Source organism: Natator depressus, chromosome 5 (assembly GCF_965152275.1).
Source record: "Natator depressus isolate rNatDep1 chromosome 5, rNatDep2.hap1, whole genome shotgun sequence".
NCBI classification, from domain to species: Eukaryota; Metazoa; Chordata; order Testudines; family Cheloniidae; genus Natator; species Natator depressus.
The window spans coordinates 16,675,881-16,747,969 of NC_134238.1; the positions used below are offsets into that span (position 1 = coordinate 16,675,881).

General features: G+C 44.4%; 1 long non-coding RNA gene across 1 annotated transcript; it reads right to left on the reverse strand.

Annotated features, from left to right (window-relative positions):
* Positions 1–1,127: 1,127 nt before the first annotated feature.
* LOC141988064 (uncharacterized) lies at positions 1,128–30,670 on the reverse strand. The gene is made up of 4 exons (XR_012639646.1): positions 30,442–30,670; positions 9,748–9,823; positions 2,761–2,867; positions 1,128–1,590 (listed from the first exon to the last, which is right to left on the reverse strand). It is a non-coding gene; the product is annotated as an uncharacterized LOC141988064 (long non-coding RNA).
* Positions 30,671–72,089: the final 41,419 nt, after the last annotated feature.

Sequence of the window (72,089 nt, forward strand, 5' to 3'; positions counted from 1 at the left end):
GGCAAGCGTGTGTGTGTGCGTGTGTAGGGGGTGGGTCTTGGACCCATTCTAGGCACCACCAAAAATTATACAAGCCTGCCACCCCTGTATACACGTAACTTTCCTCCCTTGAGGTATCCCATACCAGTCAATGTGTTTTCCAGATAGGGCCTTAACAAAAGAGCAAACATTGCAACTGCATAACTGTTAGAGGCTTTTTGCACAGCCCCCACACTATAAATGTAAGTTGTGTGTGTTAATGTGGTGAAATGCATCTCTTGATAGTGAAAAAACTCTCAGCTCCCGCAGAATAAGGACATTAACAGTGCCGAAATCCCACTGTCAACCCCACCACAAGATCAGGTTGTTGAATCCAGTGGCATCACAGATATTGCATCACATGGTCATGCATATCACACTGTCACTCTGCTTGGCTTGCTCGCTCTTGTCTTGAAATGTTCAAGTTTCTTGCTTGACACAGGGTGAACTGGCCCTTTAAGAGGGCTGGGGACACAGTCCCACAGGATGTTTAGATTGATGTATTAGCACATTCTGACCAAAAAAGCTTTGAATTTTTTCTGAACAGTTCTAAACTGCTGTAATATCACAGCACAAACATGGCAAAGCAACGTCAGGATGTAATGAGCACTCTGCCTGAAGCTTGACAAGAAGAGCACGTGGAGACTCAGGTCCCAGTCCAGCAACGGACTTACACACATTTAAACAGGTGAGTAGTCCCTTTGAAGCCAAAGTTAAGCACCCACTTAAGTGCTTTGATGGATCAGGACCTTCAGTTGCTGATGTGAGTTATCAGCTTTTCAGGCAAAAACTGCAGCTAAATAAACTGTTTGAATATTTCTTGAAACTGACACAATATATTAATTGACTTCGTACAGAGTTAAGATAAAAATGTAATTGCCTCTTTTTTAACTCCCTTTGTGAGTAATGATGTTCCAGTTTTGCAATAAACGTGAGGAAGAAAAATAAGGCTTTGACCTTTAACGTTTATAAACCAGACATGTTTTTATTCATGAACCTTTGCACAAGTATATTTTATGCTGGACCTGGAGTTTTGCATTCAGGGGAAATTTTTGTTGCCAGCTCCAGGCATCAGAATTGATTGACCCCAGTTATGCTCTTCTCCCCTGGGGTTCATAAGTCAAGTTGTTGTAAAGTGCTCCTACAACATTTGCTGGAAACTGTGACCCAAGAGTGGGAATTTATGTTGGATGCTTACCTTTAGAGAAGGGCTTTGTTACAGAGTGAGTGAGTGTGAGGGGCAGCGGGGGTTAACAAGTGACAGTGAGAATAATTATTTCTACCCATAAAACTTCATATGGGGGAAAAAACCCAACCAAACAGTCATACAAATTTTGGTGATGAACATTTTCTAAAGCAGATAAATGCACTTAGAATTTGTTAGTATAAGTACCACAGCTTTGCGTAGTATTGTGCCAGTAAATCTTCTCTCAACAGATTAGAAGGCTTAAATAATTCTACTGTAAGATTAATTTCTCACTCAGGTTATTGGACTCTTCTTTGTAATGTCTTTGCAGAATTCAGCTGGGTGCCATTAACTTCCCTGCATGATTACTATAGTTGCATTGTGATCTATAAAAAAAAAAAAAAGTCTCTTTGGAATGGCTTCTGCATATCTGTGTATGAAACATAAATCTTCCTTATACAATTATATTTTTTGCATGGGAGAGAGTCTTCATTCTCTAAAAACAGCCAACCACCAATACAAACGAGAAATGGGAGTGAGTTTTATGCAGTTATTGATTTATCTTCTAAGCGGAAAACAATTTCTAAAAAGCAGACAATATCTATTATTAAATGTAACGTCCACACCAAAGCGCTGGTAACCTTGCTTGAAACTGTTCTAATACAGTTACAGCTAGACACTGCTGTTGTAAGTAGAGATGGCACCCTCCCATAAAGCTCAGGTCTGAACTATGGATCAAGAAACCCAGATGTGAACTTTCTGGGCCTAATTCTATTCTTAAATTGGTCTTACATCAATGTAGCTGCTGTGCCTTCATTGGAGTGACTCCATTTATACCATATCTCTATGATGGGCCTACTCCAAAACTCTATATCTAAACACTTAAAAATGGGGGATAGAAATCTGGATCCAAATCTGAAGTTTCCCATATTCCAGGGTGCTTGATTTGGCCCATTATAGAGATGGGTTGGTGCTGTGAACTCTCTCATTCAGATCACCACTTAGGGCTTTGGTTTAGGCTCATCCATCCATAGCTGGAATATGGCTTGCAGAACAACTGTACTTGTCTTGTTAGTTAGGGGTGTGTTGCTATGAGACTTAATCTTACAGGATGGTTATTAAAAACCACCAACCAACCCTCCAGAGCGCACTGTACGCTGGGTCCAGACCAGAGGTATATTCCCCAAACTGGGGGTTCTGCTTCCATTGTGGACAGGGCCTAAAAATGAACCGACAAGCACTCTATTAAAACATCTGGGGAAACTGTTCTTTGATTATGTAAGACATTAAGGGTGTGTGTATGAAATGGGCCAGATACTCAGCTGGTGCAAGTATGCATTGCTCCTTTAGATCTAGTACCCAACATTTTACAGTACATCTTACTTCAGACTGATGGGATCCACCAGTATTGCCACTTCTTCCCAATGAGGTCAGAAGAGACCAATGTCAGCTTGGTAGCATGACATTTTACCTCCCTGAATTAAAAACCAAACCAAACCCACCTACCATTTAAAGGCAGAATTGATTTCTGTACCTTTGAGTCTCACAGGGCTTACCTTTTGTTGTTCTCTTTTTAAATATTCTCCTGAGTATTCCAGACCACCCTTCACAGCAGCTGGCTTTGTTTTCTGCTCTCCTGATCAGTTTTTGGCAAATGGAAGAACTACAAAATAATGTACATCCTTTGTAAGATGCTAAAACCTCTTGAAGCAACATCTTCTTGTCTTTAAATAATCCTTCACCCTCTCACAAAAGCTGTGTCTACACAGGGCTTTGTTTGCTCTGGTGTGGCTCTACACTCATTGCAATACCCCAGGATAGATATTCTGTGCCAGTGTAACATGGATCTTGCACCAGGTTGGCTTACCCTTGTTTGAAACTACAGTGGTGGAGTTATACCATGGCCAAATCCCTCTGTTTAGTTAAGGCCAAAGGCTATTCCCCCCCACCCATGATAAAAGCAGGAAATATTAGAACTATAATACTGTTTATACAACAAAACTCTGCCATAAAGGAGAGCCTGGTAGTTTACACAGCTGTAATTGGGTTTCCCAAGTGGTAGATTTTAATTTTACAGGAGCAAGGTGCTTCAACCTTTCATTTACAGAAAGACCTAGAAATTCCCATTCTCTTTTCATATCTTATAAAAAGTATCCAATGAGAAAAAGCATTAAGGACCCAGGAGAAATATCCTTTATTCAGTCTTTTAGTGACTTATCAATTCCTGGGGACTATATTCTCCCCTTGCTAGGGGAGGGACTTGATGTAATTGAATATTTCTTATCTTTAACTGCTATGATCCTAAGAACCTTTTACAAGTTCAGCTGAAGCTTTGAGAATGACTGATCCTAAGTCACTCTCCAACTTGTAAGACTGGGCTTTTGTTGAAAGATACTCTTTCAAGAAGAGTAGTTAATATTATGAAATGTTTTGGTGCCCTTTATATAAGCTCTTTTTACTGAATTGCATGCCAGTGACAGGTGTAAGACTGACACCTGTGGAGAATGAATTCCTCCATTTAGGCACAGAACAGCAATACAAGTTTCCAAACACTATCCCCCCAAACCCATGGAAGGGCCAGTAATTTGCCACTTCTGAGACTGCGGCTACCTGTCTGAGAATTGGTCTGAGGCCACCAAAGTCTTAGCCAAATGCTCAATGCGTGTCAACTTCCAGTCACTACCAATCTGAGGTGGTGCTGTGGAGGTGAAAGGCTGGGTATCTAACTGTGACCTGTCCAGAACCCATCTTCATTTTAAAGCTGTCTGACTCCCTTTTGGAGACTGGTTAGGATTGTAGGCTCTGAGGCAAGGACTTTTTTTTGTTCTGTTTGTACAGCACCTAGCGCAATGGGATCCTGGTCCATGACTAGGGCGTGTAGGTGCCACAAATAATACAAATTAATAATGATAAAGCCCTAAGCCAAAGATGAACTATCAAAACAGACATTTAATAAAATCTTTTTGGGGGCTTTGGCTACATCAGTTAGAGGTATGACCAGCTTTTATTGCAGTGTCAGCACCAGTGCTTTTTATTTTTAAACCATGTTACTGATTGCAACAATTCCCTTTGAATGTAACGTTGCGCAGTGGGGATGATCCTCTGAGAGGCACTAACTTTTTAGGTGCATTAGAAACAGGTTTCCTTTGTTTGTATCATCCATGTGCTTTCAGGCTTCTGCACTGACAGCATCTTTGGTGTCAGAGGAAGCCTGACCATTCCATGAGACTCTAGTGCAGCAGTGCTGAGAGTTATGTCGTAATCTGCTCTTTAGTAAGTCCATATCGCAAGTTAGAGGGACATGTTACACTTGCTGGTTAACCAGCAAGTGTATCTCGGTTCATGCAGGCACAGCAAAGCAAGAAAACAAAGGTTTCATTTTCTGGTGAATTTTAGCCTTTTCAGTTATGGCCTCCTTTCCTTTGTCTCTAGCAGATCTAGCTGTGCTAACCCTGAAGACCCAAGCCCAGTGCTGCTAGTAGTGATTTAATGGGGACAGTTGTGTGGGATTTCTTTAGCTCAGTAATTCCGATAACTCATGGCATCATCATCATCACCACCACCCATTGCAGTCTCTGGCCATGTTTAACTTGCTGACAACACTAACCTGAATCTACACCTATGCCTGAAGAAAAGGAGTACTTGGGGCACCTTAGAGACTAACCAATTTGAGCATAAGCTTTCGTGAGCTACAGCTCACTTCATCGGATGCATACTGTGGAAACTGCAGAAGACATTATATACACAGAGACCATGAAACAATACCTCCTCCCACCCCACTCTCCTGCTGGTAATAGCTCATCCAAAGTGACTACTCTCCCTACAATGTGCATGATAATCAAGGTGGGCCATTTCCAGCATAAATCCAAGTTTAACCAGAACGTCGGGCGGGGGGGGGGGGGAAGAGGGGGGTAGGAAAGAACAAGGGGAAATAGGCTACCTTGCATAATGACTTAGCCACTCCCAGTCTCTATTTAAAGCCTAAATTAATAGTATCCAATTTGCAAATGAATTCCAATTCAGTAGTTTCTCGCTGGAGTCTGGATTTGAAGTTTTTTTGGTGTAAGATAGCGACCTTCACGTCTGTAATTGCGTGACCAGAGAGATTGAAGTGTTCTCCGACTGGTTTATGAATGTTATAATTCTTGACATCTGATTTGTGTCCATTTATTCTTTTACGTAGAGACTGTCCAGTTTGACCAATGTACATGGCAGAGGGGCATTGCTGGCACATATCACATTGGTAGATGTGCAGGTGAACGAGCCTCTGATAGTGTGGCTGATGTGATTAGGCCCTGTGATGGTGTCCCCTGAATAGATATGTGGACATAGTTGGCAACGGGCTTTGTTGCAAGGATAGGTTCCTGGGTTAGTGGTTCTGTTGTGTGGTATGTGGTTGTTGGTGAGTATTTGCTTCAGGTTGGGGGGCTGCCTGTAGGCAAGGACTGGCCTGTCTCCCAGGATTTGTGAGAGTGTTGGGTCATCCTTCAGGATAGGTTGTAGATCCTTAATAATGCGTTGGAGGGGTTTTAGTTGGGGGCTGAAGGTGACGGCTAGTGGCGTTCTGTTTATTAGCACTGTAGTGTCCAGGAAGTGGATCTCTTGTGTGGACTGGACCAGGCTGAGGTTGATGGTGGGATGGAAATTGTTGAAATCATGGTGGAATTCCTCAAGGGCTTCTTTTCCATGGGTCCAGATGATGAAGATGTCATCAATATAGCGCAAGTAGAGTAGGGGCGTTAGGGGACGAGAGCTGCCACACACACCCCTGGAACCCCGACCTGGGATATTCTATCTACTACCCAAGATCCATAAACCTGGAAATCCTGGGTGCCCCATCATCTCAGGCATTGGCACCCTGACAGCAGGATTGTCTGACACCGAAACCCCTCAGGTTTGGTGGCAGCATGCAGCCACTTTCAGAGTGAGCCTCTTCCAGCTTTGGGGGGGGGGGGGGGGGAGGTCTCCTCTCTCGGACCTCCTCCTCACCTCTGGAGTTCTCCTCTCTGGAAGCTCTCTTTCTAGGAGCAGCACCGCATCTCCCAGCTAGGGAAATAACTGTTCTGCCCATTTAACCACATAGTAGCAGCCATTAAAGAGGTTATACACCCCACCACTTGCACACAGGTTTGAGTTCTCTTTAACAGCCCTTCTGTCAGCATTCCCAGGTTACTGCAAGGCTGTTGCATGATTTGGTAATGGGGTTACAATTTGATCCAGACACATCTGTACAGCAAGGCTGAATCATGTAGGGCAACTGAAGGCTGGGCAGCTTCCACTTTTTTTTAAAATATACTGCAGTAGCACCTGGGAGCCCTGTTCCTGGACCAGGACCCTGTTGTGCTAGGAACTGTACAAATACAAAACACCAAACAAAATGATAGTCCCTGCCCCAGTGAGATTACAATCTAAGCATCAGGCAAGAGACAACTGATAGATACAGGCATATGTACGGGGAGCACAAGGAAGCAGGGAGACAATATTGGGCCTGCAGGCTAGGCTGGTGGCCTCACCACACTGGCTGCCTAACCTGACAGCAGCCACTGGAGTGAATGGATACTGATCTCTGTCATGTGAGAGGGGTGCCAACCTTTTGTAACCCTGACCCAGGTCAAGTGGCTGGGGGCAGTAAATAGAGAACTCTTATCAGCACTCCTGCCTGTGATGAAGGTATGACAAGTCTGCACACATGCCAAACAAATAAATTCTGGTCCCTGTGCAGAAGGCTGGCTTAAGGATTTAGAACAGGGTTAGTAAAATGGGACACCCTCCAAGCAAACGCAACAGCTATTATAAGCCCAATAGTATGAGGTGTCGAATGCTCTCAGCTTCTGTTGTCTTTGCAGGATCAGACCCCATGCAAGCAGAATAGCTCACAAAGTCAGATTTTGATCTCAGTTACACAAGGGAAAAAAAAAATCTGGATTTTAACACTATTCAGTTTAATGGAGTGACTCCAGATTTACTCCTATGTAACAGTTCTGAATTTGGACCTAAGGTATTAAAACTGAATTGTTACTGAAAGAAGGAATGTTGAGCAGGACAATGGCATTAACCCCTGTGCTCTTCCAAAAAATAGCATGGTCCAGCAAAAGACATGGATTTATATAATACCTAGTTATTGTACAGCACTCTTCATTGGAAGATCTCAAAGCACTTTATAAAGGAGGTCAGCATCACTATCCCCACTTTACAGATAGGGAAACTGAGGCAGAGGTAAGCCAACTCATCCAGCAGGCCAGTGGCAGAGCTGGGAAAGGAATCCTGATCTCCTGAGTCCCAGTGCTGTGCTCTATCCACTAGGCAACGCTGCCTCCCCCAACAAGTGTCTGAATAATCTCCTTCATACAAATTGTATTGTTATATTTAATTCTGTATTTCACAATGTTAAATAATGGATACCAGCAGAATGTAAATGAAATTAAGAGGTATAGGCAAAGTGGTGAAAGATACTCTTCTGCTGAAGATGAATAAGCATAAGCAAAAGTGGCTAGTTTGTGTGATAAGACATATAGTGGGCTAGGCTTTGGTGAGGTGAGGGAGTAGAGCGAGAGTGGCAAGGGCCTTGAGAGAGGCTGGATCAGGCTGGTTATTGGTGCACTTTATATTTCTTTGTTTATAAAGTCCATGGAGAGTATTGGAAATAAAGGAGCAATGTTAAACTGGATCATGAAATGCATTGTGAACCAGTGGAGTTGCCCGAGGATGGGGTGAGAGGTTTAACCTCTCATTTTAAGGGAAGTTACTGTTAGCAATTCAACATGGCAATGCCACCCATGGATACATTTCTGGGTCCAGATGTAGGATTTGAAATCATGATCTCTGGAACCATGAAGATGGTACCAAAACGGTGGGATGAACTTTACTCCTGTGTGCGGGTCCCTACAGGTTTCTACAGTAGGTGAACACTCGGAATGAGTATACTCCCTCAGTACAGGAAGGCAAGTATTCACCACCATTCTTGGTCTGAAGGGATCAGTATCATGAAGCAGCTGGCAGAAACACCAGCTGGAGGAGGGGAGGAATTAAACAGGATCAAGTATGTTGAGTCAGGACTTGCTCTACTCTTAATGGCCAGAAACCCTACCTTCCTACCCAGCTTAGCACCCACTACTAATTACAAAAATCCTAAAAAAAGTTGGGATAATCCAAGTGGATTATCCCAATCAAAGACTATATCCTATTTATACAGCTATACTTAATCCTGCCTCAGAGCACTGGGATGGACTAGGTGACTGCTTGACATCCCTTCCAGCCCCACTTTTTTATTATATCCGGATCCTATTGTCTCCCCCCGCCCCCATTTTGATACCCAAGATACTGTAAAAGCTGATTGCCTTCTCCCTCTGCTTTAATTCCAATTAGTTCCTCTTTGCCTGCAATTGTAAAATTAATATTTTCTGTCCCATGTGTGAGGCATAATGGGAGTTATCGGCTGTTAGCATATGCTTGAACTATTGCACCTGCTGCTAACAAAGCTTCAGTGGGCTTAGTTTGATGAACAAATGAAACATTTGTTAAAGATGGGAAGGAGGGGAAGGGAAAGAATAACTGCAGAGTGGCTCTTCTCTCCACTGGGATGATTTATCCTTCTTGACTCAATATGAAAAAGCTCATTCAGAGCTAACAGGGAAAGCTAACACGTAACGAAAAGAGGGCAAAAAAAGAAAAATACTTCACATCTGCACTGTCACTGGAAAGGGACCTGCATGATGATGAACAGCCTCTAAAGGGGCATCAGAGGCCCTAGCCGTATTAGGTCTTGCTGCAGTGTTTTGAAACTAGTCGTAGTGCAACTACGAGCTGTGCTTAACAAACCCTGCTGACTGCGACTCGGTCAGTGAATGATCAACTCCTGAGCGGCAGCACCTAGTTCCAATGCTGCAGTGCCCCAGGGAGCCTGCAGGTGAGGGGGCCCCACGCCCGTGGATCCGAGGGAAACTATGCATGTAGGTCATAACCCAGCAGAGCATTCAAGCACCTGCTTGGGTTCCTTTGATGTCGGCTGCCGAATAGGGATAGGCTGCTGAATCAGGGCTGTGAAGAAGAATCACAGTTCTTACTTAAAATAAGAAGGCGGCTTCTAGCCTCTTTGCCATGCTGGCCCTGAACATGTAAATGATCTCTAGAGAGGAAAGCAGCCAGGTTTCACTTCCAGAACAGGAGGATGGCTGGGAGCTAAAATCTCCCCCACTCACCGGTTTGTAAAGTGTTTCCATTCAAGCACTCTATTATTACATGAATTTCTGTGTCAGCTATCTGGGCACTTTTTAAATTACTAGTGTTGAACTCATTGCTTTCTAAAGTGATTTCATATACCTGGAAGATGAAAGATGGGGAGAATACACCAGAGCTTTCTCTAGCATCTCCTGACGGGAGTGTCTCAAACCATGTGCAATATGCATTTTAGGTTCATTTTGAGCCTATTGGAAAGCAGCAGTGCAAAACAATTGCACATTTAAAAAGGTATTTTTCCAGAGGAATGCACAGTTCATGAGAGGTTAATTAGCAGTAGTAGAAAATGAAGTTCTCCATTTACTCACAGCACTGGTAGCAATAGTGCAGGTCTCCCTCCAACTCTCTCATCACCGTGCTTCAATCCTAATCTGGAGGCCCCACCTTTAGGAGTTAGAGGAGTAGTTCAGTTTAGATTACCAGTCCATTTCTCGTGTGTCTGCAGACACCTCCAATAAGTGTCAAATTGGATCTTGTGAACAACCTAAGCCACCAAATGGCCACCCGCTGAACACCACTTTTGGTCACTAATGACGGAGCTCTGCCTTCTTCACCAACAGAAGTTGGTCACCCACCTTGTGTCTAACAGTCACATGTAAATTATAATAAACGTCACAAATCTGCAGCCACCCAGGACTTCATGATTATCACAATGCCACATGCCTCAGACACTCAGAGCTTTGTGACAGAAGTAGGAGCAGAATTTGCATTCTTCTGCATCAAAGTAGAGGCCCCAAAAACCTGAGCTAACGGAGACTCTCCACCAGTTTTAAAAGGCCTGTGGGATTCAGAAATGCTCTGCAGTTCTATCTAGCAGGGAGCAGGGGAACACAGACATTTGCCAGTTCATTTATGTACTTAGCAATTTACATTTCCAAAGCCTTAACTAATCCTTACCACACTCCTGCAAGGTAGGTCTGTAGGTAAATACTATATCCCCATTTTCAGATAACAAGATCTGAGAAGCAAACTGATTTCCTAAGGCTACTCAGCAGTTGAAACAAGATTATGACTCAGCAGTTCAAGTCCCAATTGCATGCTCATTTCTCCTATTAGTTCCCTACATTCTCACTTTATAATGCACTCTCTTTACAGCTGCAGATGTTGGCACATTTTAGTTTGTTCAAGGATTTGACAGGATGTGTGTATGTCTTTCTAATGAGCATTTTGTTTTCTAGTTTTAGCACAGGAGCTCTGACCCCGTGTTTATTTTGATGGCACCTCACAATACCTTTTGCATTTTTGACAGCTATGGTTCTACAATTCTTGCACCTAGCATAGGGGAGTAATTTTCTTCCCCCTCCTGTACTTTCTGGCTAGATGAAGGACTTTGAAATGTGCTGGTAAGGCAAATCACACATGGCTTCCTAGCTGTTCAGAGTAGTCATTACCCAGCAGTACTCCAAGAGCTGATTTGGAAAAAAAAAAATCAAATTATTGCAAGCAAAAGATTAGACCATAGGCGGGTCTAGGTGCCAAGGAGCTAGTGCTCCACCCTGTCATGTGGAAGGCTCTCTAAAGAAGGGATTTCCCCTCTGTGATCCAGCCATCTAGAAAAGGTGTCTGCTCTACCCTAACAGGGAACTGTCTTGGCCTAGCAGGCACTCTGACAAGTGCAGAGTTCTTCTAGCTCTACAATGCCTACAGGAACCCCTGGGGCAAAGTGTATTCTGGGTCAGGCCAGCACAAAGGGGACATGTCAATGAGGAGATGACATATCAGGGCAGTCTTGTGTCTTGCCTTGGCAATTCCCTGCTGCCACAAGAACTGGGTTAAGGCAGTAGGGGACACAAGTTAGGACACCCCACAGGCTGCTCTAAGTTGCTCCAGGAGTTCAGTCCAAGCCTGCCAACCCCAGGACACAAACACTTGTTCTTGGTCCTTGTGCCAGGCTCTGCAGCAGTACAGGGATCAGTTCCCCCTGGCAGCCTGCTCTCTCCTTCTAGACTTGCACTGGGTGGGAAGCTGGGACCATGGGATTGTGTCCAAATGCTGTGCCCCACATCACACAAACAGTGACCCCACCCCTGGGAGAACGGAGCCTGGGATACTGTTGCCTGGGAGGAGTGAGGGTAAAGGAGTGCGCTGGGGGAAGCCAAGAAACTGATGCTGAAAATTAAAAATACTTGGGCATACTAGTGGTTTTGGAGTCATGAAATCCAGTCCAATCTTACAGCTTAGCTGAAAACATTTCATGCTGACATAACCCTCAAGACAGCACAGAGGGCCAGGTTCAATATATCTAGGGTTGGGGCACCAAAACCAGGGTGTGCACCTGAGTGCCCACACAAACCCTGGTGGAGCAGAGGCAAGAGCAGAGGCAAGAAGGGCTGGAGCAGCCACTGTAGAGCCTAGGATCAGGTTGGGGGAACAGGGTGTGGGACCCCAGGGGCTGCAGCAAGCCCAGGAGCAGCTAGGAACCCCTGGGACACTCCTCAGCCTGGAGTTCCTCTCTTCACTCCCCCACCATCCCTCCAAGGAAACTGCCACCCCCTGTCTAGGATCCGTTGGGACAAATAACTAAACTGACGTTCACCCCATCCAGAAACACTGGAAAATTAAACATGGCTTCTTGGGGTGCCATTTACAGGTAGAACTCTTCTCACACACACACCCCCCAGCCCAGCACTCAGACCGTACATGAGCAGGGAGATCTTTGTTAGGGGAAGGGGAAGAGTCATAATCTTGGGGGGAAAAAAACAAAAACCAAAACAAAAAACAGTGTGCATGCATTATATACACACACACACAAAGAGTAAAATAACCCCCACATCCCAGTAACTTTGGGGATCAATGGTCCATCCAAGTCCCTTCCCACCAACTGGTGGGAATACCCCTTTGTCACATCACCTAACCCACTCATCGATCAGCCAGCAGTAAACCAAGTGCCTCTCTGTAGGCCTATCTCCATTCCCAAGGGAGGTGCTTGGCCCTATCGCCCATCCCAACTTAGTTATTTAGCTTTAAAGTGCTGGGTAGGCAGGGTCCCATTAGAGTCCACTGAGCTCTGCAGCTATCCTCTGCATTGCCTCTTGCTGCAAAGTTCTTAGTCTGTGTGGTCTCTCCCTATTAATGCCTCACAGGAGGGGAGCCAAAAACATGTTCGATGCTTGAGCAAAGACCCAAATGTTTGGAAAAGGCTTCTCCACCGCACCTACTACCTCCCAAAATCCATAGTCAGAACCAGCATGGTGACTCCCAAGGGTCACTAAAGGAATGGTGGGTAGGTAGCCTGGGCAAATACAGCTCTGGCATAATGTTTCTTTTTGTCACCTCTAGATGGGAGTAGAGAGCTGTTTCATCTCTGGAGCTTCTGGCCATAGGGTTTATTTGATCCAAGATAGATGCAGGATACCGGTGCAAAAGAAGCAGAGAGATCTGTTTCCTTCTACCCCAACCAAGAAACTTTATTAGCTGTGAGAGTCCTTTCAGGCCTTAATCACAGACCACACCCACCCCAAGTCTCCTTTACCACCACATTTTAGTATATTCATTTAGGGTGACCAGACAGAAAATGTGAAAAATCAGGACAGAGGGTATAGGAGCCTATATAAGAAAAAGGCTCAAAAATCAGGACTGTCCCTATAAAATTGGGACATCTAGTCACGCTATATTCATTCAGCAGGCCACAGCCTATAGTGTTATTTTCATGTACTTACATTCTACAGCCAGCTTCCATATTTGCCTCTGGTGAAAGGGCTCCCCAATACCAGCTGCAGGCATTTCATCCTCTACCTTCCTTCAGGCTCCTTCTTGTCAGTTTATATAATCCCATCTGCTGAGATTGCTTCCCCTTCACTGAGCCCTACAGCTATAGCTCTACTCAGCTAATTGACCCCCTCTATCAACTACCTGTCTTCCAGCTAGGTCCCAATTAATATATACTGGTGGGTGCTGAGTTAGTTCCTGACTCAGCACACACTGTTACACAGCACAAGACAAACGGTATTATCCCTAACTGATATTAACTCCCTCTGTGTCTGCCTCATTGTGGAGCTTCTGCCTGAGACCTTCCCCAGCACCTCCTGCTACAGAGTGAAGGAAACAGTATACGTATTAGCACAGGATGTTCTAGTGTCTAAATAATCAGTGCTACCCAGGGACCTTCAGAAGTAAATTAGCTGACAACCTAAGGGTGGTTCTTGTTTATAAGGTAACATCCAAATCCTGGGATAAACACTCTCTCTGAGGCTGAAGATCTAGCTGTTGGTTAGCTCCCAGGATAAGGTTATTATTACTGAGTTTAATGGGGAACATTGTCAAGTTACTGGTATAGTAAAGTATGTCAGTTTCTTAGAATCTGAATTTTTTCCTCAATGCATGAAATGAGTTGCTTAGGTGGACATATTTGTTGTGGGCATACCGATGGTGAGATCTGAAAGCAGCAGTAAGTTACTATAACCAGATCTTGGGTAATAAATACCTTAGCCTTCAGTCTAGGAGTTTGTTTAGAGTGGGATATGCTTTTGTTTGTTTGTTTTACATCCCAGAGTTATAAAATGTAAATAATATCCAAAACACAATTGCTCTTCATTTAATACCTTTCCTCTTGCAATTGGACTTTTGATACTACCATGATGAATGCTTCAGAAAAGCTACATTTAGTGAACTGTTACATAAAAGATTTTCCACAGACTATCTCTTGTAGCTTGATCTCTGTATACAGGGAAACTTTCCTTCCTACAGTCCTACCGCTATAAACTTGCCTGCCCGGAACCCAATAGGACTGAAAACTTGCCTGCAATTGTAGTCAATTGTACCACGGACACTTTCCCACTTTGTGGCTGTAGCAGTTATGAGAAGGCATTAAATATGATCCTACTTTGGCTTTGTAGTTGTCTTTTAAGAACTTTAGGAAAGGACTTGCTTTGGAACGGTTCCTGTGCTTCAGATATTGCATCCATTCTAGGGTTATGAATTCTAATTCACTTTGGTAGTTTGCAGTTACTTGTTTTGAATGTTGTATTGATCTTAATAATGTGGCCTCAGGAGGATTTTGTCAAATTAATTGAGCAGGCAAAAATAGTGAAGGAGAAACTTATTTCTTTGTCACCCATGAGATGGTTATAAATCTCTTTCTGCAAGTGTAAAGGAGAAGTTAACCTGATTTAGCTCTAGAGAGGGTCTCTCACAGCAAGCTTTAAAAATAAAAGATGTTACTGGTTGCACCATTCAGGCAGAGCCTTGAAGATTGAATGGTGTGAAGCTACCCCACACTGGAGGATGTGGCAAGCGTATGTTCCGTTTAATAGCCATCTGACCAGTGTGGAAGACAATGGCCCTAACTTCACCTTGCTCCTTTTGGGAGGCTGGCCTCTGTTTCTGCTGTCTGCATCCCTTCTTTCTGGAATGTCCATGCAAAGGCCTAAACTCTTGACCTAAATGTATTTCCCATGTTTCCTTTGCAACTATCCATCCCTCTCTTCTTGTCATGTCCTGTATCTCCTTTCACTCACACTCTATGCATGGAGCAGACCTCTGCAACCCTATATGCCTCCTTCCACCCTCTTCTTTTGGCCATCATTGGCCTCTGCACCTATGCCATCTACTTCTGCCATTGTGCCTAGCATTATCATCCTAAAAGGGAGTGGGGATGAAAATATTCAGAGCAAGACACATGCATGCTCAACCTGACAAAACAAACCCATGATCTTTATTTGTTCCAACCTCCCACCTGCCACCAGAAGAAAGAGGATGATCTTGTGGCTAAAGCACACGGATGGACGTTTGGAGGTGTGGGTTCTACTGTCTGCACTGAAACAAACTACCGCAGGACCTGCATCAAACCACCTATGTTTTGCAACTTTTGGCATCTAACGAAAAATGGCCAGAGCTCCAATCACTCAGCCCCTCTGATACTCAGGCCATTATATGTGTAGGTGCCCAAATGTAGACTTATTTGGCACCTTAGTTGGGAATATTGACCACAGTGGCTTGATGAGATTGTCCCTTGCTGCACAAATGGCTCTGAATGGCATCACAAGGTATCAAGCAGAGCTAAGGTGTTACATCATCACCTGACCACATCTGAGAAAAACAAGTGACATTCACTTTGTGCTCAGGTGTAAGTGGTGATTTTCTCCATCTTCCCTCATAACTATCTGCAAATAGCAAAAGCACCCTCCACTTACGTTTTTTGGCTATTTACTATTTTAATTAAGCCTGGGATGCCTTGCTGTGTGGTTTGTCACTGTGTGTGAAGGGCACATTATACACTGGGGGCTTTCCCTGCTGTGACAGGGTTTTGCAGCATAACAGAGCACTCTTTTATATGGGACTCAGGAGACTTCACTTAAAATCTGTTCCAGGCTGGCACTTTCATCGTTGATGTATGGATAGTGGCTGCACTTCAGGACTTTTCCTCTCCTTCTTTTTATCTGGTGGTTGTTCTTTTCTTGCTTTTGATTCCCCATCTACTATTCATTTTTTAAAAAGTAATCCAATCCATTACTTCTCTGATTCTCTTTCCCATGACCCCCCCCCCACATCCTGCGAACTTTGCCTTCAGAAGTATCTTATAACCATTTTCATTGTTTCTTAGTATGATAATAATAACTTGCTATAATAGGAGAAGATAGGTAAATTACCACAGGTTGCTGCATGTGTTTTATACATATTTAATCCTCGTCAGCATAGGCCTGAACACTTCCACGATATTTATCAATTTAACTTCACATCACATGAGTGAAGTAGGGAAGTATTATTATTACCCCATTTTATAGATGGGGAACTCAAGCACAGAGATTGAAGTATAGACCATGCAATCCTTGCTCAAAGGTGGTGAACACTTGCTCAAGTTGGTGGAATCACATGTGTGAGTTAGGGTGCATAATACAACCTTAAATGATTTACCCAAGGTCACAGGGGAAGTCAGAAGTGCAGCTAGTAATCAAGTCCAGGTCTCTTGAGTCCCAGTCACTATGATAACCATGAGACCACCTAGTTCTGTGTGAGTTCCAGGTTCCTGGCTGGACTTTCCAACTACCAAAGAGGCTACCTGCAAAGAATAGTTCCTGGTGTTTATACTGAATCCAATGCATGCTCAGATAGGATTTGGGGAGTTTAGAGAGGGCAGTATGAATGATCTTGCAGACATGATCAATAAAGCTCATTAGCTACTCTATGATCTTCATTGTTGAGTCTCGGTGCTTTAATTTAAGAAATGCCCAGTCACTGGAGTCACAGCAATAGAAAGTCAGGAGATCCTGTCTTTTCGTCTGGGACTCAGATCACACACCGAAGCCAGCATCCTTGCATTGCTACACTGCTCAGACGCTGTTCAAAATACAGGAAAGAATTGAGAGTTGCATAAAATACGACTTATGCTTTAAGCAAGGAATAGCTGCTTATCTGCTTTGGGAAATAGGGACTTTAAGATGAAAAGTTTGTTTAGAAGAAACTGTCAAGCATGAAAGCTTTCAAAAACCATTTTCTTGTGAAATTTGTTATGATTTTTTTACATAGCTGTGTCATTGATTTCATAGAATATCAGGGTTGGAAGGGACCTCAGGAGGTCATCTAGTCCAACCCCCTGCTGAAAGCAGGACCAATCCCCAACTAAATCATCCCAGCCAGGGCTTTGTCAAGCCTGACCTTAAAAATATCTAAGGAAGGAGATTCCACCACCTCCCTAGGTAACACATTCCAGTGTTTCACCACCCTCCTGGTGAAAAAGTTTTTCCTAATATCCAACCTAAACCTCCCCCACTGCAACTTGAGACCATTGCTCCTTGTTCTGTCATCAGCTACCACTGAGAACAGTCTAGATCCATCCTCTTTGGAACCCCCTTTCAGGTAGTTGAAAGCAGCTATCAAATCCCCCCTCATTCTTCTCTTCCGCAGGCTAAACAATCCCAGTTCCCTCAGCCTCTCTTCATAAGTCATGTGTTCCAGTCCCCTAATCATTGTTGTTGCCCTCCGCTGGACGCTTTCCAATTTTTTCACATCCTTCTTGTAGTGTGGGCCCAAAACTGGACACAGTACTCCAGATGAGGCCTCACCAATGTCGAATAGAGGGGAACGATCACGTCTCTCGATCTGCTGGCAATGCCCCTACGTATACATCCCAAAATGTCATTGGCCTTCTTGGCAACAAGGGCACACTGTTGACTCAATTTCCAGCATTCACTTGGTACCATTTACCCAAAGCAGCCATCTTCTACCATATTAAATTCCCTCTATTACGGGAAACAACTTCCCTACTATACAAATGACACGAATACACAAGACCAAATAAACATTCAAAATGGGGCGTGCAATGTATTTCTTCTCTGGAAACCTGGGAGACTAAGGGTAAGGGTGCACATAAGATAGATTGATTTATATATATATATATATAAAACTCAAGAACTGTGGTTTTGAAATTTCTCACACTTCAAGCGTGAAAAGTGAGCCAGTCACTTTTTGAGGTCTCTTTCTAAGCGTTTTAATCCCAAATTGATACACAATAATTCTCCAAGAGGTTAGCAGCTCTAGGGCAATATTGTACCTCAGTTCAACTCCCATTAACATCATTGGGCTGATGACAGCAGTAGACTGAATTCTGCTGTTCCATTTGAGTAATTCCCATTGGTTTCAGAGGAATCTCCTATAGAGAGACTCGCCCACACAAGGGAATGCACCTGTGGAAACCAGAGGTACTATATGCATATGTAAAATGTGAACAATGTATTGCAGTGGAAAAAGTGTATAACTGATAAGTATGCTCAGCCCAAAGCTTGATCCAGCTGTGCGGGACAAATGTACAATGTAGCCGTATGTTGGAAAACAAAGCTGAATGGAAGAGACCTATAAAATGCAATAGGGTTGACATCCTTCCTGGTTTATTCCAACCCTACTTATCGTCTCTTATATGCTATCGGGATGTCAGTTCCCACTTCCACTCACACCGATGCTAGTCTTGATTGCCTATTTGTCATATGTTTCAACAAATACCATCCCTTTGCCATCTCCTACGGAAGGAAAGAGGTCCCTGTAAACATTTGCACAGCCACCTCATTGTCCTCCTTCAACTCCCTCGGCTTTACTGTCTACAAAAAACCCTCAACAATGGTTAGGCAGCTGCTGTATTGTGTTCACTGCTTCATACTTTCTTTGTAATTGTCTCCTTGTCTCTTTGTGTTTCTTCTGTTTGTTACATCCATTTGTTGTCTCATCTCATGTAAACTCTGGAACGGGGACTGTCTATTTGTACAGTACTTAGCATGTGTCTCTCATCCCTAATTTGGACCCCTTAGTGCTGCTGTCTACAATAAATAAACCACCACCACCACAACAGGGTTATGTAGAAATTACTCCAAAAACTCTACATATTAAATACAATATCCTTTCTGTATGTATTTTTAAAAGCATCCTATGGAATTCTATAACAAGAATAATAATGTCTATAGAATGATTCAGAAAATCTATTAAAAAGTTTGTCTGTTAAATGCAATGGGATTTTTTCCTTAAGGAAATGCTTAAATGAGCTCTCTAATGCACGGGCAGAAAGAGACACACATCTGAAAAACAATTATGATACTTTGCACTTACATACTGCAGCATTTTAGATAGCTCTCAAACTAATTTAAAAGCTGGGTGAGCAAGTACTACTATCTCCATTAGAGCTGAGTGAATAATTGATATTTTGGTTTGCTGGCTGAACTGAAAAATCTGAAACACATTGTTTCTGATGCTGAGCTCTCAAGAATGAAGGACGTCACAAAGCAATGGCTACTTTTGAATATTTGTCATAAATCAAGTCACACGGCTAATCAATGGCAGAGTTCAAACTAGAACCCAGCCTTCCTAATCTCAAGTTTGGTGCTTGGTTTATTGGATCACAACTGCCTACGTAGTCCAACATACATGCACTGGAGGGCAGGAATGGACCTTAAACAGGGAAAATGGAAGCACCCTGAGTTATCATTTGAAGTCAATTAGTTAATGTTTGGAAAGAGAATTGCAAGTTTTAGTATTAAAGTGAAAAAGCGAGAGCAGTGTGATCATCGGTGAAGTGCCATCCAAAACTGTGACTATGCTATCTCTAGGGAAGGGGTTTGAAGCTGCTCTGTGACCTTATTAGTGTATAAATTTAACTCTGTTTTCTTTGTTAAAACTACACCCACGCGTGAAAATGCTTTTCCTCAAGTATGCCACACAGATGCATACAGTAATTAAATAGTCTTATTATATAACTTTTTCACATCTTCAAAAATGTGATGTATGAAACTGAGAAAACATGCTTTCAACAAGTCCATCTTTATGAGCTGCTAACGCTTGCATACTTCGGCAAGAGTAAAGAAAATAAGCAGACCTCCTTTGGATAGTAGCTCCTTTTGGACAAATATCTCAAAGGCATCATTCTTTTATACCGTGAAGTCATTGGAACAACTTTCAGTAACATCACATAGTAGCATACAGAAGAATAAGGCATGACGGTGTGGTGTGGGATGAAGGTTTCATTGGCATGAGCTTGGGATGTGTATGTTATTCACAACTGGGGAAGCCACCAATCAGTTACCCAGGTCATCATAAGAGTTCCAGTGAAATCTTTTTTAGTTTATTAGAGAGACAAGGTGGGTGAGGTAACATTGTGACAGATTTTTGTTACCAATCTGCCTGGGGCCACAGCTGATCAGGCTGGGGCCACAGGATCTTTTTTGGGGAGGAGATGATGAGGCACACCAAGTGTCTAAATTTTAAAGTTTTATTACTGAAATAATAAAATAACAGCCGAGAGTGTTGGAACGCTCCCACGTCACTCAGGGGAAGAAAGAAAGCGTTAATGCCCCAAGCCCTAACCCACTTTCATACTCACACACGCATGACCCAGACTGGCCAAGACTGGGTGTAACATCAGAAGAAAGGGGTGGGGGGGGGGAAGGTGGACGGGAGTGCTGTCCTGGGCCCAGGTCATCCAAGGATCCGCTGTTGATCTCCAAATTGCTCCAGCTCTCAGGAGGGTTTTAAGTCCTGGACTCCTTGTGGGGGGTGGGTGGTATTCCACTCAGGGACCTCTGCTTCTTGTGCTCTTTGGGCCAGTCCAAACCGGCTTGCTGTGGCCTCCTTGGTTTCCCAAAACATCCCGGCTCTGGAGACTTTGTTTTTTCTTCTATTGGCCTTTGCTGTCGCGGTCTTATTTGCTCTCACTGTTTTTGCTGCTATCTCTGCAGCTCTGCTCAACTTAGTTCTTCTCTTCTCACGGCTGGGCAGCTGCTGATTTCTCGTCGAGCCCATGAGCTTGGGCTGGGGCCAGCGTCTTATCTTCACATGGAGCTAGCTGAAGTTCTCTGCTCTTCTTCCTCTCCCCCCTGGCTTTTTGTATTCTGCAAAGAAAACTTCCACTCTCCACTCACACACCTTTGACCTTCCCCAAAATGCTATGCGATGTTTGCAACAGGGCTAGTCACATACAATGCTGATCTGCCTTCCCAGGGGAACCCCTGAGGTTGTGACAATATCTTTTACTGCAGGGGTGGCCAACCTGAGCCTGAGAAGGAGCCAGAATTTACCAATGTACATTGCCAAAGAGCCACAGTAATACATCAGCAGGCCCCCCATCAGCTCCCTCCCACCCACCAGCAGCCCCACCGATCAGCGCCTCCTCCTCCCTCCCCACACCTCCCAATCAGCTGTTTTGTGACGTGCAGGAGGCTCGGGGGGGGGATAGGAGTGAGGGCACGGCAGGCTCAGGGGAGGGCAGGGGTGGAGTGGGGGCAGGGCCTGTGGCAGAGCCAGGGGTTGAGCAGTGAGCACCACCCCCCAGCACACTGGAACGCTGGCACCTGTAGCTCCAGCCCCGGAGTCAGTGCCTTTACAAGAAGCTGCATATTAACTTCTGAAGAGCCGCAGGTGGCTCTGGATCCACAGGTTGGCCACCCCTGTTTTATTGGATGAGAGAGACAAGCTTTTCAGCTACACAGAGCTCTTCTTCAGGTCTGGGAAAGGTACTCAGAGCATCACAGCTAAATACAAGGTGGAAGAAATTGTTTAGCGTAAGTAATTAAGACCTATTGTACAAAACCATTCCAGGTGTAGTGGCCAGTTAACTCCTTTGCAGTAATAGGACCAAAAAAAAAAAGTGTGTGTGTGTGTGTGTGTGTGGGGGGGGGGGTTAGTGGGTTAGAAATTTTTGTAATAAACCATAAATTCAGTGTCTTCATTAAGACCAGGATTTTTATTATCTAGCAAAGTTATGAATTTAAGCTCCCAGGCTCATCATTTGAAGGTGTTGTGCGGATTTCCTTGGAGGAATGAACAGTAACTCCATATTTGACCTATCAGTCCTTGTGGAGGAAAAAATCCAGGATTTATGCCTTATACCTGTGGTCCTCAACCTTTTTTGGACCATCAGTGTTTACAAATGGGTCCTGGCCAGTCCCGACCCAGTAAATAGCTTAAGTAGAAAACACCCCAGTATTTTGGTCCCCAAATACTTATTACCCATTACATATAATAATTAATAACTACAATAAATTAAAGCAGCTCAACAGTCAGACAGTTAAAGGCATAAATCAACATCAACAGGAACATATTAACAACAGTATAATAAATCCTAGGTTCCACTTCATGAGAAACTTGAGCTTGCTTCTCTTTGATGAGTTTAACAAAGTTTGGTATAATTGCAGTCAGAGCAATCCGAAGGTCGTGTTCAACATCCAGTCTGTTCCTGCTTTTATTCTTCAGCAGAGTCAAGACAGAGAATCCAGTTTTGCACAAGTATGTTGTACTGAATGGCAAAATGACTCCAATAGCATGGCAATCAAGAATAGGATATTCTCCAGCAGCGGCGCTGCACCAAAACCAGAGAAGGCTCATTTCAGTATCTTTTCTTGGTAGACTGTGATTGCGAGGTAACTTGACCAGCTGAGATTCTTCCTCCACAGGTAGACTCCCGCTTTCCAACACAGGTCCAAATGGATCCTGAATCCATTCTTCACCCTTGGGTTGCTCATCTGGAAAGTAATCGCAGCATCTTGTGTGCAATTTAGTTAAATGATTACGGATTGTTTTCTTCAGTGCTTCCTGGCTAGCGGAATCTTTCCACTATTTTGTTTCTAGAGACTAGGGTGACCAGACAGCAAATGTGAAAAATCGGGACGGGGGTGGGGAGTAATAGGAGTCTATATAAGAAAAAGACCCCAAAATCGAGACTGTCCCTATAAAATCAGGACATCTGGTCACCCTTCTAGAGACACATTACGAAACATGTCCATCCTTTCATTTGAAACATGTTTGTTCCACAAAGGTTTTTTTTAAATGCAGCAGTTTTGTCAGTTTGCTCAGAGTGATTTGCAATCACTAAAGACAAATTCAAATAATTCAGATGATTGAATGTATCTGCCAGATATGCAACATGAGCAAACCACTTGTCTTTATGAAGTGCTCTGCCAGACAAGCCTTTTCTTCTTGTTCAAGAAAAGCTGCCAACTCACTTTTAAATTTATATACACGAGACAACAGTTTGCCACAGAACAGCCAAGGAACCTTAGCATGGTAAAGCTGATGTACATGTGTATTGCCCATTTCCTGACAGAAAACCTGAAAGCATCATGAATTCTTGGCATTTTTTAAATGTAATTCACAATTTTGACAGCATTTTTAAGAGTTTCGTGAAGCTCAGATACCATGCCTTTACTTGCTAATGACTCCCTGTGCAGAAACCAGTGGTTCCATGTTGCACTGGGTGCTTTCGAAAGGATTCTTTGAACAACTCCTGAATGTTTCCCTGTCATTGAAGGGGGTCCATCAATTGTAACACAAACACACTTCAACCAGCTCAAGCCCACTGTAGCCTTTTATTTTATTTAAAGTGAATTTTGTAATGTGGTATTACACCACTGTGGGTTCAGCTCCGGTGGCTACAGTTTCAAGCTTATCAGAAGTACTTGTGGCACCAGAAATTTGTAAGTCTCTAAGGTGCCACAAGTACTCCTGTTCTTTTTGCGGATACAGACTAACATGACTGCTACTCTGAAGCTTATCAGAGTGAAAGATACCTCTGCTACTTGCTTCAAATTTAGAGCCTCTAGGAACACGTTAAAGCCCAAGGGTAGTGACCACACATACTATCACAAGTACACAGTCTAGTCTATTTTACAAGTTTTATTAGAGTTACAATTAAAGTTATGATTACTCAAATGGTGGTGGAATTCTATAGAAATTCGATACAGACCTATGCAGAAGTTATAAATATAGTTATACCCACATCCTTAACAATTGTGTTAAGGTCTGATGAGTTTCTCGTGGATTGATCATCAGTAGAGGGATGGTTCCTGATGGAGTTTCCCCATAGGGAGCTCAATTTTCCTGTTCTGGGCACCCCCTTTTTATAATGTGATTCTGACTATACCTCAAAAGAAAAAAGAAAAGAGTACTTGTGGCACCTTAGAGACTAACCAATTTATTTGAGCATGAGCTTTCGTGAGCTACAGCTCTAAGGTGCCACAAGTACTCCTTTTCTTTTTTCTTTTTACGAATACAGACTAACACGGCTGTTACTCTGAAACCTGACTATACCTCATTAGCATTTATGCACATTGTGCATCCTGAGGTTAGGGCATGTGTTAGAAAAATGTGACTACTGGGTATCTTGTAAGCAAAAATGACTTAAATTTTTGCAATATCACCCATTGGTAAATCTTTTTCCGTAGTCTTAGGGCATCGGGTTATTCTTTGGTCACTTACTTATATCAGCATTTCTTAGCTCCCAGGCCTAGTATGGCTAAGCTAAAATCTTACAGGCCTCAGCCTGTAGGCCTTGAGTTTCAGCCCTACTTACTTAGATACCCAATACATGATTATTCCCTCTACATACTGATCAGTCTTATACTTTTATTATCCTACAACTTAACTCTATTTAGCATACAAATGATTATATATGACGTTAGTTAATTGTAACATCACACAATAAAGGAACAATAAACTAAAATCATTGGCTATACCACCGACTCCAAGTAATTACCCAGTGCAATAAATGTATCATCATCAGAAATAGGCAAATCCTCAGTAAACAAGTACTGTTCTTGAAAATCACTTTCCCATAGATGCCTCACATTAAGCCATCTAGATAGTGCAGTTTGATACATCTGTAGATTCATCTGATTGTAAAGCAAAACAGTTGCTTACTAAAAGACAATCAGTTGTTTGCAGTCTTCTGAGATATTGCAGATTCTTCTCTGTATTGTATTGCTGGAGAGAGGGATTGTTTTTAATTGTTTTGTAGCGGACTCGCCCAACAATTCAGTGCACAATAGCTGGGGGTAAAATTAACTTCTCAGCAATGGCATGAGATTTTCTACATTTCACAATGCAGTGTGCAACAAGGGCCTTGTCTACACTGCCCAGGTTGGCGACAACAGTCAGCTTTCATTGACCAAACAGTGGAGGTGTACACACAACAATGCTCCTCCCGCTGATTTAAATCCCCTGCTATGCTGACAAAATAAAACCACCTCAACGAGTGGCAGAGAGCTTTTTTGCGACATAGTTAGAGTGATGTAGTGCCAGTGTAGACGGTGTACTTGCTTGTGGTGTCCCACAATGCCCATCAACAGTTTGAAGTCCACTGCCCTGCAGGTACATAGGCATGTGCCTCTCCCCTGTTTAAAGGCCCTGGTATTTTTGAAATTCCACTTCCTGTTGCAGCATGGACTATTCACACAGCATCTTCCCAGCTGACCATGCTGGCTTTCCACAATAGACACGCTCCCGCATGGAGTACACTGGAGCTGTTGGATCTGCTGGGTCTGTGGGGAGAGGATAGGGTGACCAGACAGCAAGTATGAAAAATCGGGACGGGGATTGGGGGTAATAGGAGCCCATATAAGAAAAAGACCCAAAAATTGGGACTGTCCCTATAAAATCAGAACATCTGGTCACCCTAGGAGAGGAGGCTGTGCAATCACAGCTTCGCTCTAGCCATAGGAACTTTGATATCTATGGGCAGATTGCTCGTGGCATGCAGGAGAAGGGATGTGAAAGGGACATGCAGCAGTACCATGCTAAGATCAAGGAGCTGAGGCAGGCATACCAGAAGACAAGGGAGGGCAACCATTGCTCTTATGCAGCGCTGAAGACATGCTGCTTCTATGGGGAGCTGCACTCCATCCTCGGTGATGACTCCACCATCACCACCAAGAGCCCCGTGGATATCTTGGGGGGAATTGGAGGCAGTGGCCTGCGGTGTCAACCCCGAGGATTAAGTGGTGGATGAGGAAGTGGAATGGGAGGAGGATGTGGGACATTCGATGGGGTCGTCCAGTGGCATGGCGAGTCAGGGCCTATTTTTGACTCCAGGGGGGTCTAGCTAGTCCCAGCGCTCCAGCTCTGGTGCTCATGAAGCCGGAGAGGCAAGATCTGGTAAGCATACATTTTGCTTTGATACTGCACAGTGATAGGAGATTGAGCTCTCATTTACTTTGTTATGTGATAGAGGAGGGATAAGAGATAGAAAATACAAACAGAGCTTATGCAGCTACGCAGTTCAGGACTGGTGGAAAAGTTTGTTAGTGTACAATGGGATGTCCCGGGAATCCTCCACAGAGATCTCTACGAACACTTTTGCGTAGGTAATCTGCAATCCTCTGCTGAAGATTCCTTGGCAGAGCTGTCTTGTTTCTCCTCCCCGCAGTAGGAAACTTTGCCACATCAACTGGCAGTTATTTCTGCAGGGACCAAAGCGTCACACAGGCGAGCAGCATACGGACCTGGTCTGAAGCTGCACTCAAACTGCATCTCATGCAGGAGATGCACTCTTGCATCCTGGGCTACCCTCAGGAGGGAGATATTGGGTTTGATTACCCCAGCCTATGGAAAAGGGTGCCAATATTCAAAATACTCTCCCAACATACATGTAATAACCCTCTTCACAAAACCACCCAGACCCTTTTGTCCTTTCTTGCCCATTCCCCCTTCCCAACGCTCTCTCCCGCCCTCCAAACCCAGTGCATTTGGGACTCTCGCTGAGCTGTGTGCTAGCAAAGGGACAGCCAGAAAGAGGTGTATGTGACTTTTGTGATTCACAGCTTTGAGTGCACTCATAATACCATTTCTGTTCATGGTTTCTTTGGTTTATGCAGATGTGCCCTTGAGGACAACTCCTACACACCAGCGGATCACCTCCATCAGATAAGGACGGGAACTAGATGGAGTAAGGAGCATGTTTAGAGAGGTGCTGCAGTCAACAAATGCAGCACATAGCGAACCAAGAGCACGGAGGGAGGCAGTTAATTAAAAACTCAGGCTGGATAGCCTGGAAAGGAGACATGGGCAGGAGCGGGTGAAAGATGGGCAGGAGTGCATGATAAAGGTAGTGGGAAGGGCCAGAAAAAGATGCTCAAGTCCCTCATAGCCTGCAGTCTGAGCACATCTGCGCACGACTCCCCTTGCAGCCAGTACAGAACACTGTTCCAGGTCATTCCCGAACTCCTCCACTATATTCCTTGCATGTTCCCATTCTGTCACAGTACCCCTTGCAATCCATCCCTAGACTGGTTTCCTGATGAAAGCTGGAGTTATACACAGCTGTGAGAGCCTGAACTGAGAGACTGCTCCACATTGCCATGTCCATATTTGCAAAAATAAATAAATAAATACATAAATAAAAATAAAAAAAAAAAGTCTTATCCTTTAATTAATGTCTAATCTTTGAAACAAAATGAGTGGGTGTCACGCACTTGGTAGTTGCTACTAAAATTCAAAAACAGTGGCTATAGGTAGGAACATTTGCTCACTACAATTAAAGTTCAGGAAGCAAGCATTACAGGGGATCATATAAGGCAACATGTAAACATTGCCTGACCGAATGTATCACATAAAAACACATTACCGGTGCTCATTGTCAAAATGCTCCTTCAGAGCCTCCCTGATTTGAATAGCCCGCCGCTGAGCTCCTCTAATTGCCCTGGTATCTGGTTGCTCAAAAATCAGTAGCCAGACAATCCACCTCAGCGCTCCACCCCTGGGAAAACTTTTCCCCCTTCACTTTGCAAATGTTATGCAGAGCACAGCAGGCTGCTATGATCATCAGAATATTTTCCTCACTGAAGACTAACCTGCCAAAAAGGCAGCGCCAGTGAAAGTCACATTCAACAGTCACTTGGCATCTGCTGAGCCTCTTGTTGATTCCCAGTGTAAGCCTCCATGAGCCATGGGAACAAGGGGTAGGCAGGGTCTCCCAGCATCACTATGGGCATTTGCACATCCCCCATGGTATCATCTGGTCTGGAAAGAAAGTCCCAGTGCACCACTTCCCATATAGTCCAATGTTCCTAAAGATGCGTGCATCATGAATTTTCCCTGACTGACCCGCATTGATATCAGTGAAATGGTCCTGGTGATCCACCAGCGCCTGCAAGATCATGGAGAAGTAGCCCTTTCAGTTGATGTACTCCATTGCAAGGTGGTCTGGGGCCAAAACTGGGATGTGTGCCAACTATCGCCGCCCCAGCAGACAGGGAATCCCATTGCTGCAAAGCCACCTACTATTTCCTGCACATTACTCAGTCACAATCTTTAGTAGCAGGAGGTGATTAATGGCCCTGCACGCTTGCATCACTGCAACCCCCATGGTGGACTTTCTAACTCCAAACTGATTCACCACTGAGCGGTAGCAATCTGGGTTTGCCAGCTTCCACACAGTGATCGCCACTTGCTTTTCCACTGTGAGGGCAGCTCTCATTCTGGTTCCCTGGCACCACAGGGCAGGGGCGAGTTCTGCACACAGTTCCAGGAAGGTGCCTTTGCGCATCAAAAAGTTCTGCAGCCACTGTTTGTCATCCAGTATATGCATCATGATGTGATCCCACCACTGAGTGCTTGTTTCCCGAGCCCAGCACCGACAATCCACCATGTGCAGCTGCTCTGTGAATGCCAGCAACAATTTTAAATTGTTTCTTTCCATTGCACACAGCTGTTTCCCAGCTCCTGAAATACTGCAGGACCAGCTGCGTTGTGTTCATGATGCTTATTGCCAAACTGGTCAGCAGTTCAGGATCCATGCTTTCAGGCAGAGATGGCGAGCGCACTTTACAGGGGCTGTTAAAAAATGGCATGAAACAAAGTCGGAATCCCATGGAATGATGGGATGGAAATAAATGCATCATGGGACTGTGAGCATGCCCTCATGATGCACTGCGATCTTTTCCCAGATCTCCTAGCGGCAGAGGGTGGCAAGTCGCTCAGTGGGATAACTACCCTCTGTTGATGTAAGAGCGCTGACTATGGACACACTTTGCCAACACAAGGAGCATAGCGTGGATGTGCACTACAGATGTAATTAAACAGCATATGGTCGTCAACGTAACTTAAGTCGACTTAACTCTGTAGTGTAGAAAAGGCCAAGGTAAGAGGCATGCAATGCTTGCTCCCAGACAGTAGATACATGTTCAAGTGTTTTTGTGACATTTCCAAAGCTTTGCTTTTTCATTTATAAAGACAAGCCTTTTGATTTTTTTTAGCTAGAATGCTTTGACTCCAAATGTGTATGTAACTTTGATGGTTTTATGCTTTCATTTGCCAACAGTTCACTGCAGATGACATAGTGTGGCCTGTGTTCACCATTTCGCTCCTCCATAAATGAAAACCCAAATTTTAAGTAAGCAGGGTTGTACTGAATTCCTACTATCACTGGTACTTGCAGTTGCAACAAAACAGTTTAAAAATGTATCCATTTCACTGACTAAAGGCTCACTTAGTGATTAATATGCACACTCTTCACTGGAGTTCTACATGGAATATTCTTTTCCCATAACTCTTCCCGCGTTGCATTCAATTGGCTAATCAGTAAGGCTACATGTGGGTCATGGATGTCAAGAGTCCATGATTTTACATGACCTCTGCGAATTCGGCCCCCGGCAGCAGAGCTCGGGTGGCTGCAACTATTTCATACATTCTTGTGACCCACTTTTGGGTCATGACCCATGGGTTGAGAAATACTGCCTTACACATTTCAAGCCATCTTCCTCTAACAAGGACACTCCACTAGAAAAATAGATCACATCATGGAATGGGACACTGAAATACTGAGGGGGAACCTGGTTCAATATGGAAAAAAACCCCAAACCCTCTGACTACACACCCCTACTTGTCACCTACCATCCCACACTGGAACCAATAGGGGATATGATCAAACAATTACAACCCACCACTGATGGGGACCACATCCTGAAAGAAATCTTTCCTGAAGCCCCTTTTCTGGGCTTCAAATAACCCCCCAGTATTGCCGAGCTCATCATCAGAAGCAAGCTCCCCACAGACCAGGACCCACCAACTAAAAGCAGCACTATAGCCTGCCAGAACAGATGAAAAACCTGCAGATGTATCTCCATTGCTACGATGATCAATATCCCCCACAACCCACCTTTCAAGATCCACAGGCCCTAGACATGCCTATCACACCATGTGGTGTACCTCAGCCAGTGCACTAAATGCCCCAGCAACCACTATGTGGGTGAAACCAGACAATCACTACGCTCTCGAATGAACTCACACCGAAAAATGATAAAAGACTGTATCACCGGGGGCAAACACTCCAGTATCCTGGGGCCAACATATCTACAACAGCACCACAAACTTTAGTTTATTATGTGAGTTGTGCTAGAGCATGCAGTCAGGGATTGGGGGCCCTTTGGGCTAGGCCCTGCACACAACTACTTTACTGATATTCTTCTTACTTCATTAGATTTATGATGATGTTAAAAAGGCACATAACCTACTATCTCATGTTCTGTATACAGGATGATACAGAACACAGGGTAAGCTGAAAGTGTCACCTCCTTTTTGCTAGCAGGGTGTGAATGCATTTTTATTCTGGCTAATATTGACTGGGATGAAAGGGGTTACATGCTATTCTTGTATGCTGTGGACTAGCGCCATTGGCTAACCCAGCAGAAAGGGGCGTAAAGCTTGGTCTATTATCTTCAGTGGGGTCAGGATTTCACTGAAGGTCCAGCTTGATCCAGATTTGGTAAGTAACCAGTGTAGCAGCTGGAGCACAAGAGTACAGAAATAAACTTGATTACCTGTGTCTCCCAGCAGCTGGGTTGCCACGTTCTGCACCTGCAGGAGTTACTGTAGTGCCTGTGGATTCACTCCCAACCAAAGAGCTTGGCAATGGTCAAGCCTGGAGGTTACAAACTGTTAATAATGGTGTACCTCTGAAAGCTAGGCCTTCTCTGAATGCACTTCTGTATTGCCCAAGAGCCAAGGAGAAAGCATGCTGGAAATATAATAAGAAGCTTAAGAGCTTGCATGTACTTACTTGCTTTGGAATCAGTGCTTAGCTTACTGAAAGCCAGATTTAAGCATGCAGTAGCTGGACCTTTTAAGGAGGACTGCCTTTATTCCTACCATTAACAAGCAGAGTTTGAGTCATCACCACCTTGTGTCTCTTCACAGCTTCCACGGAAGTGTGGTTTCCACGGATACTGCTGTGAGATGATAAATAGCAGTACTGGGAGGTCTCCACCAATGGAGAAAAACAGTTTATTACTTCAGCTGGTGCATTCCCTTATTAGAAGGCTTTTTGACGAGAGGGAATTTTCAGTTTATTCAAAAGATGACAAACTCTTCTAGGGGGTGGAGCTGTGTCCATTTTGTGTCTGCCCCACCTTCCCGCATGGTCCTCCCTTCATTCCAGTTATTCTGCTATCTCCACCGTCAGTGCTACTTATTGTGGCCCAGGATGTAGACAGTCTGGCCTAGTTGTCAGAGCAGAGTCAAGTCTAGTGGGTGGAGCAGGCATCCAGGTTGGGAAACCAAGCCAAGGGTCAGCACCAGAGTCAACTGCCAATTACCAGAGCCAGGACCGGGAATCAAAGCTGAGAGTCTGTGCTGCGGTCAGGTTCCATATGCCAGAGACAATGGTCAAGTCAGAGTCAGGGTCAGAAGTTGGATGCTGGGGTCAAAGCCAGGATTGGTAATTGATGATTGGAGGACAGGCAAGGGATCAGGCCTGGAGCGGGAGCACGGTGGGAACAGGAGCAAAGGCAGGTGTGGCAGGCGCCAGGAGCGGAGGAGGAATCAGAAACAGAGTTGACACAAGCAGGATCCAATGCAGCCACAAGAGGAAATCACCTGGTTGCTCAGACAGACTTCCTGCGTAGTGTGGTTGGATCAATTGGTGAAGCCGGGCGATCCTCCAATCAGGGTTCCTTTGGGTGGCGCCTTGGCTGAGGCTATAGTCCTACTAGCTTCTCAGCCCACTAGGTTTCAGCAGATGTTGGGTGGGATGTTGGGTCCAGGATGCAGCAGCTGTCTAGGGAGTCGCAGGCCTAGGTTCAAGACCTAGAACATCACACTTCCCTTCTCTCTCTGTCACCGCACCACGCATCTTGTCAATCCATACCCATCTGCTTCCTGGGCACCAGACACCTCTGAAGAAAGTCCAGGGACCGTGTGGACTTCCTCCACCACACATTTGTTCTCTCTTTTCTTTCAGTTTGGGCATCACCCTTGCCAAAGAACTTCCTCTCTCTTCCCTAATTGGCTTCTGTGCCCATCACCTCTTCACTTTTCTTCCCTTCATCCCCCACCCCCCCTTCTTCCCCTGCCTTCCCCTTGAGCCCCGTGCTCTGGGCTCAAGACATTGCCAACATTTTCAGAGGCAGGGATGACACTACCAGTGGTGAGCTCCATCCCCCTCTTTGCCTCTATCCTCACTTCCTGCTCTCAGTCGGCACCAGTCTGTAATGAATCCAAGTGCGGCAAACAACAGCCACAATGTCAGGGTGAATCTCTCTCCTCTGCTCTCTCACATATCCAGATCCTTCAGCTCCAAAAGCATAGGTTTGTACCAGTTGGGCTAAAAGAGGTCTTCCACAGTTGGAACGCTTCCCTGCCAGACAGCCACTAGAGGGCAGCATCGCACCAGCAAAGCCAATACACTACATTGCCTCTGCAATGGCTTTTCTCCTTCCTTCTCCTACCCTTGGGCCAGTGACTCCCCAAGTTCTGCCATTAGCCCCCTCTTCTTCTTTCTGATTGTCCCCCTGGGAGAACCCATCTTTCCCATGACTTTACCACCTGACCACCCCCATTACTACCAACCCCAAATGTTTAAAAATAATGAGATTGCCTTTAAATCATGAGTATTTTTAACATAAAAATGTTCTTTTTATTTGCCTTTTGCTTTCTGAGCCTCTGAGGTAGAGCTGGGCAGGAAACAGTTTTCCTGTCCCTTAAGGATTTTTGAGATTTCAATCATTTTCACAAACCCATAATCCAAAATGTTTTTGATTGGGTCAAACAAAAACTTTTTTTCTGTGATAATTCTGAAAAGTTTCATTTCAGTTTAGCCCTTTTTTTTAAAAAAAAAACTTTTTTTAGAACAACTTAGCTAGAATTTCAAATGAGAAGTCTTTTGAATAAAAACCAAAACTTTTTGTTTAGAAAATCTCAAAATGGGACATTTTGGCAATTTTGAAACTTTCTTCATTTTTTTTTCCAAAATGGGAAATTTGGCAAAACCAACCCTTTACCATGAACAGGGTAGGTTTTGATGAATTGGCATTTTCCAATGAAAAAAACATGTCAGAAAATTCCCGACCAGTTCTACTTCAGGGTGGATTTGCTTCACATTTTCAAGCTTTTCTCCCTAACCAGAGGGGCCTTTTTCTTTTAAATGAAAACTGAGATTCTCAGGCACTGTCACATAATCATAGAAATGTAGGGCTAGAAAGCTCCTCAAGAGGTCTTCTAGGGTAGTGGCTCTCAACCTTTCCAGACTACTGTACCCCTTTCAGGAGTCTGAGTTGTCTTGCATACCCCAAGTTTCACCTCACTTAAAAACGACTTGCTTACAAAATCAGACATAACAATACAAAAGAGTCACAGCACACTGTTGCTGGAAAATTGCTTACTTTCTCATTTTTACCATATAATTATAAATCAATTGGAATATAAATATTGTACTTACATTTCAGTGGATAGTATATAGAGCAGTAAAGTCATTGTCTGTATGAAATTTTAGTTTGTACTAACTCCACTAGTGCTTTTTATGCAGCCTGTTGTAAAACTAGGCAGATATCTAGATGAGGTGCTCCTGCCTGGAACTTGACAGCCACTTCCTGCCCTTCCAGTCCATCCAAAACGTTGCCTGCGAACTCCTCCTCTTCCTCTCTCACAATGTCATCCTGTGATGGGGTGTGACTCACCACTGCGGCGCCTCTTACTGGCTGTCTTGGGAATTAGCTCTGTGCCCTCTACTGGTGGTGTCTTGCCCACTGTCACCTCTGCTCCTGGACCCATGTCACTCCCAGGACTGTGGCATCCTCTTCATGACATTGCCCTCCAGCTGTGCCACACTCTGTGTTCTCCTTTTCTGGGGGACCTGCAATCTCTTTTCCAGCCACTACCTCAGTGGCAGTTACATTCCTTTGTCTCAGGGCCACTTCCCATGTGGCTCCAGCACCCTTTTCTGCCCTTATTTCAGGGCCTCAGCCTGCAGGCCCTAGCAGCCCACCTGGAGCTTTCTCTAACTCCCCTGCCCTGTCCCTGCTTGCAGCACTGAATTGTCCCAGATACTGGGGCTTCTTCCTTCTGCTAGGAGCCTGGTCTCCTCCCCTCAAGCTCCAGTCAGCTACTGAACTCTACTCTGCCTGCAGCCCTTGTTATATTGGCCTCCCGGGCCACGATTGGCTACTCCTCTCAGCCCCCTTCTAATTGGCTGCCTCCGGCACAGCCTCCCTAGGGCTGCTTTTAACCCCTTTTCTGCCAGTGAGGGTCAGCTGCCACATCACACACCCCCTTTGAAGATTTCTTCACTGGCTTCCCATCTGCATCCAAAAATCCCAAACTCCTGACCCTCACCTCAAAGCTCTATAGAGCTCTGCCCCGCCCACATCTCCTCACCTCCCATTTCGCCACTTGGGCTTTGTGCTCTGCCTACTTCTTTAAACTTTCCACTCTTATCCTTCTCCACCAAGTACCTCGGTGCTTTCTTCCATTCTTCTCCCTATGCCTAGAGTGAACTCCCTGATCATATACACCATGCAACCCGCCTCCCCTTTTACTCCCTCCTAAAACTCCCACTTCTCCAGCCCTGACCACACTCTCTTACCAACTTAACAAAAACCAACCATATTAATAAAGGAACTCCTCCTGCATACAACAGGTAACCACATGGCCTTTTTATTGTGTAAACCTCCCTATCATTTCCACCCTCCTTGTCTAGTGGCCTCTCTCCCTAGGCCATACCATGCCACACATATTCTAGAAGACTGTAAAACCTTAAGCACAGGGACTCTGTCCCTTATGTGATGGAAGGTGCCATGGACACTCCTGGTGCTATATTCATAAGTAATAATTCTAAGGAAGAGGCATCGCATTGGCTTTTAGGTGTATGAGTGAGAGTGTAACATTGTCCTTCAGTAGTTGCTCCACAGAAAGAAGAGAGGACTCACTATCATTGGCAGCAAAGCTCTCCTTATTCAGGTGGTAGAGGCCTATATATTTACAGCTGAAGGACCAGGGTTCTAGCTCAAGCTATCTGTATGTCTGTTTGCAGAACATGGATTCATTATAGCATGAGCCACATACAGCCCATTAATCAGGTTCCCTCCATGATACAACAGGTAACTTCTCAGGTTTCCCTGGAGGGCAGATTATAATGTGTCGGTGCCTCAGGAATTCACTTTGTAAATTATGCAAATCTGATTCCCAAACATCCACTGCCATATATCATGGAATATATTCACTTAGGTCTGCCTGAATAGCAAGCTGTTATCCTGGGAACTCTTCATTAGCTAAGTATTATCACACTGCTGACAACATTTCAGTTTTATAAGGTTATTTAAGCTTTTGTTTACGGTGGTGGTAGTTAGAGTGATATACACTAGAATCACAATTTGCGAATAAGACAATACTGTATTTTACTCTTATTTTATATCCCCAAAGAGTCTTTAAAGTTATTAAAGATAATGGTGACTGTCAAAGCAAAACCAATGCCACCTCTTTTTCCTGTTATTATTAGAGCTCTTACTACTTTCCTAATCTTCTCCACATCTCCACATTTGTTTCATGTGCTATGGGAAAGGGGCTTGCAGAGAATCAGACTTCACCAAATCCTTGGTAGGGAGAGAATGCTATTAGAGTGAATGACAGGGTACGAAGCCTTCTGCAGTTGGTCACTTTGCCTCTTCTAGCTCAGTTTAAAGAGCTCTGCTGAGGATTGTTAAAGGTCCTTCCCACCCAGGGGTATCTATCTACGTTACTGGTAGAGTGCTTGTCAAGAGAACTTAGAAGCTTAGTCCTGTAGGGTGCTAAGCACTCTGGCCTGATCTAATAATGCATCTAAGCATACATATGCTTAACATTAAGCATGTGATTAGCTCCGTTGACTTCAGTGCTTAGAGCATTTAGAGCAGGTGCTAGCAGTTTCAACAGTGGTGTAGACTGCTGCCATAGTATAGAACGCTGTCATTAGTGCCATCTGATCCAGCAATATGTTGGAGGGATCCCCTTGTTAAAAATGTGCTGGCAAAGTAAAAGGAGAGTAGGTTGCTGATTCAGCCTCCTACCAAGATACAGATGAACTGTCCCTGCCAGAGATGAGTTATCCCTGGAGCTCCTGGAACAGATTGCAACAAGAGTCTGGTATTTAAAAGAGCAGAACTCCAGGGAGTGGATACTCCAGGAACATCCTGGAAGGACTAACCCCCCCCTCTATCCAAATCCATTTCAAATTGCACAAGTCAAACACTATGCTATACTTGCAAAATACTCCATCCATTTCAGGATAGTATAAACAGTTCCACTGCATTTAATATACAGTTATTTGTCATATGCCATTGTCTTCCTCAATGGGTGTAGTTACAATGATTTGTTTGTGTGTACCCAGCAAAGAGTAGTATTACCAGGTCTCACTCCTTATTGCAATCAAGTAACTAAAAAAGAGAATTAGACACTGACGATGAATAATAAGAACATTCAAAATTACATCAGATAGAATAACACATATATCTTTGTAAAAGGTCTATAAACGGTCATGCTTCAGGGAATAAACCAACCATTAGTGGCAGGGGTTAGGAATATGCTTCCCTTGTAGGCTGGTTCTTCCATATTTGACCACTTGGGGGTTTCTTGTACCTTCCTTTGAAGAGTCTGGTAGTGGCTGCTGTCAGAGACAAGACCCTGGACTAGATGGACCATTGGTGTGAACTCTGATATGGAAATCTTTATGTTCTGCTTTTAGTACACATAGTTTACCACAGGCTGTACGAGAAAGTATTTGTGTGGGAGCACCTCACTGGTATATTGGTAAGCACACTCATTGGACACATAATGGCCTCAAAGTGATACCAGAAATGTGTGAAGCTTCTGCTTTATACATCAAGACATATGGGTAAACTGGGAAGAAGGAAGCGCAATTTGAGTAAGGCTCTATCCATGCTATGACTGAAGCTGTGCTATTGTCAGGCACTCAGATACATGGTGATGGTCTTCACACGTGAACCTAGATAGAAATCATTCTTACCTTTTGGCACCATTCCATGTCCCTGGCAGGATCTTCAACTAGGACTCCAATTCTGCAGCAGGCCAGATTTGGTATAGTTGTATGTATGAAATCTTCTAATGTATTTTTTTCCTGTCAGCAGCAGTCTGAAACATCTAGCATAAAGATAGCAAATATTACATTGATAATTGCTCTTGCAGTCTTACAGGAAGTTCACTTGAACTTCCAAAGTTGAACCCAGTCATAGGTTGCCACATGTGCTACTCCCTCCAGTAGTATTTTGTTCAGTTAGCTGCAACAAGTGGACCTTTCATGGGGAATTCATATCTATGTTTCCCCACAGGGGACAGGGTGTTTTCTTTAGGATGCATACCAGTAGAGTTTTCCGCCCATGAAGTCAGCAGAATAATCTCTGGAGGGCAGTATAGAATATGTATATGATATACAGCAACAGAGCAGGTCAAGAAAATTATTTGTAGCAGACCTGACTAGAGATGGAGACATTTTTTGAATAATTTATTTGATGATATTATTTGACCATTTAGAGACTAAGTCAAATAATAAAAACATTAATTCATAAATATTTAATGAATCATAGACTTGTAGGGCTGGAAGGGACCTTGAGAGGTCATCAAGCCCGGCCCCCTGCACTGAAGCAGGCCCAACTAAACTTAGACCATCCTTGACAGATGTGTGTCCAACCTTTTCTTAAAAACCTCCAAAGATGGGGATTCCACAACCTCCCTTGGAAGCCTATTGAGGCTTTGTCTACACTATAGGGGAAATTCGATCTAAGCTACGCAATTTGAGTTATGTGAATAGTGTAACTCAAGTTGACGTAGCTTAGACCTACTTACTGCGGGGTCCATACTATGTGATGTCGACAGGAGACGCTCTCCCGTCGACTCCCCCTACTCTTCTTGATCCGGTGGAGTACAGGAGTCGATGGGAGAGCAATCTGCGGTTAATTTAGCATTGATCGCCGCTCGTCGGTCCCCCGGTAAGTGTAGACAAGCCTCTAGAAATGTTTTTCTAATATCTAACCTAAATCTCCCTTGCTGCAGCTAAGCCTATTACTTCTTGCCCTACCTTCAGTAGACATGGAGAACAACTGATGAATTTCATCAGGTCCTACTGACTTGAATACATCTAACTTGTCTAAGTATTCATCAACTTGTTCTTTCCCGGTTTTGGTTTGCATTCCTTCCTCCTTGTTAATAACAACTGTGTCACCATTAAGCTTTTTAGTGAAGACTGAAGTAAAATAGGCATTAAAATCCTTCACTGTCTTGATGTTATCAGGTATTAGCTCTCTTTCCCTGCTAAGTAGAGGACCTACACTTCCCTTGTCTTTCTCTTGCTTCTAATGAATTTAAAGTGAGCGACAGGGAGACATTCATTTAGTATATTATTTATGATTATTATTTGCTCAGCTCTAGAAATAAGCCCCTTCCTGTTTAATAAATTTGAATTCTATCTAAAGCTTCAGAGCGGGCATTTTCTTGAATAAATTTGCCCTCCATCCATCTTTAGGAATTCATTTTCCATTTCCATTTTGTTATTACAGCACTTCTCATTGCTCAGGGGATACACTAGGATATGTGCCCGATTAGTTCGTTTGCGTTACTCCTCTGCAGAGGAAATAAAATATTCTGTTTTACTATTTGAAGATTTACACTTTAAAAGAAAAAGGCTTCTCACCAGTGAGAATTTTGAGGCACTCCTGTTTTATTAAATGCATTCTGCAGTGTAGCAACATGGCAGAGTTGAGTAAATAATTCCCAGTGAATAACGGAGTCAGTTAATTTGACTCCATTTTTCTGTCTCTTGATTCTCCATAACCAGCTTTCAGTTTTCAAAATGTATTAGTGTCACAGGGTGACTGGCTCTTTAAGGAGAGTTGGGACCCCATCCTCCTCTGTGACTTATTGGCTACTTCCCAGCCAAGACTGATCAGCTGGGAATCAGGTGATTATAGAAGCAGAAAATGAAGAGCTGTGGGGGAAGAGCTGCAGGGATCAGAAAAGCTCCTGCAGGAGAACAAGCAGACTTGCTCGCTTCTGGGGCAGGGGGACTCCTAGGCAAGCAGCCTGAAGACCACTAGAAAAGAGCTGCCCAGAGCAGGGAAGGTCTGGCAGGAAGTTGCTGGGCCAGGTGGGAAAAGCACTATTTGTGGTTGTCTCTGAGACAGGTGGCTTGTACAGTGGAAAGCTGTAAGGAACAGACAGACCTTGGGTTACAGCTAAGGAATGATTGATGGGCTGTACTAGTTTTTTATGGAAGAAATAAAGCTGAAGCTCCGAGAAAAGGGCCTGACTCAGACTCTGAGCGAGCCACATCACTCCGTCCTGGGCTGAGGCAACAGCACAGCTGCCTACACTTAGTTACTTCACACTTAAATTGCCAGGTAATTTCAGCAAATAATTTGCAGCATGTAGGGGAGGGATCGCTCAATGGTTTGAGCATTGGCCTGCTAAACCCAGGGTTGGCAGTTCAATCCTTGAGGGGGCCATTGAGGGATCTGGGGCAAAAATTGGGGATGAGTCCTGCTTTAAGCAGAGGGTTGGACTAGATGACCTCCTGAGGTCCCTTCCAGCCCTGATATTCTATAAACAGTGTGTTGTGTGTATTTGAGCTGTGTTGATTAATATAATTTGGAGGCATAGGTCACTTGGCATTGTTTCTGGTCTTTGTCTGGAGAAGTAAAGTTTTAGAACCCAAAGTTCAAACTTTGGGTTGAACAATTGTGATTACAAAATGAAAATGTGCTTCCCATGAATATTCTCCAGTAACAGTTGCCTAAAACGATCTGTTTCTGTAAATATGCCTAACGCTAAATTCACCTGCTCAAATATTTATAGAAAGCAAACAGAAAAGGGACACAAACACGGCTGAAGCAAATTCTTTAGAAGCTTCTTCTGAATATTTGTCAGCCTTTTTTAAACAGTATTTGCCCAGCTTTGCAAGAAAGCAGTGTCCAAACAATATAATTGGAACCCTCGACTTCTCTTTGCAAGCGTACGGTTGTAGGTTGAGAGGCGATAGTTAGCCTCAAATTAATTTATGGCAATAAATGAAAGTAAAAGATATTGATGTCAATGGCCTAGACATTAAAATTTGCAATAACATATGCAACCAAACACCGATATACACAAAAATCATATGCATTCCTTTTTATGCACACAGCAGTGCTCTGCTGGGAAACACAGCCCTCAGCCAGACCTCTCCTGTCAGAATCTCCCCAGACTCAGTCTTGCCCTCACCCCTTCCGGCAGACCCTCCCTAGAGCCAGATGGAAATTTTTTGACTAAAAGTTTTTTCCTCAAAACTGAAACTTTTCATGAGAATGTATCTGTTTGGAACTGCTTTTGGTGGGAAAGATTTCTCAGGTCCAGGGGGGAATTTCTGGTGAGAGACCCTCCCCAGAACGGGCAGGAGGGCAGAGGACTCACATGGGATGTGGGAGACACAAGTGAGTGCCCTATCAGGCTGTGGAGTAAATCTCTCATGATGGAGCTGTTCCACTGCATATAAATAGGCGTATGTCGGAGAGAGACTAACTCTATAGCTTGGTTGCTTGGGCACTATCCATCAAGCAGAGTGGGGCCTTGAACCAGGGTCTCCCATAACAGCACCATACCAACTAGGTTAGTGGGTGTTCAGGGGATGGGGGAGGACAGTCTCCCTCTCACTCATGTGTGAAAAACCTTGACAGCTGAGATTCTTGTGTAAGCACGTGACCACGGGAACAGGTGCTTTAAGAAAAACACGAGGTCTCGCAAGACTCAAAATCATGAGACTAGGTAATGCAGACAGGCTCATAAAAATGAACTTTTTTTGCTTTTTGGTCCGAGGTGTGCTGAAAGAAGGGCTAAGAGAACTAACGATGGATAACCAATAGCTTGAATTCCCTGTGCATGCGTAGTACCTTACGGGTGAAAGGCAGCTACTTTCTCTCAGTACTCTTGAGTCCTGAGTTGAATGGCTTTCTGCACCAGGCCCTGCCCTCTTCCCAGAGATGGGAGGCAGCTAGCCAGCCAAAACTCCATTACAATATCGTTAAGGTTAGCAGGGATTCTTTAGGGTGGTAGCTCGCGATAGTACCACCCAGGGTAGCACTGCCCCAATAGCACACACTGAGTATCGGAGCCTGTGGTGCCTAATACCAAAAACATTACTCTTGCAACAACACTTCCTTAGTGGGGTCAAGCTAATTTGGCTCACAAGGGTTTAAACCCAGCTCACGTTCCCTATTAGAGAGGGAACAAGCAAATGGATGGGGAGTTCTCTTTTGTAAGGATAGCAAGGACTGAAACCAAAGGATCAAAGAGTGACATCGCTATGAATTCCTGGCAATTAGCTTTCATTTCTCTGGCTGCCTCTGCTCTTCTAGTTCCCAAACTGAAGTGGAAATGCCAAATCTGCCACAAAGCAGGACTGCTCTTGGGTTGTTTCTGGCCCAATTGGAAGCAGGAAATATAGGATAGCTCATGAAAGAATAGGGATCTCACAAGATTTCTGCCTGAAAGCTGCAGCCCCAAACGGTTTGGATAATTCTGATAAGCAGTTGAACTTGTGTTCCTAACCAATATTTGCCTGCTGGGCTGAGGTTCACTCATCATTTCATTTAACTGGGAACTGTTTCCCATCATCCAGTTGCATAATGCATCTCCTGTCCCTCTGAAAATAAATGGTCATCTAAGCAGCAGTCAGCTAATGAGATTTAAGGTCAGAACCACCCAATTCACTTCCTTAGCTGGAGGTATAATCACAGAGATTGTTTTTCAAGCCTGTGTCGCCTAAAGAATTTAATGAAAGTTTATTTTAATTGGGAACTGTGTGTACTGTTTAAATGGGCCTGGTGAATTCTGAAATCAACAGTAAGAAGCAAAGGCATATGATCAGAGTTAGCACCAGAATCCTCCCCTATAAGGGCAATGGAGGCACAACCATCTTTCTAAGTCTTTAATGACCGCATTAATCAAAGGAAATGAAAACCGTGCATATAGGGAAATCGCATGCAGAACACAGAGGGTTAAAACACAGTTACTCTGACATGAGTTCTGAAGAACAGGTCCCAACAGGCCTTCACATAAGTAATTCTTTCTTCCTCCTTTAATCTTCCATCTCAGTTGACAATTAAGCACATAATCCTTCATTCATTATTTCTCCATTCCTTTCCGCAGCTCCCTTTTGTTCTATGGGAGCAGAGAAAGACGAATGCTCCAGGACTGGGCTCCTGCTCCAATAGAACAAAAGATGCAGGTGTGCACTGTTCTGGTTAGCGCCTGCTTCCTTTGGGCTCAGTTCTATTTTTTGCGGGAGTCAGTCGGAGTTTTGCCATTGATTTCAATGGGAAAGAGATCAGGCTTTTAGAGTGCTGAAATGCTAAGAAAGTATAACCCTAAGGAAGAACTTCCAGTGGTTAATTATGTAATGTTTAAAAGTAATTTCCTGGTGTCTCTTATAAACGTGTTGCCTTCTACTGAAGCTAACTGTCCTCATTCTTGTGTCATGAGAAAATTCACAGGAGCAACCAACTCATAGTGTCATTTTATTTTATATATGTTTATTTACCTCTTCACTCACCTAAGTTGTCCTAACCTTTTAAAAATTTTTCCTCCTATGGAAGCCTTTCTATGCCTCTAATTATTTTGATTGTCTGTCTTTGGATCTTTTCTGCTGAGATGGGATAATTAGAGCAGAACTCAGTATTCAAGCTGAGAGCGTACTCTCTGTTTATATCAATCATATATTATTCTTTATCCCTCACTTAATGCACCAGAGTATCTTTGCTTTTTTGACCACTGCTGCACACTGAGCAGATGTTCTCATTGAGCCAGGTAGAGTCACAGCTAAGATTTGTCTACACCATGCATGACTGGTGGCAACGTGTAGGGTATGTGTAGCCACACACTGCCATGAAAAACAAGTTGCATCCAGACTGTGGTGTGTAGCTACACATGCCAGTGAAAGGCTCTGGCAGCAAGGAGGCGGCAAGAAAAGGCTCTGACAGCAGGGAGTTGCTGGAGCCTTTCCCCACTGCTGGAGGATTTACTAAAGCAGGGAAAGGCAGCGGGACACTACGCTGCTCAAAATAGTAGTGTAGATGGGGGAGGCAATACGTGGGCATGTAGAGAGTTGTATAGGTTATATACCCTCAGGGTTCAGATTTGTCTTTACTCACCTAAGCAGTGACTCACCGTCTACGCTGCTATTGATACTCGTGCTAGGGATTTGTGCAATGGATGTACATTGCATGCTGCAGTAAGGAGTGTGCAGTGTGGACATACCCCTAGATCCTTCTCCTGATTACAGCAGTGGCTGGCAGCATTCCTTTGGTGGAGACATGATGTGACAGGGTGCTCCACTCACTGCTAGGATGGCGCCTCTGCCTGGTCACTCTGGGGAAGAGCTCGTCAGGTCAACGCTCCTTCCCGTGGTTGAACACCATACTCCGCCTCTCTGTGGGTCTGCAGCCCCTCTCTTGCTCCACGGGCTGGGACTGCCTCTTTGTGACTCAGCCCTTTGGCCAGGTCACTACACACATTTTCCCCTTCCAGGGTACCAAAGCATTTCTCCAGCAATCCTGGCCAGTCTTCCCATTCACTGCCTCATAGTGCCACTCTCTCAGTGGCTGGCAGGGGAACCTACACCTGCCCTCTACCCTGGGCTCCAGCTCAGGGATCCCCTAGTCAGCAATCAAGGTCTGTTCCCTTTTAGACCTTACCACCTTTCCCAGAGCCCTTTCCTTACTATCTGGCACTCCCCCCTCGCTGGGTTTGCCAGCCTCCTAACTCCCTCCTCTCAGGGGAGGGACTCTAGGCTTCTTTTCTACGCAGCCCCCAAACATTCCTCCCTTCTCCCAGGGAGTGGCTGCGGAGTTTCCCAGCCACCCTGAGCATCCCATTTCCTGTCTTTATAAATCCCAGCCCAGCTCATTCCTCCCCAGCTGGGCTCCCTCACTCTGTCAAGGGATTACTCAACCCACCTGATTCCTGTCATCTGTGGCCTGCCTGGTTAATTAGCCCCCTTCGCAATCTGCTTTAGCCCTTTCAGGGCAAGTGTGGGGTAAACATAGCTTCCACCTCATAGCTTCCACCTCAAAACTGAAACCCTGGGTGGGCAGGTATCTTCTTCCCTGGAGCGCTCATAGATGGGTCCAGAAGTTGTCTGGCTCGTGCTCCAGGTCCTCCACCATGAGAAGCCACTTGCATTTCTCTTCCATGGCATCCCTGAATTTTTCCTCTCTGGAATTCTGCATCTTCTCGCAATACTTGCAAGGCCAAGTCAGTGGTTTTCAGTTTCTCCTGTTTCCAGTTTCTCCGGTAGCCCTGGCCCTTCCTCTGTAGGCTCTCCCAGCACCCCTGCTCCCAGGGTCTGAGTTCCCAGCTCCCTCGATTAGTCTCCACATTAGTTCCCATATCCTTCAACTTGACCTCTGAGGGACTCTTCCTTCTCTCTAATCTCTCTTTTCTCTTCTCCCTTTCGGCCCCTTTGGCCTTCTCCACCACCTGAGTGCACATTCTCTGGGCATCTGACACTTCCTTCTGGCCCTCTCTTGACCCCTTGACCTTGTCCTGGCTTGGGTCTCTTTTCTAGTCCCTTGTTGGGACCCTTCCCTTCCCCAGGTTACTGTTCTGTCTGTGAGGCACTGCCTCCTTACATGTCCTAGTTTGCTACAGGTGAAACAAGCACCTTCCCCTTCCTGTCTTCTTCACAGGTCGGACACCTGGGGCTCTCCTTCTTGCTTTCCTTTTGGAGCTAAGCTTCTTATCTTCCCAATAGGAGCAGTCTCTCATAAAGTGTCCCTTCTGACCTCAGGCGTAACACTGCCCTGCTCGAGCTTCTGGCCTCTCTGGCCCCTGCTCACCTCCTGGAGGATTTCAAGCAAATATCTCTATTCTTCAACCAGCTGTATCATATAGTTCTGTGCCTCCCACTGTTGACTCTGTTTTGCTAAGACTTGTCTCATTAGGGCCTGTGTCCCCCTTTGTTGCTCATCAGCCCCCTTCATGGGAAGCAGCAACTCTGTGGTCCAGCTTGAGAGGGTACACCTGCCTTCTGCAAAGAAAGCCTCCGCACATGGCAGCTCCATGGTCCCTTTGCCCCAAGTGTCTCTTCTATAGCCTTTTGTACTCCCCTTGTGTCAGGGCAGCTGTTTTTCTCTCACCCTCCCTGCCTTTGTATCAGAGGTAATCACCTGCACAGTCTTTCAAACTCCCCTTGTATCAGAGGTGACCATCAGGCCCACATTCTCTCCCAACTGTGATTGGATTCTCTGCTTACTGCTAGGATGGCTGTCACGGGGGTCACTCACTGCCAGCGAGGCCTCCTGCTGGTTGTCCTGGGAATTAGCTCCTCCAGGCTTGTTTTTTCCCTCTGGTGGTGTATTCTCCCTGTCCTGCATCGCTCTATGGCCCCTGCTCATTCCCGGATCTGCAGTCTCCTCTTCATGGTTTGGCCCTTCAGGAAGGTCCTCCCCTTCTGGGGAATTCAAAATCCTTCCAGACCCACTGTCTGGCTGGCACCTCTAATACCCTAAGCCATTTCCCAGTGGCTGGTAGGGGAACCCAGGTCCAACCTCTATGCTGGGTTCCAGCTCAGTGACCCTATAACAAGCAACCAACATCTCTGAACAGTCCTACCACTTGCTACTCTTTCCCTGACCTTCTTCCTACTTTCTTTGTACTCATCTGGCTTCCCCTCTATCTGGGTTTGTCAGCTTCCCAACTCTCTCCTCTCAGGGACTGGCTGCAGCCTACTTCCCTGCCTTCCTGCAGCCCCTGTCTGCAGCCAGCTACCTGGCTTTATACAGACCCTGCTTGTTCCTGCATAGGTAAGCCTGTTCCTTTACTTAAGGCTTTCCCCTCAGTGTTCAGTCTACCAGGTTAATTGACTCATTTGGCCTCCATTAACCCCTTCCACTCCTGTTTGGGGTGAAAACCCCATTACAACAGTGCTTCTTCCTGATCACTCTGGAGAATAGTTCGCCAGGTCGATGCCCCTTCCCACAGTTGCGTGCTGTCCTCCGCCTCTCTCTCTGGGTCTGTGGCCCCTCTCTTGCTACACAGGCTACTGTTGTCTCTTTGTGACCCAGTCCTCTGGCCAGGTCACTACACAGGTTTCCCCTTCCGAGGTACTAAAGGATTTCTTCAGCAATCCTGGGCAGTCTTCCCATTCACTGCATCATAGTGCACTTCCCCAGTGGGTGGCAGGGGAACCCAGGCCCCGCCTCTACTCCAGGTTCCAGCTCAGGGACCCTCTAGTCAGCAGTCAAGATCTATTCCCTTTTAGACCTTACTGCCTTCCCCTGAGCCCTTTCCTTACCATCTGGTACTCTTCCTCTCTGGGTTTGTCAGCCTTCTAACGCCCTCCTCTCTAGGCTTCTTGTCTCTGCAGCCCCCAAACACTCCTTCTGTTTCCCAGAAAGTGGCTGCAGAGTTGCCCAGTCCAGCTCATTCCTCCACGGCTGGGCTTCCTCATTCTATCAAGCCACCTGATTCCTGTCAGCTGTGGCCTGCTGGGTTAATTAGCTCCCTTCTGTCTCTCCAATAGTTATTTCTTGCTTTATCTTCTTTTCCTTTAGTTGCTTTCCTTCCCCCTGTGGATCCGAAGGTGACATGCAGCTCGAAGTTGGGTGAATGTCTTTTGCGCATAAGCAGAAGATTCTACAGCTGAACTGAATGGAAGAGAAATCCCAACCCAGGAGATATAGTTGGCCATGGGAAGAGCTCATATTAGGGGCCTGTGTGGGAGCAGGAAGGAAAGATGCATAGCTTACAAGCAAGCACCTGCTCCTTCACCAACAGTCGTAGGTGTATCTTTGGGAGCATGAGTTGAGACATTGGCTCTCCTCCAGTACTCTGGTACAGTTGCTAATTTTAATAAGAGATTACATTTTTTCCCATCAGCAGCTCAGACACTCAATTCTTCAGATCCTTCATCAATTGTTAGATAAATACCATCTGGTTCCAGTGATTGCAATTTAAATGATCAGTTTGTTTTAACACTTCAGTCCCTGATCATGCCACACATTTATTAGCAAAGAGTAGCTCTGGGGTAGGCCTCTCATCGTCTTTCTTTGACTCAGACATTTTTGCCTTTGCTCTTCTATAGCGCCTCACAAACAATGAGCCATGTTGTTCTCTCCCATGTGAAAAGCGACAGGAGGGGACTTTTGGGGAGGAAATTTCTAAGGATTCCTCCAGATTGTCCGGACGGGGGAGTGGCCTACAGGGACCATGGGGCTCAGGGGAAGGAGGATTATACAGGAAAGATAATGCAGTTAGGGGCTGTTCTCAGAGGCGACACATAACTGTTGATCGTGAGGAGCACAGTTTAAAGGGTCTGGGGAGGCATGTGACCGCCCCACGTGTCGCCTCTGGATCTAGAACAGCGGTTTTCAAGCTGTGGGGCACGGAACATTCGAGAGGGCGAGCGATGACAGCCGGTGGCTTGGACCAGCCCCACACAGTGTGCCTCAGGCTCGGGCCTGTGGTGAGTCAAGGCAGTGGAGATGGCACTCTCTCCCTGAGCCCTGCCGTGCAGGGCTGGCCCGAGCCAAAGTTGTTGCTAAATGGAAGGCAGAAATCTGGGACACCCCCACATACATCGCCTCTGGCTGTTATATTTTCTCTGTAAGGTCAGTGGGACTAGGGGATATATATTCCACCCTCCCGCCTCTACCACAGACCCCAGACAAAGTAAAGAAGACTCCAATGGGTCCTGGGGGAAGGGGAAGATGGCATCACAATGGTGGTTGAGCCCTCCAGTCTCACACTGGGGGTCGTGGTCTAGCCTGATGAATTTAGCCTCCTAACACTCCTATTTCAAAGAAGAGGAAATGGAGGCAAAGAGAGACTAAGGCCAACGTTTTAAACACGGATGCCTAGCCAGCCATCTAAATCCAGTTATCTCTTAGGTACCTAAATAGAGGGTCTGATTTTCAGGGTTGTTGAGTACTTGCAATGTTAGCCTAAGTGACTTGTGCAAGGACACACAGGAAGTGTGGTAGAGCTAGGAACAGAAGCGACATCTCCTGATGCTCCTGACCTTTCCTTAACCACAGGTGAGCCCTCCCTTCCTTTTTTTATATTGCTTCCTGAAGGCTCAAGCAAATGTCTGAATTCCAGCTTTTTATTTCTGTGTAGAAATAACACATGGACACATGAAGGAATGTCAAGGTTCCTTCCCCACTCTGAACTCAAGGGTACAGATGTGGGGACCTGCATGAAAACCCCCCTAAGCTTATTTTTACCAGCTTAGGTTAAAACTTTCCCAAGGTACAAACTATTTTACCTTTTGCCCTTGGACTTTATTGCTGCCACCACCAAGCATCTAACAAATATATAACAGGGAAAGAGCCCGCTTGGAAACGTCTTTCCCCCCAAAATCCTCCTAAGCCCTACACCCCCTTTCCTGGGGAAGGCTTGATAAAAATCCTCACCAATTTGCATAGGTGAACACAGACCCAAACCCTTGTGTTAGGATATAGATATTCAGGCCTGTCTGTAAAGGCCTGTACTTTAAGAATTTAGGGGTATTCTTATTACTTGGCTAGTTAGAGGTATAAAAGAAAGAATCAAAATCACTGTCTGCTGGTGTAAGGGCCTTCTCTTACTGTGACAGTTTGAGGCCCTGTTCTTAGGCTAAGGCCTTTGGCTAAGCAGCAGAGGCAGCCATAAGCTGGGAAGTGACCGGTCACATCCTCACATTCCAAACTAGTCACATTGAAATAAGGTGCTATTGGGCTGTCAGGCACTATCAGGACAGGATTGTATTCCTATCACCTCCAGAGAAAGGGAAGTGCCTAGAAAATGTAAAAGGAAACTTAGTTTGATAGCATCCTGTCTGGCAAGAACTCACTTATCAATACCTGGGATGTGAAATCCTCACTTCTGTATTGTTTTGTCATTATAGTTCCCACTTTGCTATTGTTTGTCTGTATAATCTCTGTCTGGTTCTGTGATTGTTTCTGTCTGCTGTATAATTAATTTTGCTGGGTGTAATCTAATTAAGGTGGTGGGATATAATTGGTTAGCTAATCATGTTACAATATGTTAGGATTGGTTAGTTAAATTTCAGTAGAATGATTGGTTAAGGTATAGCTAAGAATATTACTATATAAATTAGGGGCAAACAGGAAGTAAGTTGGGATTCGAAAATAAGGAAAAAGGAACTTGTATTTAAGCTTGCTGGAAGTTCACCCCAATAAACATCGAATTGTTTTCACCTTCGGACTTCGGGTATTGTTGCTCTCTGTTCATGCGAGAAGGACCAGGGAAGTGGGAGAGTGAAGGAATAAGCTCTCTAACACCTTGGATCTCAAGAACAATGAAAAAAGCAATCAGGTTCTTAAAAGAAGAATTTTAATTGAAGAAAAAGTTAAAAAATCACCTCTGTAAAATCAGGATGGTAAATACCTTACAGGGTAATCAGATTCAAAACATAGAGAATCCCTGTAGACTAAACCTTAAGTTACAAAAAGAGACAAAAACAGGAATATACATTCCATTCAGCACAACTTATTTTATCAGCCATTTAAACAAAACAGAATCTAACGCATATCTAACTAGATTACTTACTAAGTTCATAGAATCATAGAATCATAGAATATCAGGGTTGGAAGGGACCCCAGAAGGTCATCTAGTCCAACCCCCTGCTCGAAGCAGGACCAATTCCCAGTTAAATCATCCCAGCCAGGGCTTTGTCAAGCCTGACCTTAAAAACCTCTAAGGAAGGAGATTCTACCACCTCCCTAGGTAACGCATTCCAGTGTTTCACCACCCTCTTAGTGAAAAAGTTTTTCCTAATATCCAATCTAAACCTCCCCCATTGCAACTTGAGACCATTACTCCTCGTTCTGTCATCTGCTACCATTGAGAACAGTCTAGAGCCATCCTCTTTGGAACCCCCTTTCAGGTAGTTGAAAGCAGCTATCAAATCCCCCCTCATTCTTCTCTTCTGCAGACTAAACAATCCCAGCTCCCTCAGCCTCTCTTCATAAGTCATGTGCTCTAGACCCCTAATCATTTTTGTTGCCCTTCGCTGGACTCTCTCCAATTTATCCACATCCTTCTTGTAGTGTGGGGCCCAAAACTGGACACAGTACTCCAGATGAGGCCTCACCAGTGTCGAATAGAGGGGAACGATCACGTCCCTTGATCTGCTCGCTATGCCCCTACTTATACATCCCAAAATGCCATTGGCCTTCTTGGCAACAAGGGCACACTGTTGACTCATATCCAGCTTCTCGTCCACTGTCACCCCTAGGTCCTTTTCTGCAGAATTGCTGCCTAGCCATTCGGTCCCTAGTCTGTAGCGGTGCATTGGATTCTTCCATCCTAAGTGCAGGACCCTGCACTTATCCTTATTGAACCTCATCAGATTTCTTTTGGCCCAATCCTCCAATTTGTCTAGGTCCTTCTGTATCCTATCCCTCCCCTCCAGCGTATCTACCACTCCTCCCAGTTTAGTATCATCCGCAAATTTGCTGAGAGTGCAATCCACACCATCCTCCAGATCATTTATGAAGATATTGAACAAAACCGGCCCCAGGACCGACCCCTGGGGCACTCCACTTGACACCGGCTGCCAACTAGACATGGAGCCATTGATCACTACCCGTTGAGCCCGACAATCTAGCCAGCTTTCTACCCACCTTATAGTGCATTCATCCAGCCCATACTTCCTTAACTTGCTGACAAGAATACTGTGGGAGACCGTGTCAAAAGCTTTGCTAAAGTCAAGAAACAATACATCCACTGCTTTCCCTTCATCCACAGAACCAGTAATCTCATCATAAAAGGCGATTAGATTAGTCAGGCATGACCTTCCCTTGGTGAACCCATGCTGACTGTTCCTGATCACTTTCCTCTCATGTAAGTGCTTCAGGATTGATTCTTTGAGGACCTGCTCCATGATTTTTCCAGGGACTGAGGTGAGGCTGACTGGCCTGTAGTTCCCAGGATCCTCCTTCTTCCCTTTTTTAAAGATTGGCACTACATTAGCCTTTTTCCAGTCATCCGGGACTTCCCCCATTCGCCACGAGTTTTCAAAGATAATGGCCAAGGGCTCTGCAATCACAGCCGCCAATTCCTTCAGCACTCTCGGATGCAACTCGTCCGGCCCCATGGACTTGTGCACGTCCAGCTTTTCTAAATAGTCCCTAACCACCTCTATCTCCACAGAGGGCTGGCCATCTCTTCCCCATTCTGTGATGCCCAGCGCAGCAGTCTGGGAGCTGACCTTGTTAGTGAAAACAGAGGCAAAAAAAGCATTGAGTACTTTAGCTTTTTCCACATCCTCTGTCACTAGGTTGCCTCCCTCATTCAGTAAGGGGCCCACACTTTCCTTGGCTTTCTTCTTGTTGCCAACATACCTGAAGAAACCCTTCTTGTTACTCTTGACATCTCTTGCTAGCTGCAGCTCCAGGTGCGATTTGGCCCTCCTGATATCTTTCCTACATGCCCGAGCAATATTTTTATACTCTTCCCTGGTCATATGTCCAACCTTCCACTTCTTGTAAGCTTCTTTTTTATGTTTAAGATCCGCTAGGGTTTCACCATTAAGCCAAGCTGGTCGCCTGCCATATTTACTATTCTTTCGACTCATCGGGATGGTTTGTCCCTGTAACCTCAACAGGGATTCCTTGAAATACAGCCAGCTCTCCTGGACTCCTTTCCCCTTCATGTTAGTCCCCCAGGGGATCCTGGCCATCTGTTCCCTGAGGGAGTCGAAGTCTGCTTTCCTGAAGTCCAGGGTCCGTATCCTGCTGCTTACCTTTCTTCCCTGCGTCAGGATCCTGAACTCAACCAACTCATGGTCACTGCCTCCCAGATTCCCATCCACTTTTGCTTCCCCCACTAATTCTACCCGGTTTGTGAGCAGCAGGTCAAGAAAAGCGCCCCCCCTAGTTGGCTCCCCTAGCACTTGCGCCAGGAAATTGTCCCCTACGCTTTCCAAAAACTTCCTGGATTGTCTATGCACCGCTGTATTGCTCTCCCAGCAGATATCAGGAAAATTAAAGTCACCCATGAGAATCAGGGCATGCGATCTAGTAGCTTCCGTGAGTTGCCGGAAGAAAGCCTCATCCACCTCATCCCCCTGATCTGGTGGTCTATAGCAGACTCCCACCACTACATCACTCTTGTTGCACACACTTCTAAACTTAATCCAGAGACACTCAGGTTTTTCCACAGTTTCATACCGGAGCTCTGAGCAGTCATACTGCTCCCTTACATACAGTGCTACTCCCCCACCTTTTCTGCCCTGCCTGTCCTTCCTGAACAGTTTATAACCATCCATGACTGTACTCCAGTCATGTGAGTTATCCCACCAAGTCTCTGTTATTCCAATCACGTCATAGTTCCTTGACATCACCAGGACCTCCAGTTCTCCCTGCTTGTTTCCAAGGCTTTGTGCATTTGTATATAAGTTCTAAGACTCCATTCCTTTTCTGTTCCTGGCAAAAAACAACACACAGACAGAGAGAACCTTTGTTTCTCCCCCACCTCCAGCTTTGAAAGTATCTTGTCTCCTCATTGGTCATTTTGGTCAGGTGCCAGTGAGGTTATCCTAGTTTCTTAACCCTTTACAGGTGAAAGGGTTTTTCCTCTGGCCAGAAGGGATTTTAAAGGTGTTTACCCTTCCCTTTATATTTATGAGACATGGTGTCTGTTATTTCAGAATGCTCTTGACAAAACATCCATAAGAACAGAAAAGGACTATACTGCACAGATAACATCTTGTGGTTAGTGTAGACAACTCCTGGGTTTTGTTCTCAACTTTCCAACAGTCTCATTCTGTGATCTGCTCTTTCTGCCTCAGTTTCTCCATTTCTAGAAAAATATTGTTACTCCTTAGGCACCGGTCTGTAATATGTGGAAAGAAAAATTGTGTTGTTATGGGAGACTTCAGTTTTGGGGACGTATGCTGGAAGTCTCATGCAGCCAACAGAAAAACATCATTAGAGTTTCTAAAAATTATAGATGATAATTTTCTAACACAAAAGGTATTGCACCCAACATTAGGTAACTATTTTGGACCTCATTATGATGGATGAAGCTGAATTGATCATTGAGCTGGAAGTTGGTGGTTGCTTAGATCTGATCATGATCTGATTGCATTCAGTATGGTCAAACAGAGGACAGGTCCCAACCCAATAAATATAATTGGTGGTTTGAAAGGGCTAATTATGCAAAGCTGAGGAAAACTATGAGTGAAGTTGACTGGGAGGAACAATTTAGACAAAAATGTGAATAAAAATTGGGAGTTTGTAAAGAACATTTTATTAAATGGCTGAAAAGTCACGATTTCACCATCAAAAAAGGGTAACTGGCTAAAAGCCCATCCTGTTTCAGTGCTGCAAGGAGGGCAGAAATTAGAAATAAAAAAATCAATATATAACAAACTGAGAAAAGGGGAACTAGACAGCAAATATAAATGATTAGTTTTGAAGTAAGGAAAATTGATAAGGGAAGCTAAAGATGGGAAAAAAAATCTATGGCCGGCAGGGCTAAGGATAATAGAAAGGAGTTTTTAAAATATATTAGGAACAACAGAAGCCCTTTACTAGATGGAGATGGTAAAACTATTACTAATGCAGAAAAAAGCCAAGGTGTACACTAAATATTTCTGTTGTGTATTTGGAAAGAAGCAAGATGAAGTACTTGTATAACATAAGGATGTTGAAGTACCTTCCAGTCCATTATTAATCAAAGAGGATGTTAGACAGTATCCATTATGGATAAAAAAGAGCTGCTGAGGACACCTCTGGATGACTGATGTTAATTTTAAAACTTGGAGTGCCAGGAAAATTCCTGAAGACTGGAAGGGTGCTAATGTTGTGCCATTATTTTAAAAGGGCAAGTGAGATGACCTGGTTAAATATAGGCTGGTTAACCTGACATCAGTCCCAGGGAAAATAATGCAAAAGCTGACATAAGCTTCAGTTGATAAAGAATTAAAGGACAGGGATACAATTAATGCCCACCAACATAGTTTTATGGAAAATAGGTCTTATCAAATAAACTTGATTTCATTCTTTGAAATTATAAATTTGGTTGATAAAGCTAATTGTGTAGCTGTAATATACTTAGATTTTGCAAGTGCCACATGACGTTCTAATTAAAAAAATAACTACCAGTCTCAATAAAGAATACATTAAATGGATTAAGAACTGGCTAACACAAAAAGTAGTGGCCAATGGGGAACCATCATCAAATGGGGGTGGGATTCCACAGGGATTGGTACTCGGCCTAATGCTATTCAACATTGTCACCCATGTCGTGGAAGTAAACATAAAATCACTGCTGATAAAATTTGAGGATGACTCAAAGATTGGCAAAATGGTAAATAAAGATGAGGCTGGGGGTAGTCATACACAGCGAACTCAATCACTTAGTAAGCTGGGCTCAGCCAAACAAAATGCATTTAATACAGCCAAATGCAAAGTTGTACACCTGGGACCCAGGAATGCAGACCATACCTACAGAATGGGGGAACTGTATTGTAGAAAACAGTAACTCTGAAAAGAATCTAGAGCTCACCGTGGACAAACAACTCAATCTGAGCTCCCAATGTGATGCTGTGGCAAAAAAGGGCTAATTGCGAACCTTGAATCTATAAACGGGAATAGTGAGTAGGAGCAGAGAGGTGATTTTACCGTTGTCCACTATTTGGGGAGATGGATAATGGAATACCATGTACAGTTCTGGTGCCCATATTTTTAAACGGATGTTGAAAAATTGGAGAAGGTGCAGAAAAGAGCCAGAAGAATGATTGGAGGGCAGAGAAAATGCCAGACAGTGAGACTTAAGGAGCCTGATCTGTTTATCTTATCAAAAGGATTGCGAGATGACTTGTTTGGGGTATATAAATACCTTCCTGAGGAGAAGATACTGAGTGCTAAAAGACTCTTTAATCTAGCAGAGAATGGCATAGCAACAACCAATGGCTGGAAGCTGATGCCGGATGAATTCAAATTAGAAATAAGGCACAAATGTTTAACAGAGAGGATGATTAATCATTGGAACAAACTAATAAGGGAAGCGATCTAATCTCCATGTTCATATCAAGAGTAGATTCCTTCCTGGAACCTAGGCTTTTGTCCCACACAAGTTATTGGACTGTATATGGGGGTAGCTGAATGAAATGGAACAGCCTATAATAAACAAGAGATCAGACTAGACAATCTAATGGTCTCTTCTGGCCTTACACTGTACGAATGTATGGGTTGTTAACTGCTGTAGGGCTCACTCAGTGTTTGTAATGCACTCTGAAATGTTGCTCAGGTTATTCTATGGTGCCTATTCCTATACGAGAGTTTTTTAAAAAGCAGCTACATTATTTTCCATTTCTCAAAGACTGAATTCTTAGCTGTTTCCCACCTGTGTTCCTTTTAGCACCTTCAATTACATGGTCACTCTGTAGGAAAGGAGACGTCCCTATTTGCCAATGGAAGTACAGTAAGCCAAGGTCAGCGCGTTCAGTTTCCATGTACAGCTTTCAACTCCCTTCTAGCCCAAAAGCTGCCAGAGCGTCTTCGCTCCAGGAACATTCTGCCTTTGAGTCACTGTTCAGACACACTACGGCTCTTTTTCAGTGCCTCAAAGCTTTCTGCTTTTATTTTTTTCCATCCGTGCTGACTCTGTCATTGACAAATTTTGTTCCATCCCCATAACCTTCTTTACCGTTACCCATGGAAAGCTGAGCCATCCTTTTCCTTTAATTCTGCAGCACCGCTGTCCGTGCTTCAGGAACACTGGAGTCCTTTGTGGTACCTGCTACACTTTCACCTGCTTTCACTGATGTCTCAACTCTAGTCTGTTTTTCATTCCGAAACTTGGACCAAAGTATTCACTGGGTGCTGGGTGCTTTGAACGCTGGAGCTAGTGATCTTCTAAAATTCTCTTCTTCTTGATTGTGCTCTGAAAGAAATGCCAGACAGCTATGTAAGATTACTTGGCATTAATATTGCATTTTATGCCTTAAGTGGTGTATGATAAAGGGAGAATATTGAAGGCAAAGACTAAATACACACAGGAATGTGTGACAGCACTTTAGATCAATTCATTCCGCATGCTGAGAGAGATAAAACTGAGTCCGGGAGGGAGACTTTAAAGTTTGTAGCTCCAGAGTGTTGGTCATTCAATTGCAAGCCCTTTGGGGGTGAGACCTGTATTATATTTGGCACTGATATTCCACTACACAGCATTGCATACAGCACACTTACAATACTATGTGTGTTAAGCAGATACCTGGCATCTCCAGACAAGCACCCATATTGCCCGGGTCTAAGGCTTTTATAATCCCTTGTTATAGGAAACCTTGTCAGTGTAAAAGTGAGCAGATATTGTGGCAGCTCAGTGTCGCCTGCAGTTTCAGAGGGTTTGTCCTGTAGTGTCTTGTTTGTATAGAAATGAATTATGGCTGGTGTAAGAGGCTTTCCTTGGGAACCCCCACAAAACCAGGATGTGTATTTCCTGGGGGATAAATGTTTGCAAAACTACCTTGTTGTCCTTCAAATCTCCCCTTATAACCCTCTTTTGCTGTGATGCCTACAAAAAACTTGACAACAGATAGGCAGCTGCCTCTCATGCTGACTATCATTGTCTCATTGCTCCCCTGTCTGTATTCACCTGCTGTCTCTTGTCTAGTACTGAGACTGTAAGCTTTTTGGGGGCAGGGGCCATGTTTATGTTCTGTTTGCACAGTGCCTAGCACGATAGGGTCTTGGTGCTACGACAACACAAAGGATTATTATTAAATAGAAATGATAATTTTGTAATTAAAAGGGGACATGAATCTTGGAAAAGTCCCATCAAACGCAGTAGGAATCATGGGCACATAAGAAATTCATGATAGGATTCAAAGTGATTATTTTCAATAGGGACGTTTGCTTCTCCTTTGCATATGATGCATTGTTATGGATTAAAAAATATTTCCCTTCCTAAAAATGCCCAGGCTGGAGCAGCATTTGGGTGTGTTCATCACTCAGATAAGGAGTTACTCTGCGGTCGAAGCGATGTGCACAGACTGACTACAGGTACCAGATGTATACACAAACTCCAACAAAAAAAACAAAGGAAAAGAGGATCAACTAAGACCAACTGGATAACTATTTTGTCCCACTATAATAGGACTACCTTTTACATGGAACTTGAACCTCAACGTGCTTCCTTACAGGACCAAGAAGAGGCCTAAAAAGGCTTGCTCCCAGTATCCAGTTAGCAAGAATATGTCCCACAGAGGTACTCTTGTCTTTGTCACCCAGAAAAATGCCAAGAACTTCAATCCACGGCATCAACTGCACAAGGACTATGGGGCAGATCTTCAGGTGGGATAAATTATGATAGCTCCATATGACTTCAAATACGCTATCATAATTTACCCCAACTGTGGATCAAACCATGAGCTTCCCAGTTTCCTCTATGAGAAAGGTAACAGGGCTCCTTTATCTCTCGGGCTTGTGGTCTTGATGGCTGAGGCTCTTCTCATTCCCACTAATCTGCTTAAAACAGCAAAAGGGCTCATAAGCCAGGAAGTCTGCAGTACAGAGGCTTGTGTGTTTTCCACACGCAGAGCCATATGATTGCTGCCCCACAGACACATCAATCTCTACTTGGTGTCTTTTTAGATTATAGCACTGGAGAGAGTCATAACATTATGAGATTCTCTCTCAGGAACTGAATGAAACTGGCTGAAACACTGTTGGCAGGTTGGTACTTTTTTCAGGTTTTACACTTAACATATCAAAAGAGAGCGGGGCATGACATGGATAGTTAATTGGCAACTTTTTAAAAAGTACCTAAGTTCTTGGCATCCTTTATGGGCAATGTTCTGTTACTATCTTGAAGCGGGAACTGATGAAAGAAACTGGAGCAAGAACACATCAAGGACAAAGCCCGAATCCAGATTTTTAATGATGCAAACATAACCTTCTACTGTGGCAAACTCACCCTGAGTTCGTCACAAACCTGATTAAAGCCCACACAGCTACTCAGTACATTGTTTAATTATAGCAGAGCCTGTGAGCTCCCTTGGAGTTACGGATATTCAGACTTTCTAATGAACTTCTCCTTTTCCCTCCCCAATTTTCAGCGGAATGAGCATCAAGCTGAAGCTTGGGAAATATACAATTATAACGTGTTTGGTCTCTGCCTTCAGGTGATGTTTTGGGGGTTTTTTTGTTCAGGGAAGGGGGAGAGCCACAAGTTTGAGAAAAATTCCTGGGAAAAGTGAAAAAAAAAAAAGTTTCCCATTTTGAAAACAAATCTAATCACAGTCTCACTGCCAGCCCCCTAAACAGGACAACAGCAAAGATGCATGAGCTTGTCAACTTGATGTTTGTAGTATTCATTCAGGACATGTTTCTGCTGTGTTGGAAAAACATTAGTAAACACCCCTCCAACTGCACCCCGTTTTAATGCATTTCAGTTTTCAAAGTTAAAATTGCAAACAAATTAGGCAAAAAGTTATGGTTCCAACTGGCTACGTTGTGTGGGGACATCGGTTCATTGTAGGGCTGTGTTTATTACTGTGGAGGTAATGTTGTTGTTAGAACCGGAACTTTTACATTTCCTGACTTATTGTGATTTTTGATTCTTCAGCCTTAATGTAAGGCTTAATTTTATACACACACAAGTTGTGTATTTCCTGCAAACTATTGGACTATGTAAATCCTACAGCACAAAGCAATCTCTTTCAGATAAAAAGAGGTGTTTAGATGACTGTTTTAACTTTGCCGCAATTGGTTGCATTTGTTTCAGTGCTTTATAATGTCAGTAAATTACCCCGAGCATCTCTATGAAGTTAACACTGGCTTCTTCACTGATCTTTTGTTTTAAAGTGCTGGAAATTTTTCTTTTCTCTTTTGGAAAATCAAAAAAGGATCCACTTTTGCAACTTTATCTTGTTTCCTCCTCCTGTCTTAATACTGATTCACTTTTAGTGCCTAGTTTGCTGGCTGCTGGCTCATGTCTGTTTTAGGGCATTTTTGACTGGATGGCAATTCATCAATTCAGTCATGCCCAAGCCTCCTCTGCCTGCCCTTTCCAAGTCTTCCTAGGGTGCTCTCCTTCCACTGCTTCCTCCCACTTGATGTTACCGAGTCACTCCACTGAAATTCAGTCTTTAGTTTTCTCTCTTGTCTCACCTACAGTTTTCCTGTGTCATAGGACACAATACAGTGCTCTTCACAGTAAAAGCTTCCCCAAAAGAAGCAGATGACTTCCTGCAGGAAAGGACACAAGTAAAAGCTATTTTTCCTGTGGGCTTTATCAAAGCACTTGTGAGCTTGGGAGCTGTAGTGTGGTCGGCGTTCTCTTCCATAAGGGCCAGATTCTCAAAGGTTCTCATCATCCAGCATAGAATCATAGAAGATTATGGTTGGAAGAGACCTCAGGGGGTCATCTAGTCCAACCCCTGCTCAAAACAGGACCAACCCCAACTAAATCATCCCAGCCAGGGCTTTGTGAAGCCGGGCCTTAAACACCTCTAAGGATGGAGTTTCCACCACCTCCCTAGGTAACCCATTCCAGTGCTTCATCACCGTCCTGGTGAAAAAGTTTTTCCTAATATCCAACCTAAACCTCCCCCACTGCAACCTGAGACCATTGCTCCTTGTTCTGTCATCTGCCACCACTGAGAACAGCCTAGCTCCATCCTCTTTGGAATCCCCCATCAGGTAGTTGAAGGCTGCTGTCAAATCTCCCCTCACTCTTCTCTTCTGCAGACTAAACAAGCCCAGTTCCCTCAGCCTCTCCTCATAAGTCATGTGCCCCACTCGCCTAATAATTTTCATCACCCTCTGCTGGACTCTCTCCAATTGGTCCACATCCTTTCTGTAATGAGGGGGCCCCAAACTGGACACAATATTCCAGATGTGGCCTCACCAGTGCCGAATAGAGAGGAACAATCACTTCCCTCAATCTGCTGGCAATGCTCCTACTAATGCAGCCCAATATGCCGTTAGCCTTCTTGGCAACAAAGGCACACTGTTGACTCATATCCAACTTCTCATCCACTGTAATCCCCAGGTCCTTTTCTGCAAAACTGCCGCTTAGCCAGTCGGTCCCCAGCCTGTAGCAGTGCATGGGATTCTTCCTTCCTAAGTGCAGGACTCTACACTTGACCTTGTTGAACCTCATCAGATTTCTTTTGGCCCAATCCTTCAATTTGTCTAGGTCACTCTGGACCCTATCCCTACCCTCCTGCATATCTACCTCTCCACCCAGCTTCGTGTCATCTGCGAACTTGCTGAGGGTGCAATCCAGCCCATCATCCAGATCGTTAATAAAGATGTTGAACAAAACCGACCCCTGGGGCACTCCGCTTGATACCGGCTGCCAACTAGACATCGAGCTGTTGATCACTACCTGTTGAGCCCAATGATCTAGCCAGCTTTCTATCGACCTTATAGTCCATTCATCCAGTCCATACTTCTTTAACTTGCTGGCAAGAATACAGTTCCCCTTGAGAAGAGTGGAGCATCCCTGACCCATCTCCCCTTGAGAACAATAGAAATTGCTGAGTGCTGAGAGCACTTTGGAAAATCTGACCCTAACTGCTTAGCCCAGGGCAGGAGTTAGAAAAACCCAAGGTGAAATCCTGCAGCTATTGAAATTAACAGCAAAACTCCCATTGATTTCCAAAGGGCCAGGATTTTACTCCTGGAGCAGCAAGGCCTGTGATTCGTCATTGGAAAAGAAGCAGGAGCTCCCAAGGAGCTATGGCCCCTTTAAGAGAGTTTTGTGTCCCCTTGTTCATAGCAAAGATCCCTGGGTAGCTCTCTGCACTCTCTTGCTCTTTAGGGCACGTGGGGTCATGGGCTCATACAGTCTGGACTCTGTAAGGAAAATATCACAACATCTTGCCTACCAATTGTGTGCTCTGCCTCCTCTGTAGAAGGGCTTGGACCCTGGCTAACAAAGGTTTTCTCATGAATCTGCCCGGCAGCTTCCAGCTAGCTCACCCGTGGTGAAATTCAGCCACAATTTCCTTGTGAATCAGGAGCTCAATGCATTCAGTGCTCCACTCAGTGGGAAAATATTTGCATTGTCCCCTCAAATATTTTATTATTACAACTTGTTCTGAACTGGGTCCAGTGTCAATAGAACGTCAAACTATCGTATTCTGCTGGCCAAATATAGAATACATTTCTGCTGCTCTTCTAGGGAGAGGACGCTTATCGCTTCACACATAAATAATAAATTCCGAGTATTAATAAAGGGAAGAAAGCAAGCGGCTACATTCGGGACAGTTCTGCTGAGTGAGCTAGGAGGCAATGTTTAAAGAGCATAATTACACTCATTCTTATTGTAATAGCCCGGCTCTGCAACTTGGTGGCTAACGCAATCAATGTATTTTTTGGAAGATTTATTAGAGCCAGGAATAAAGGGAATGCTTTACCAGCCCCCAGCCGCTGTGCAGAAGTAGCATGTTAATTACTGCAAATTCTCACTTAGCAAATAAATAATGATGAAATTAAAATGTGCAAGAGCCTTTTTTAATTAAAAAAGTGTCTGTTGCCTTGACACAATTTCAATAAACTTGAAGCAGGTGAATGACTATGAAAGAAGGGCCCGATGTTGCAACCTTGACTCATGAGAAATGCGAAGGTGCAATTAAGTGTATGTTCAGCAAATATTTGAAGAGTTCTGGTGATTTCCTCCCCACCCCAATATAGAAGTCTAGGTAGGAGCAGAAGAGATGACATCTGGGAGGACTGGAAGATCCAGGGTCTTGTCTACTCTGGGGATTTGCCCCAGTTTGGTGCCTAGCTGCCAGTGTAACTGCACCAGTACAAACTGCTGTTTGTGGACCAGCAAAGTCACTGTAAGCCAGGATTTGCACCAGTTAAACGTAACCATACTTGAGGCTGGCATTAGCTACGCTGGTGCACATTGTGGGTTACAGCTGCTCTAGCTATCTACACTAGGGGTTTACCCCAAGTCAGCTAGGTTGGTGGCTGGCCACCAGTAACTGAAATCTTTCAGTGTAGATAAGACGTAGAACGAGGGGAAATTGAAGGAGCTTGGCAGGAGGATCTAGAGCAGAGGTTGGCAAACTACGGCCAGCACTGGAGCACCAGAGGGGGCCATTGGAGCACGTAGGAGCCGGAGGGGGCTTCCGGGGTGCTGAGCTGGGGGCTCCATGCAGCTTCCGGAAGCCCTGCTCCGGCTCCTACGCGCTCAATGGCCCCCTCCGGTGCACCAATGGGAACTGCAGGGGCAGTGCCTGCGGATGTGGCAGCGTGCAGAGCCAGCTGGCCGCGCCTCCACATAGGACCCTGAGAAGGGACTTGGTGTGGTGGTGCCAAAGCATGGCCTAGGGAGCCAGTGGTGCCGTCTTTCAAGCAGGGAGCCGCGCTGTGGGCTCTGCCGCCGTGGAAGGAGGGAGCAAGGGGCTAGCTAGAGAAGGAGTTGGCAGGCTTGGGGGCTCTGGGGCCGACAGGTGTGTGTGGGGGGCACTCTTGGGCTCTCACAGGGCCTTGGGCACCACTGCAGTAGGGGCTGGGATTAGCTGGATTTTTGTTGGTAATAAACAGATATTATAGCTAAGAAAACATAGTGGGACTCCTACACTGAGCACAGGAGGGGATTGGGATAGCTCAGTGGTTTGAGCATTGGCCTGCTAAACCCAGGGTTGTGAGTTCAATCCTTGAGGGGGCCATTTAGGGATCTGGGGCAAATATTGGGGACTGGTCCTGCTTTGAGCAGGGGGTTGGACTAGGTGATGTCCTGAAGTCCCTTCCAACCCTGATATTATATGATTCTAAGGGACATGCTGCTGCTTCTGGGAGCCACTTGGGCTAAGCGCCGCTCTGAGCCTTGCCCCTGCTCTAGCCCTGATTCCCCTCCTGCTCTCCAAACTGCTCAATCCCAGCCCAGAGCACCCTCCTGCATCCCAGACCTCTCATCTCCAGTCACACCCCCAACCAGAGCCTGCACCTCAACCCCAATTTTGTGAGCATTCATGGCCCACCATACAATTTCTATTCCCAGATGTGGCCCTCAGGCCAAAAACTTTGCCCACCCCTGAGCTAGAGAGATGAATGGAAGATCTCAGAAGGGAACAGAAGGTGGTTATTTGGTTTTTATTTTTTTTTTTGTAAAGACAAGTTTGGGGAAGGGGGGAATTATTGGAATCATGACCTGGACCAATCTCTGGTTGTTTTTTATTAGACATTTCCCTAATTGGGACAGACACTTTGTTTAGTTATTATATTAATTTATTAGTAATCATAATCATTATTAATGGTACAATTAATTATTGTTTTATTCTAGTTTATTATTTGTTATTAGTATTTATTAGGTATTATCAGTATTTATTTGTATACACATAGCACCTAGAGGAATGATCAGGGTCGCAGTGTGGTAGGAGTTATAAGTACACATACTTAGACCATGTCTACACTAGAGCCCTTACAGTGGCACAGCTGTACTGATGCAGCTGCGACACTGTAAGATCTCCTGTGTAGACACTCTACAGAGCTTTCCCGTTGACATAATTAAACCACCTCCAACAAGCAGCGGTAGCTCTGTTGGTGTGAGAGCATTTCTTGTTGACATAGCGCTGTCCACACTGACACTTCTGTCAGTGTAACTTATGTCGCTTAGGGGTGTGTTTTTTCACACCCCTGAGCAACATAAGTTATACCAACAAAAGTCCTAGTCTAGATGTAGCCTAAGAAACAGTCCCTGCCCTGATCACCTTTTAATCCAGACGGGCAAAACATTTTACAGATGCACAGAGAGATTAAATGACATGCCCAATGTCCCACAGGAAGTCAGTGGCTGACCCAGATATTCTGAGTCTCAGTCCAGCAAGACCACAAGACCATCCATCCTTTAATAGGCTGTCTGCTGGTCCCCTTCATTAAAGACAATTCTGCTATATTAGGTTTCAAATTCATTTGTTCATGTACTGGTTTAAACAGTGTGAATTAAAGCCATTCAGATATATTGCTTCAATTACAAGGCGGTTAGGGGTAGCAAACCACATGACACAGGCCACCTCCAAGTCAATAAAATCCTTTCAGAAATCAGATATTACAATATGCTCTCACTCCTCTCTCACAAAAATATTTCTGCTCCACTATGCCCAAGTACATCGTGGTATTAAAAGGTGCCTATTAATTATATTTAGATAACGTAATTAAATGAGGCTTACAGAGAGTCAGAAAGTTAGTTTCAGGGTGACAGGCTTGTTTGAGTGCACATGAGAATTAGATTGACTACATTAGAGCCAAATAGCAAGAGAGAAACTGAATCCTTGTCACTTCTCATTTTAGTTATATTGAAACTGAGGGCAGCTGCAAAAGCTAAGGCATGATATGGCTCAATCCTAGGGTAACAGGAGGCCTCACTTCTGTTCAATGGCTCCAGAAAAGAAAAAAAAGGCACATACTTCATATTTCAGAGGGAACCCATGTTAATACCTATTTTTAAGCACCCCACACAATTTGTTGTGTGGGCTAGTGGTGAAAGCAGATGACTGGAGTTGGGGCTTCTAGGTTCTATTGTGGACTCTGCCACTAACTCACTGGGAAAGTCAGTCAACCTCAGTGCCTCAGTGTCCCCACTGCAATATTTAAGAACCTCTGCCGCCCATGTATTTTGAGACTCTTAATACGGTTATGCTGAAAGGTGCTAATGGCTGCCAGTGCTGGGGTGGTCTTAGTTCCAAAGACAATCAGAGACTGCATTACAGTCACTCCCTTTCAGGTTCAACCGAAGGAGAAATCCAACCTGTTTATGTAGTGAAAGCAATTGCAGACAATGAAGGGCAGGGTCTGTCCAAAGCAACAGGCCACATGGCAGGTCAGAGCGAGGCCATGCTGATAAGGAAGTTTCCCTGGTTACAAACATAGGGGTGAAGGTATCAGTTGCAGACAGACTCTATGTGTTGGAGGCTGAAAAGCCAGGAGAAATAGCTGTTGTGACCCTGAGAGGAAGGAGAGGGACCGGGCTTCTGGGGCACAGAGCTCAGATGTTGGGGATGTCTTGAGTGAGGAAACTGCCTGCTGCATCCGATGAAGTGAGCTGTAGCTCACGAAAGCTTATGCTCAAATAAATTGGTTAGTCTCTAAGGTGCCACAAGTCCTCCTTTTCTTTTTGCCTGCTGCTGTTTGTTTCTCTGATATTCAGGGAAGCGGTAGTTTTTGTACATTTTTTTGTAAATAAACAAGATTACAGGAACAAACCTGGCTCATGTCACCAATTTCTCATCCTAGTGGGATGCAAAGCCCACATTTTGGCTCACTGCTTTGGCCAGAACAGGCAACAATATTAGCAAGACTTAGCAGTTACATATAGCAATTCTCCTCTTCTAATCATTTTACAATTCTTCCAACCTCCGTAAATTAGCTAAGTATTATTCCCATGCTACAGACGAGAAGGAGGAAACAGGGAAGTTATATGATTTGTCCCAGGCCACACACTGATTCAGTACTAGAGCCCAGGATCACAACTCAGGAGCTCCTCCTGTGCTCAGACTGACACAGACAGCACCTCTCATCCTAAATTCCAGATTGCACAAAATATTTTTGACCAGTTCTACCTATGGTTATACCAACCCCTTCTATAGCCACTAGGGGGTTCATTACCCACCACCTTGAGAAGAAAAGAGTTTAGTTCATGGAGAACAGTGTACCTCATATTGGGAGACTCTCCTGCTGCAAAGCATCTAATCTCCTATCAGGATACTCAAGCAAGTCCAGAAGAAACTGAAACACCAACTCAGCTCACCCCTGGTTACTCTCTTCCACAAGTGATCCTGCAGCTTTTCCCATGCCCCTAGGCTGGCAATATCTCCCTGTGACCATATGCACTGCACAGCCTTGCTCTCCCTTCTCAAGAACCATTTTGCTTCCAGCACCAACCTCCACACTTGACTACTTACCTTTGGCTGGACTTCACTCCTCCAAGCCAACATACTGTAGTGCCCTGCTGCAGGGAACCAAGGAGATGTGCATGTAACTGAAACATCTCACTATCCGTTGCTGTTGTAACCATCTGCCTGAGTGCACTGCCTATACTTACACTCTGCCCTGCCAGCCCTGGGAACAAAGGACTGAGTTCAGGCCTGTTTGTCTTTTAAAGGGAAACAGGAAGCCTGCACCCCATGCAGTCATTTACACTACTGCCAAGTGGGTGTGAAACACAACCAGTGCACATGACATAATAAAGAGCAGGGTGATGGAGAATCAGGTCTGAAGCATTTAACCCTTAGAGAGCTAAGGGCTTGTCTACACAAGTTTACCAGCAGAGCAAGACCAGGATATTTATACCACTGTGGTTGTACTGTTACGCCTCCCCATGTGGATAGTCTTATTCTGGAATAAGAGTGCCCTTTCCTGGTGTAGTTTATCCTGCTTTCAAAGCAATATAATCTACACTGGAAAAAAGGTTTCAGAGTAGCAGCCGTGTTAGTCTGCATCCTCAAAAAGAAAAGGAGGACTTGTGGCACCTTAGAGACTAACAAAAGCTTACGCTCAAATAAATTTGTTAGTCTCTAAGGTGCCACAAGTACTTCTCCTTCATTTTACTGGAAAAAAGCATTGTTAGGACTCATCTACATGTGGAAATTGACCAGAATATTCATTTCCAGAATATCTCCCTGTGTGGATGCACTGTTCTGGAGTAAAAGTCACTTTTATCAGCCCAGTTAGAGTGGAATCGTGTTCATGCAAATTGTGGACATGTTATGTGTTCTGCTGGCCAATTTCCCTGTGTCAACACACCCTAACTGGCCCTAGGTAAGCCATCAGGAGACTGGCTATTTTCCTAGATGTTTGGGGGGGGGGGGGTACTGAGGAGCAGGGAGGCTTCTGTCTTCTGGGAGACAGGGGCAAACTAGGTCTCTAGGATGGAACAAGTGGCCCCTGCTCGCGAAGAACTTTCCTTGCTTTCAGAGCCTGCACTCCGGCATGACATTTACCTCAGTACAAGGCCCAGTAGCGGGAGGTGGATTGCAGTGACAGGGGAAAAAACAGCCCAGAGCAACTTATTGCATGGAGAAAGAGAATGGCAGCTGGGCAGAGAGAAGAGGTGAGGTTCCAGGACTCAGTAAGGGCGTGATGGAGGTGGGAGAAATGTCCTTTTGGTTGTAGGATGAAGGTGGAAGCTGTGTTGGGCGACAGAGTCTAGTTGATGTAATGAAAATGAATATATTCAGTGTGTTCTGTCTCTCTAGTGTGCATGGTGTTACCAGGAGAGCTAAGAGTTAATATGAACTCATCACAAAGTGTGCTACATAAACACATTGGCTGGCAAGTGCTATCAAATGGTAATTCTTTAGATTTGCATAAGTATAGGTGAATTCATCTGTCACAGCAGTTTCCTTAGAGTCCGAGAACCCCAGCACAGCATGTGTGCGTGTGTGTGAGAGAGAGAGTGTTTGCATGTTGCTGAATGGCAATGGAGGTAGGAGGAAGATCACCAAAACCTCCTGGATCCTGTAGCTCCAGATTTGTATCCCTAAAATATACTGGTGACATTGGGCAGCCTGGTGGTCATTTGACAAATATTTCACAATTGCTGAGAGCTGAAGAGCCCAACCATGGGCCCCATAAAAGGATAACAGAGAAGAGGATCTTAGCAGCATTGCTGCAACAACACATCAAAGGGACTGCAGCAGTGGCTTCTCAGCAAGAGAGGTAATCATTCCTAGAGGTCATGAGGGCTCTTCCCCTCCCCGTGCTGGCACTTAAAATAATGAGAGCCAAGCTAGCTTTACAAGGGTAGCTTGGCTACTCTCAGATGTGTCTGTGATTGACACATCTCCCATGTCTCTGCCACACCATCATGTATTCCCTTGGCCTGCTTAACAAACAATAGTCCTTACACTGCTGAAGGCAATTGTTACATTTTACAGACGAGGAAAACAAGTCCCTGTCCAAGGCTACAATTCGAGGCATGTGAAGAAATTCTTTTCAGGATCAGTTCTTGAAAACTGATCCCAGGAACAAGGCTGTGGGGCTTGTGTAGTTGGGACAAAACTCTGAAAAGCACTTGTAAGAAACACTTCAAAGCTAGGTAGTGAAGTGTTTGGCCCTGACCACACAAGCTAGATGCACCTACATGCTCTTTATTGGGAGAAGAGTGTTGTTGTTTTCCAGGACATTCCTTAATCCATTTTACACTCAAGGAAGGCTGATATTATGGGTATGGCTCTGAGTTGGGACTTAGGAGGGGAGCCAGACAAAGTACTTTGGCTGAAACTTTTTTTGGCAAAAAAATGCAAATTTGGGTACACTGAAATATTTTGTGAATTTGTGTAGGTTTTGCCGAATTTTTTTTATCAGAAAACTTGCAGTCTATTAATTTCATTGGGTGACTCCTGGTTTTTGTCTTGTGTTTATTCACTTTTTCCACCAATTCATGATTTTATAGACCTCTATCATATCCCCCACTTAGCTGTCTGTTTTCTAAGCAGAACAGCCCTAATCTTTTTAGTCTCTCCTCATATGGAAGCCATTCCATACCCTTGATCATCTTTGTTGCCCTTCTCTGAAGCTTTTTCCGTTACACTATATTCTTTTTGAGATGGGGTGACCAGAACTGGACACAGTATTCAAGATGTGGGCGCACCATGGATTTACATAGTGGCATTACAATATTTTCTGTCTTATTTTCTATCCCTTTCCCAATAGTTCCTAGCATTCTGTTAGCTGCTGGTGTGCATTAAGTGGAAGTTTTCAGAGAACTACCCACAGTGATTCCAAGATCTCTTTCTTGGGAGGTAACTTAGAACTGTCATTGTATAAGTACAGTTGGGATTATTTTTTCGAATGTGCATTATTTTGCATTTATTAATGTTGAATTTCATCTGCCATTTGTTGCCCAGTCACTCAGTTTAGATCCCTTTGTAACTTTTCACAGTCAGCTTTTGACTTAACTTTCTTGAATAATTTTCTATCATCTGCAAGCTTTGTCATTTCACTGTTCATCCCCTTTTCCAGATCATTAATTAATATGTTCAGTAGATCCTTAAGGGATTCCACTGTACTTATCTCCATTGTGAAAACTGACCATTTATTCCTAACCTTTGTTTCCTGTCTTTTAACCAGTTACTGATCCATGAGAGGCGCTTCCCTCTTATTGCTTGGCTACTTAGTTTCCTTAAGCACCTTTGGTGAGGAACCTTGTCAAGGCTTTCTGAAAAATCCTAGTACTCTATATCGATTGGAGCACCCTCATCTACATGCTTGTTGACTTCCTCAAAGAATTCTAATAGATTGTTGAGGCATGATTTCGCTTTACAAAGCCATGTTGACTCTTTCCCAACAAACCATGTTTATCTATGTGTCTGCTAATTCCATTCTTCACAATAGGTTCCACCAACTTGCCTGGTACTGAAGTTAGGCTTACCAGCCTGTAATTGACAGAATCGCCTTTGGAGCCCTTTCGAAAAATTGGTGTTATATTAACTACCTTCCAGTAATCTGATACAGAAGTTGATTTCAGTGGCTGGATCTATTTCTGCAATTTCATATTTGAGTTCCTTCAGAATTCTTGGGTGAATCAAAACAAAACGTTTCGTTCAGCCTGAAACAGTTTTTGACTTTTTGATTTGTTTATAATTTTGAAAAAAAGCCCCAACCCCATATTCTATTTGACCTGAAACAATTTTCCTCCCTATTTTTCAACTTGCTAGAAAACTGAAAAATCCATTATTTCCCCAGCTCTACTCAGAAATCTAAGTTCATTTCCAGACCTTACCACAGACTCCTGTGAGACCTTGGATAAGTCACCTAATCTCTCTGTGCTTCAGTTCCCCGTCTTTGTGGACAGAAACATCAATCCTTCCTGTGTCTGTCTTGCCTATTTGGGCTGTAAACTCTTTGGAGCAAGGACTGACTCTTTTTATGTATATGCGCAGCACCAAGCACAATGGGACTCTGCGCTCAGTTGGGGTGTGTCAGGCTATATTAATACAAATTATAATAGTTACAATAACTACACTTCCTGACTTTTAACACCTTTGGGCAAATTTCAGACTCCTCTCCGTCTGCCATGCAGGGGGCTAATTAGCCTAACTCAGATTTGTTTTCCAATCCAGACCAGCTGGTGGACTTTATACAGCCTAAGAATCTGATAAAACTATGAGTGATTCGTCCCCTGCTGAGATGATAGTACAGCCATTAATGGAATCTAAGATCAACATGTTTATTTATTTATTCATCAACCCTTAACTAAATGTACTTCTAGGTTTTGGTGCTTGCTGAGACCATTCCTAATGGAGTGCTGTTGATGTTGGTTATTAGAAAGCTGTGTAAAGTTCATTCCTGCTAGAACTGGGAGTTTTTTCTTTTTGATGCATAGACATGCCCTTCTAGCTGCTGGTGAGAGCAAGAGCCAGAGATTACAGATGTCCATGTTTTTTTTTTTTTTGAATTGTGTTAATTTTATGTAGAAAAAATTATAGAGTTAAAATATGATCATTTGAGATCTAAAATAAAGAGAAAGGGAAGCAAAAATTTGGCTAGTCGTGTCACTCCACCCCGTCCCTTCTTCCTTTTTCAGACTGCAGCAAAAAGAAAAGCTGCACAATCTTAAAAATGAAACTATGGGTAGCATGATCATTTCCAACTCCATCATCTATCAGACCTTCCTCTAGTGTTTTAACAAGTGTTCTGCACAGAGGCACACAAACACACTTTAGGGATAGTGCCAGCTCTTCACATTAACAATCTCCTTCCTTTGAGAAACAGTTATTTCATGATAGGGAGATTGGAGAGGGCTGAGGGTCCGTGTCTCATAATAACAAAGGGGTAGAAAGGAGTTCTTGCTGAAATGATTACTTATTGCCACCATGGCTCTATTATGCTGTTAATGAGGCTAGAGCCTTAGATAGGTGTCATATGATTATTTTCAATTTGAATAAAATAAATAAATTTTTTACTTTGGCAAGTTGACAAAATACAGGACAGAACACTCAGGAATTACATACAGTATCGTCAGCAATCTCTGTCTGCTTTTCAGTGGGCAAGTGCCCACATCTCACAACCACCATCACTACTGGCACTAATTGCAACCCTTGTTGGAAGCCCCAGCTCAGAAGAAAAGGATGGGAGGGGCATGGAGACCTAGGAGTGGTTCCTGTAGGTTTAAGCGTATTGGCAGGGCAGGTTTGGGCGAAGCTTATGTCTATGCTGATGTCCATGCAGTGGCTGATTTCTGGACAGATATTTATTTTGGTTTAAATAATAACTAAAAAGACACCTCTCCAAGGTTCTAGGCGCCCTAAGACTGCAGGCTGTAATGACTTCTGTCTCTGGGCTGGTGGGGCTCGGGCCTGTAAATTTGCAGTGTAGGCATTTGGGCTCAGGCTGGAGCTCGAGCTCTGCGCCCCCATGAGGAGGGAGGGTCCCAAAGCCTGGGTGTCAGCCTGTGCTCAAATGTCTACACTGCAATTTTACCGTCCTGCAGCCTGAGCCCTGCAAGCTCAAGTCAGCTGACATGGGCCAGCTGCAGGTGTTTAATTGTAGTGTAGACATACCCTAAATGGTTTTAAGGGGTAGCCTCATGTTGAGCGCAGTACCATTGACCGATCGTATACATAGAAGGCTCCAGGCTTCTAGATGTTAGTCTGGCACCCTGATTAACATGAAAAACATTTTTAAAGGTAATCACCACCACAATGTGTTTACTTCTCCTTGTTCTTTATTCCTTTGTTAGCCTGTGGCAGAATGCTACATGTATTACATCTGCATATTGGTTCCTTACCAGGAAAACCTACAGCAAAATCAGGATGTTGTTAAAGTACTGAGGAAAGACAACACTGGAAGTTTGTATTTAACAAAATTACATAGAGAGATGAAGAGAATTTTCAAAGGTTTGTCAAAGGAGCTAGGCAGCAGCCAGACCTTGGCATTGCTGTAACTCAGGCTGTAACAGGCTTGTCATACTGATGGATTAAAAGTGATGTGCAATTGGAGTCTCAGGATTGGAAATTGCGTCTTAGTGATTGTCGTGACAATTTGGCTACACTCTAATGAGTTCAATCTGATAAAAACTCCATATTGGGCACGTAGCTTCTGGAATAACTTCAAACTTACACAACAGATACTCACTTAGTAGGTAACAACTCAAAGTTTTACTTGTTACCAAGATGGTGGGAAAACAATAACAAAAACTCCAAACCCACACCAAACTCACCTGATTTCAGCTCTTATTAGGAACTCAAAACTCACCTCAGAGTTTGCCA